The sequence below is a fragment of the Triturus cristatus genome, chromosome 12 (assembly GCF_964204655.1).
Source record: "Triturus cristatus chromosome 12, aTriCri1.1, whole genome shotgun sequence".
In the NCBI taxonomy this organism is placed as follows: Eukaryota; Metazoa; Chordata; class Amphibia; order Caudata; family Salamandridae; genus Triturus; species Triturus cristatus.
The window spans coordinates 702037636-702109724 of NC_140595.1; the positions used below are offsets into that span (position 1 = coordinate 702037636).

At 45.8% G+C, this 72089-nt stretch overlaps 1 protein-coding gene across 1 annotated transcript; it reads right to left on the reverse strand.

The window, feature by feature from the left end:
- Nucleotides 1–26999: 26999 nt before the first annotated feature.
- LOC146780141 (vomeronasal type-2 receptor 1-like) lies at nucleotides 27000–45724 on the reverse strand. Its single transcript, XM_085637126.1, has 4 exons — nucleotides 45372–45724; nucleotides 33143–33434; nucleotides 30352–31176; nucleotides 27000–27053 (listed from the first exon to the last, which is right to left on the reverse strand). The coding sequence occupies exons 1-4, from the start codon at nucleotides 45722–45724 to the stop codon at nucleotides 27000–27002; spliced, it is 1524 nt and encodes a 507-aa protein (XP_085493252.1).
- Between the last annotated feature and the right edge of the window lie 26365 nt (nucleotides 45725–72089).

Consider the following 72089-nt stretch of genomic DNA (forward strand, 5'->3'; position numbering starts at 1 on the left):
AGCAATCGCACATAGGCCCGGAATTGAGGGCCCAAGTTGACCGCCTCCAACAGCTTAAAAAGATATGTGCCACTTAAGGAGTCGAACACCTTGTCAATATCGGCCAACAGAACTGCTGCAGGACGTCCCAGACGGGGTGCCTCCGCCACCGCATTATGGGCACGTCTGATATTATGTCTGGTAGAGTGTTGCTTGAGTTAATGACAAGCTCAGGACTTGTGATAAGCTGTGCACTATTCACCTGGTGTCTACTGCGACACTATATTTAAATTCCAATTGTGTTCAAGTTACTCAATTTATTTCTTGAAATGACAACATAAATTCATTCAATTGTAACAATGTCAAGCGGTGCTGCTCAATAAAGTTTTTACATGTTGAATGATATCACATACATAATACATTTGTATTGCATGATCATTTGTTTTAAACAATACATTTGACAATCACTGAATTGCATTTTAATATGCGCATGCCCAATGCATTTCTGAACCAAACGGTTCCTTCATCAGGGGAAAATCTGAAATTAAAATAAACATATGTGTAAGAAATTGTGTATCTGGTGGCTCAAAATCATTGATTATGGATGAGTTCTATTTAAATGTACTCAATCCTACCTGTGATGGGTTTCTGTTTGGTGGACACTAAAGAAAACCGAGTATGGGTAATAAAATTAGCATAACGGTACATGGATGATGGTCATTGCGAAGTGCTAAGATGTTAATGACTACGCTTACCTTGATACAGGTGGGAGTACACACTGTGTAAAAAATAACATAAACGCACAGAATGAACGATAAGTTGAGGGCAAGAACGTGAGAAATACTAAGGCTCAACTGTAGCCTCATCCAAGAATATATTAAACTGCAGCGTGCTTACCTCAATGATGTGAGGTTCTTGTATACTGAAAAATGAAAACATGAAAGAGGCTTCTAAGAAATGGTATTGACGAGTCTACAAATCAGCCTTTAAATGTCAAAACTGAAGAAACCGCCTTACCTATTACTAAATTAACGGAGATATATCGTTGTGCACCGCAGTTGAAGTTTTGAAAGAGAACGCCGCGAATGCCACGTTAAAAGTGACTGGTCCAAAGGAATGAACACTAAGGAAGGACTGCCGTAGCTAAATCTAGACTACTAGTGACGTTATGTAAGTGCCATCTTGGAACAAGGAAAACCTGTCCATAAAGCTCTCTACGGTGGATATAATAATAATAACAAATGAATAACGATCTGTTATGTGAGTGTAACAATATGAAAGTTCACATTAAGAGATAGACGGTTTGATGTGAAGATAGATAAATGTTGTGGATTAATGCAATGCTTCATGATTCAACATAGATGCGATAAATTTAAATTAATTCACTAGTGCCGCGATTGGGCTAATGAATTCTGAAAAAAATAGAGAACAAATGATGAAAAAATAGTGAGAAATGTAGAAAAATAGAATAAACCGTAGTTTACCAAAGTCGAGCTTATGAGCACAAATGGTTCAAGAGAGCGATGTGTTAAATGCCAATAGTGCTCCAAGATTGCATATGTGATCTTATTCGGGGAACTGGAAAGAACCCATCTATACACGTATAATGAGATGTAAAGTCTTTATCCACTGAATGTGGCGGGTAGACAATATATTGTGCGATATAAAAATATTGTGCAATGTAAAACTATAGTAAATGCTGATGCCAACTGAACAAAAAACCTGCTGCTCTCAAAAAAGAAGTAGGTTGAAAGACACCTGTGTGATGTACTCCACTTACAAATACCAATGAACTAATAAAAAAACTCAAGAGAGTATACTCGTGTGAAGTGTTGAGTTATAGATAGTGAACCACTGAATGGGTAGGTATAAGGATTAAGCGGAACCCAAGGGGGTAATGTACTAAGCCTGTGTCTACCTTTATATAGATTCTGACACCCTTTTATAAGTAGTATGACATGTCTAATCTGTCGTTAATTCCCTATGGAAGCATGGTGTCTAGACGTTTTATCCAATAGACTTCTCTCTGTAACAATTTGAGATGGTTGTTAACCCCCTGTTGTATTGGAATGTGTTCAATCACTTGAAACCTGAGTTGGGATATGGAATGGTTGCTTCTGCCCAATGGGTGGCCAATGAAGAGTTCAAATTTCTGGTTCTTATTCGACTTTTATGTTCCGTGAGACGAGTCTTGATTTTGCGTTCCGTTTTGCCAACGTACATTTTGCCACATGGGCATTTGATGCCATATATCACGTTGCTCACATTACAATCACTTGTATGTCTCAATGTTATTTCTTTTCCTGTAATAGGGTGTGTCAAAGCATTTCCCAAAATTACATTGTTGCAGTGTGAGCAGTTCAAACATTTTAAAGTTCCTTTGGAGGGTGTCGGTATTTTAGTGTCTTTAGCTGGAACTAGAAGTTCTCGTACATTTTTCCCCCTTGTGTAGGCATGTAATGGAGGATCCCGAATGATGTTGTTAAAATCTGGTTCTTGAGTCAAAAGTTCCCATGTTTTATTGATTATTTCCTTGATCGCTGGAGAAATCGTCGTGTATTTGGATACAAATACGATGTTATTCTTTTGTGGTGCAGTAGTAGTGGTAAGAAGTTCCCTACGTTGTTTCTTCATGGCTCTGTCCATGCAGTCTTGTACTGTTTTTTCTGGGTAACCTCTTTGATGGTACTTCTTTTTGTATTCTTCAATTTTAGCTTTGCAATCTTAAGAGTTAGAACAGATGCGCTTGATTCTAATGAATTGTGAATACGGGAGGTTTTAAATGAGACTGGTTGGATGAAAACTCGAGTGATCCAACGCATTGTTGCGATCCGTGGGTTTAGTGTAGATCGAGGTTTCTAGACTCTTTCCTTCAGCTGGTTTGAAAATTGTTACATCAAGATATTCAATGATTTGTGTGTGAATCTTATGGGTTACTTGGATCCTGGGGTTGTATGAGTTGATTGTTTCAATCATGTTTTCCAATTTTTGCCTTTAAGTTGAAAATAAGAGATTACAGGCGGAGTGCTCCCCCTACCACATAACTACAGTTTATTCACTTGGTAGAGTGTTGCGGCTTGAAGCCCGTCTGGCCCGGGTGCACCAGCTCCTGTATACAGGTACGGAGACGGTTCGCCAGGAACTTCCCCAGCAGCTTGGGCTTGAAGTTCAGCAAGGAAATGGGATGGTAAGAGCCCGGGTCGTCTGGTGGACGGCCCGGCTTCAGAAACACTACTACTTCTGAGTGTCTCCCATCTGGAGGGAGAATATGTTGTTCCACGGCATCCTGGATCACCGCAAGTAAATGAGGCCCCAGAAGCTCTAGATGGGGCCGCAGAAAGTCACATGGGAACCCATTCGGGTCCGGCGCATGGCCTGGATGGGTGTTAGAGAGAGCAGACCGCAGTTCCTCCAATGAAATAGGCGCTTCCAGTGCCTCGCGTTGCTCGTCTGACAAACGGCAGGGAGGAATAAATACTAGAAAGGCATCTATGAGGGGTTCGGAAATAACCTCTCGTGCCTCATATAATGTCACGTAAAAATCATCAAAAGCCTTCACAACCGCCTCAGGAAACGTACACGCGATCTCTGCTGGGGACCGCAACAGGGGTACCTGCGTCGGGGCTGCCCTGACCTGGCAGAGCCTATGGAACATTTGGCTAGACTTATCGCCCCACTGGTATATCCTATGCTGGGTCAGCCAGGCCTCCTTAGCACAGTCTGTGTGGGCTTGATGGAGCATTTGTTGCACATGAAGTAGATTCCTATGTGTCGTGGGGTCCGAACCGCCCACCATAAGGGATTGGAGTTCTTCCTGTCTGGCCTCCAGGTCACAGACCTGGGCCAAGCGGTGATGCTTTTCCCCAGTGCGGTAGCTTATATCTGCACCCTGAATCGTGGGGTAAACGCCTCCCACAAAACCACTGGGGATTGGCACGACCCGGCGTTGTATCGAAAATAGTCGATAATCGCCTGGCTCAGCATTTCCCTGTATGCCTCATCCCAAAGCAGCCGGGGGGACATGCGCCACCTATTGGGGGCCCTGTTCGTGAACAAACGCAATCTAAGTTGGATCGGTGAGAGGTCCGATAAGCCTCGAGGCAGAATAGATGTATGTGCCACCCTGTGCATATAACTCTGTGGAATGAATAAATAATCTAGTCGTGAAAGAGGGGTGAGCCAATGATGCATATGAAAACACGGTCTCCGTCGGGTGTAAGGCCTATCCTGGGTGTGTGTGAGTACATTCAATTTGGATGTGACCGGGGGTGCATCGTGTTGTCGGGCCCGCCACCTATCCAATGGACCCATAATGTAATTCCAATCGCCTCCCAGCACCACAAGTCGACCGGGAAGATCCCCCCATAGCTGTGTTAATTTATCGATAAACGTCTGACCTAGAGGCGGAGGGGCGTACACGCTACCTAGTGTGATCTGTTCACCAGCTAAAGTACCCGAGACAACAGTGTAACGTCCCCCTGGGTCCAGCCAATGACGTGTGATTTGGAGTGGCACCCTATGATGGATGAGAATGGCAGTACCACTCGCCCCCCGTGTAAAACCAGAATGATAAACCATGGAGTATCCATAACGGGCCAGGCAAGGGGCCTTCGTGCCCAGGAAGTGCGTCTCCTGGAGCAGTAAGATGTCCGCAGCATATCGCTTTGCTCGGTGAATCACCGCCCCCAGTTTGATTTTATTAAGCAAGCCCCGCACATTCCAGGTGAGAATATTGAGTTCCCCTGTAGGTAGGTTACCTGTCACGTGAGCCATCTCTGGGTGGCCAACAGAATAACAATGGCCGAGGCGCGTAGTGTGTTGCAATATGTCATGTGCATGGTGCGAAACATTCAATACAAACAACCATCAACTGAGAAATAGTCCCCGAACCCCTGCCGTCCACCCTCCCCATACTTCCTGCAACATGGAGTATCTGTCGCGGTGGAAACCCATCCCAGGCACCCATCAGGATGACCCAAGCAGTCCCTCCAATGGACCCCCCCACCGAACGTACCCAACATAACCCAAAACGATCAGGGCGAACCTCGGTCCATTCCCTCCAGGGCCTGTACTATGGACCCCTCTTCGCCGAACACTATCTAGTCAGTGAGTGACCCCCGCCCATAAACAATTCCCAACCCAAGAGAGAAACATATAGAAAACAGATACTGTGTCCAATACAGATCAGCTTCCGGATCCTGTCGGCTCCGGGGCACGCCAATTGGAGCGGGAACGGTTGGCCGGGATGTCGCATCTCTGCCCTGTCGGCCGCTCTGATGTGAGCCCTGGGAAGAATCGGAGTCCACATGAGGGGGTGAGTGAGGTTTTAGTATACGTCTCTCATCAATCCACACAAAGACGTCTTCCGGGGTATCAAAGAAGAATGTCTTTTCCTTGTACATCACCTTCAAGTGGTCCGGAAACAACAGAGCATAGGATAGATTCAGATCCCGCAGCCGTCTCTTGGCTGCCACAAAAGACTGCCGCTGCTGCTGCACCTGCTTTGTGTAATTAGGGAAGACCATGATGGGGTGTGAGTCGAAAACCATTTTATCCTTATGAAGTCGGGCATAGCGAAGTACGGCATCCCGGTCAGCATAATTAAGGAGTCTGGCTATCACAGGTCTTGGGCGTTCCCCAGGCGGCGGCTTCTTAACCAGGGCACGATGGGCCCTCTCAACTATGAAACAGGAGGACATGTCTTCCGGGGGCAGCAGCGCCCGCAGCCAGTCCGAAATGAACTTGTCCATCGAGGTCCCCTCGCAGCCCTCCAGGAAACCCACTAGGCGCAGATTATTGCGGCGGGCCCGTCCTTCCGCATCTTCGACCCGCTCCGCTAGCTCCCGCGTCTGCGTGGCCAATTTGTCCACCTTCTGCTGCAGTCCAGTGACTGTGTCTTCGACGGTCGAGACTCTGGTTTCTGTTTCAGTATTGCGGTCGACCGCCTTCCGCAGATCCTGGCGGAGGAAAGACACTTCCGTGCCCACGGTCCCGATCTGAGCCTCGAGGGCCGTCCGCGATTGTGTGATGGCTTCCATCAATTTTGCCACATCCGATGAGAGGCCTTCGGCGGACTCCCACCCAGGAGGATTAGAAGTAGTGGTAAAGCGGTCCAGAGTATGCTGCCTGGGGGCCGCCACCCCCTGCTTTTCCTTGCCCATGACTACTGGAAGGCAACGAGGCAACGATACAGCCAGCAGCACTAGATGACTCCAGGTGTAGGTTATAGCAGTTCCAACCAGACTCCAGCACTAGGCCGTATCGCAGCTCAAGACATGCACTGCGGGTTATCTCACAGGGACCCACCTGCGCCACAATCTCTCTGTCAGGAACGTCGTGCAGAAGGAGCCAAACACCGTACCAGAAGAGGGATGCCGGCGGCCGCAGCACGGGAACTCACTAGATCACCAGGGGCCAGACCCTCACGAGAGTCGGTGGCGCCCAGCAACCACAGCCTCGGGGTTTGGCTGCTCCCCCGCATCCCCCCTGTAGCCTCACAGGTGCCGAGCTATTCACCGCATCAGTGGCGGGCCTTCCGGCAGCCCCTCACCACCCTGGCCATCTCTTTTGCCTGGGCTGTCCAATGATCCACAAATGGGGGGGGAGAATGTGCCCCAGCATCAGAGGTCCGCCACTTGCCTGCAACTCCTCCGGGGACTCGGCTCCCCTGCACCCAGACACAGGAACCTAGGCGTCCTGCCAGGCCGCATGGAGCCGCGACGCAGCGGGTGGGGGAGGGGCACCGGCTACGGCGTTGCCGCGAGAGCCTCCCTATGTGCCTCGTCTGTGCTCTGGTTTTCCCACGGCGCCGCACCCGCCACGGCAACCCCACTCCGGCCCAGGATCCGCGGAAGGCAGGACGGGCCGCCGCCTCGCCACTCGCGGGCCCACCACAGCCGCGGCCTCGGGTGCTGCACTTCTCGCCGCAGGCGCATCCACCGTCGACTGGGAGCCGCCCCCCGGGCCACAGACTCAATGCGGCCTCCGCAACACCGCCGACGGGCCGCGACCGGCACCGCAGCCTGGAACGTCGCAGAGGACGAGTTCAGGGTTCAGGATAGTGCAGGATTTCGGCCCTTAGGGGGAGCGAACAGCGAAGCTCTACAGAGTCACGTCTGCCATGTTCGGCTCCCAGGCCACGCCCCCTTCTCTTTTATTTAAGATTACAGGTACTATACTGTATTACATTTCCCATGTTGTAATGGTCCTTGTTAGTGTGTTTACACCAAACAAAATATTTCAGAAATGTCTCATATAGTAAATGTCTGTAATTTTTAACTGCATTTTTTCACTAGGCGTGTTTAACTTTCAATGTTGCAACTGTTGGTAACATATGATATAATTTACTTCAACTACCATGGGGCCTTGTTTTCATTTTGTGAAAATAAGATTGCTATGTTACCTTGCTCATTCTCTTTTTTTCTACAACATTTTCACGTATGTTAAGGTGTAATTTATTTATCAATCAATACTCGATGCTTAGTTTTGAAATGTTGTAAGATTGAAATTTCTATGTTGTCCTATCCTTTTTATGTTATAGATTTGATATCATGTGTTTCATAAAGTTTGTTGACTTCAAAATTGTAAGGTATGTACAGTTGTATGCGATCTAAGTGATGTTGTGTTAAAATGTACTCTGCAATATGTTGATGATGAGTACTGCTATTTATCATTCTAGGTTGTGTAATAGTCAATTGTTTTGCATGAGAGGCCTTGAAATGGCTGATTTCACAATGCTCTTCTCCACTGTGTTCTCTGAAATGTTTGGCATATATAACGTAAACTTTCTTAATAACTTTTCTTTTTGTTATTTCAGGACATCTTTTACCTGCTTTTCTGATATACTTCTCTGTGTCCTTTAACCTCATCGCTGCTCATGACGGAACCACTCCGTCCTGAGCCACGGGCGCCGTGTGCTCATGACGGAGTGGTTCCGTCATGCTGCGGCCGTTGCGGCCGCTCCGCCCACGCGGCGCTGATTCCCCGCCTGTGCGGGCGATTAGCGCGAGTGGGCGGAGTCGTCACGGAACCACTCCGTCATGAGCACAGCTCGCCCGTGACTCATGACGGCGTGGTTCCGTCATGAGCATGGCGGCGCCGCGCTGCCCCCACACCCCCCCAGCACCGCGGCGGAATTCATGCCGCGGCGAAGGGGTAAACTGTTTCTGTTATTGATCATAATACCACTGTAACATACAATCAGTATGTTAAATATCTTTTCCCTTTTAGATTGCTACTCTTTTAAACTTCAAATACATTTAATGTATAATCCAGGCTCGTAATATTGTATTGTTGTCATTCCTAATAGGTCCAACACTGCGAGTATGTGTGCAAACACTTGTCACTCAAGAGACCTTCACTCCATACAAGGAACAAGCCTTCAGTGAGGACTCCACTCCTGCAAGTCTGGATGATCAAGAGCTGGCTGGCCCATCTGGCCTGCCTGGACCGTTGGCTCCAGTGAGGTTTACTAAGCTTCATCTACACCTCCCACCACAGCTGTTACCGCATTTCAGGCCATCGATAGCTCAACTTCCTGTGTCCAAAGCATCATCAGCCCAATCTTGTGCCCACCAGTCCTGGATGTTGGTCAGCTGAGAGCACCACCATCTCAAGTGCAGCAGGAACCAGTGGGATGGGCCCACTGGAGCAAGGTCACAGGGTATGGGGGTAGGGGTCTTGGGAAGGCATCTGTAGGCCAGAAAAGTGAGGCCACTGGGTAAACTGTCACCCAGGCCACCATCAACCAAGTCTTGGGAGCCTTCCATCAGCCCAAGACATGATGGGCCAGGTACTCACAGAGCTCCGGGACATGAAGCAGTTGCAGAGGGAACACAATATACAGATGAACAATCCCAACTCCAATCTGGGCTCCTTGACTGGGGTGCTGCAGGACATTTACACTCATATGTGCAGGGCTTTCCCAGCAACATATAGCTCTTTCTGTGGCCCTACAACATCTGGCCCAAGTACATCTGCGGCAGCCACAGAAAGGGAGGCCCTGCCACCAGAAGAACCACGGTGCCCACCCCAGTCCCTGCAACTGTGGATGCCTCCACCACATGAGGGGACATCCATCCAGACAACCAGTAGGAGAGAAAGGCAATATCTCTTTCACCACCAGTAGAAAGACCCCAAACCTAATTTCCTCCTGTGTGTGACTACCATTCACTCTGTGGACTATTTCCCGGATACATTTCCCTTTCTGATGCCACTTGTATTTTGGACAGCGGACTTTAAATAATTTTGTCTCTTCAAGAATGGTTTCATTTACCATGGCTAACTTCTCCTATTTTTGGTTTTCTTGTTTCATTTTCATCTTGTTTTAATTCATTAGATTTTGTTTAATAAAATCACAACTCAAAAAGTAAAAGACTGGAGTCGTATTCCTCAAGTCAATTATGTAATTTGTTTTCTTCAATCATAAATTACAATGTCAAAAAACAAATGATTGTGTCATCATAAATGTATTGCAAGTGAGTAATGTTTCTCTCAAGTTTGCCCCAACGACAACAAAATAGAAATACTTTATAACTCATCAACTAGTAATTTTTTACATTTGTCAACGATTTGTCAGCCAACATGTTCACAAATATGACAATCCATACATTGCCAATTTCAGACCTTGACAACATGGAAGAAGGCGGTAGAACAAAAATAACAAGATTTAATAGGCAAATCGTTATTCATTTATGTCATCAGGTGGAGCTAGATCATCTGGCTCACATAAGGAATCCCACATCAATAACACCAATAGTCAAAATCATGGCAGGACTATATGTGGCATACACAGCATTATTCCAATACACTGTCCCAGTATCTGAGAATTTGGCTCAACCAATGTTTAAGTGGTGTGCTACAAGAAGTGAGTCCTACAATGATGAGACACATCAACAGCTTCATACACATTACACTAAATAAGGTTTAAGGCACTGTGAAGGGATTTAGCCTGCTCTGACTCCACTGCCACATATGATTTGAGCAATTGATTGCACTCATATTGGCTTAGTGCCAACACACAACAGAGAATGAGTCCAATGCAATCTTTAAACCTTTCATACAATCACTGTGCAAGTTGTCTTGGTATAAGATATATACACCCAATGTCTGTGTCTGTCTTTCCCAGGATCAACCCATGGTCCTTTGTACTTAGAAACAGCACCATATAACTTCGAATGTCACACCTTTCAGATGTCCAAATGGAGATGACATACTGAAAATACCTAAAACAGCTTAATACAAAAAGTTAATTAACAAAACATAATAAAATTGACACAATACAAAGTCAGGTTTTTGAGAACACATTTTCAAAAGCACAATAATCAATAAACAATCAAACTGAACCCAAAAATCAATGTGTCAAAACTTTGATCAACAAAGACCTGTGGCCTGGATTCCCCTAAACTTGCCCTTCCTAAAAAATGCCCAGCACATACATTTTTTCTCGTTAAATTAATAGTTGGTTTAACGGGTAATGTGATAATATTAAAGGAGATACAGCATGCAGTAGGCCATGGTGATTTGCCACACCTTATCGAGCGAGTAGATGAGGGCTCCACCAGACTTGTCCAGACAGAGAAATCTAGCCTTTATGAGTCCGAAAGCCCACTCCACTGGCCTCTGTGTTTTTTATGGGCCTCATTGAAGCAGACTTCCAATGGCGTTGGTGGATTCCTCAGCAATGCCAACAACCATGGTAAGTTAGGATAAGCTGAGTCTCATAAATGGCAAAAAAAGAGAAGAGCCAAGATATGTAACATCATTTCAGATGATTTACCTTCAAATTACCCAAACAATATATTGTCAGATTGTACTTACCAACAAGCCAGGCCATCTCACGTCCAAGTTGTGACATTTGCAGGGGTTTTCTGCTGTTCTGTAGTACAAAGTAATCATGGGTGTATCAAGGGAAATGTGTACAGACACTTGTGAGGTAAAAATCAGCTAAGTAGACAACTTGCACATTGTTTGAATGGAAGTACTTCCGATTCTGGTAGACTTGTTTGTTCCCTGGTGTGTTGTGGCACTAAGGCAATATGTGTGCCATCAATAGCTCCAACCACATGTGGTAGGTGACCCACAGTATAGAAATCGCCTTTCACATTTTCAAAATCCTCATGTCATGGAAACTGGATGAAGCAGTTGATGTGTCTCATCATTGCCGAAAGAACTTCTTGTAGTACAGCTCTGAAAGTTGGTTGAGACATGCCACCAGATACTGCCACAGTGTATTGGAATGATCATGTGGACACAAAACGAAGAACTGCAATGAGTTTGACAATTGGTGTAATAGATGTGGGATTTCTGCTGTGAGGCAGAAGATCTGGCTCCAGCTGATTGATATGAATCCAGTATAGTTTAGGGTTTCTGTTGTGAGGCAAAAGATCTGGCTCAAGCTGATGACATGAATCCATTATAATTTGCCTAGTCAATCAGAACTTTTTAGTACTATCCCTTTAGTCCATGGTGGCAAGGTCTGGAAATGGGAAGTACACTTAAGGCTGCTGTCTCCTCACTCTCCCAGAGTTCAAATGTCTGCATTCGAAAAACTGTGAACATTGTTCAACATTTTCTACATAAATTATTATTGATTATTAACACAAATGTAATGTTGTGGATAAAATATATATGGTTTCACACCGTATTTATATATTTTTTTTAAATTGGGGTCATTTTAATTTCAGAAATGTCATTTTGTAGCTGTCAATATTTTAAATGTGAAAGAACGTCTAAATAATACATTTCTAATGTATTATTTACACATTCATTTTTTTCCAACAAAATACCGTCACTGGCAGTGTAAACCACACTGTGCAAATACCACATATAACCACATTAATGCACTACATATAAATGTTTTTTTTGTTTTTAATTCATTAGTGTTCTTGAAGTTTGAATATGTAAACAAACTAGCCACTATTTTGACTGATAACTTGACGCTCTTTTCTCTTTGTTTCCTGCCAACGGAGTGGGAGCTGGACTGCAAATCCCAGTTCTTCCTGTGGCTGAGGACCGCCAGCAGCTTCAAGAGTGCGCCAGGAGGCACTTAAAGACACGCCAGGGCTCCCGCAGGGCGGGACGCCCATTTCTCCATTTTCCTGCCACTGGAACGGGAGTGGGACTGCAACTTCTAGTGCTCCCTGTGACTGAGGACTGCCAGCAGCTTCACGAGTGAGCCAGGAGGTGCTTAAAGACACACAACTGCCCCAGCAGTGCAGAACACGCGAGGGCAAAGTCTGGGCCAAGGACGGGCCGGTCTGTGCCCGTCAGAGCCAGGGGGAGGCTGGGCTGACCCCTCCTCTACCGTCCCCCCCAATTTGGACTCCAGGAGAATGGGTAAGAAGAAAGCGATCCAACCAGCTTCAGAAGAGCTAACGATAACTGCACTTGACTATTTCTTTGCTAAAGCAACCAGCGCTCTGGACAAAGAAATTGCGAACAAGACAAGGAGACTCTACCTGGGAGCGGAGGGCGTAACTGACCTGACGCTCCACATCCTCTTAGCCGTACCACTACTCAGCCTATAGCTGGTAAGATCACTGCACGAGAACCCACTCTTATCTTGGCAGTCACCCCTGGTCGCATTGCCGGGGGCCAGTTAACCTCTGAAGCTGTTGCTTCTACCGCTAAAAGGAAAAGAGGTCCATCCAAAGTAACTCGAGCTGTCATAGCAAAAAAAACAAGAAAGAGTAACCCCGGGCAGGAAAAAGTAAGAGCCCCATCTCTTCTACAGACTAAGCCCTGTGTGACTTACGGCTGGCAGGAGGTTTAAGTCCACCTCAAAGAACTCAACCCGATTGTCACCCGGTTAGACTCCATTGAACGAACTCTTTCTGACTTAGTGGCTAAAAACATAAGGACACAATGTGAACCACAGATTGGGGTGGGGGCATCAGTGATACCATGGTATGCACCTCTTAGCCTGGACGCTGTGAGTAGCAGGCCGCATCAGGGTCAAGCAAAGGAAAATTCCGTTACAGCAAGCACCGACCGCATAAGGGCGGCTCAAGTCATATCATACCCGGAAGCACCTCACCTTGGGCCCAATGGAGGCCCATTCCAGGCAGATACTGTTGTTGCGAATCCTAATGCAAACACAGCCCAGACATTTTTAAATTCTAATCCCAATGCCAGTCTTAAAGCTAACACCCGGAGTACACGTCTCCCTGCCCCATTGCAAAGCTACCACCCCGACTCTTATTTTACCACCTGCGGCATGTCCTTTTGTGATCACTATGGTAAATGTCCCATCACTCAGAGCCTACCAAAATGAAACTACCATCCAACTGATAGTGAAGGCCAGACACTGGCTATCTATTTATTTTTAGTTTAATCTGTTTATTGAAATTTTGTAGATATATGAATACATAATTGTTGGAAACGGCCCTTTTTGCAGAGTTATCCCCAAACGTTTTGCTTCTTCCTCCTTTATTTTTTTCTGACCCGTGGTTGTTGGCAATAGGACTCTGGGCACTTTACCACTGCTGATCAGTGCTAAAGTGCATATGCTCTCTGTATAAATTGTTATATGGATTGGTTATCCATGATTGGTATATTTGTTTCACCTGTTAGCCCCTAGTAAAGTGCACTGAGTGTGCCAGGGCTGGTGATTCAAATGCTACTAGTGGGCTGCAGCACTGATTGTGCCACCCACAGGAGTAGCCCTAAAATGATGTCTTAGGCCTGCTTGCAGTGCCTATGTGCAGTCCAGGACTGCCATGTCGACCTGGCCAGTGCACCCACTGACCAGGCCTTATCCTTCCCTTTCTGTACATGTCAGGCATCCCTATGGTGGCCCTAGGTACCCCCCTGGGCTGGGGGCAGTGTATCTGAAAGGTAGGGCATGTACTGAGGTGTGTAACATGCCCTGGTAGTGAATTACAGCCATTTTAGTTTTTCACTGCTGAGAGGCTATCTTGCCCATAGGATAGAATGGGGAAGGCTGTTTACATGCCTATCTTCCCATAAGGGCAAGATAGAAAATCCAAGTTTGGTATCTTTGTGTTCAGAATTTAATTATACATCTTTTTAGCAAGATGGTTTTTAAATTCACTGTGTGAGAATAGCACTTTTTAGAAAGTAGCTATTCTCCTGTTTAACCTTCCTGTGTGCCTGTGTGCTGGTTGGCTGACTGGTGTCATGTGATGGGCTAGGTGGCTCCAGGAGCCTGGATGAGTGAGCAGCAGGGTGAATAGGGAGATCTGCTTTAGATGGGTGGGAGGAGTAGTCCCTGGGTTTGAATAGGGCTGCCCCTGCCAGCACAAAGCGGGCTCCACCCCCTGCTGGCCAGGCTGAGGACTCTGCCTCTGCTGGCACAAAGAAGGCTCCACCTCCTGCTGAGCGTCTAACGACCCTGCCCCTCACTCTGAAAGGAACCAGGTGCTCCAGAGCAGAGCACACCCAGGAACCGGTTTGAGCAGGGGAATCCCCCCACTGGAACAAAGAGAGACAAAGACTTGGAGGGGTATAAGAAGAGGACCCCAGACACCTAAACTTTAGATCACTTTGGAACTAAGAAGAAACCTCTGCCAAGGAGAAAGCTGAAAAGGACTGAAGAGGAGAAGACTGCCTGCTTGCTGTTTTGCTTTGCTGCCAAGGAGAGGGGAAGGACTTTGCTGTGTCCCCTTCTTTTGATTCTGATCTCCAAGGGCCTGAGAAGAGCTGGCTCCCTGTTAAGAAGTCCCGGGAACAAAAGGACTTCACCACCAGCTCCCCTGGAACTCTGCTGAAGGAGTTCTGACCTGCCTTGGAGTGCTTGCCCAGTCTTGGGGCCTCAGGAGGTCGTTTTTGCTGTGTTTGGGAGCTGGGAAGCAGAAGCGTGAAAAAGAGTAACTGGTACCCAACGCATCATCCGATTGCGTGTCGCAAGAACGAGAGTGTGAGGAGAATTTCATCGCGGCATCATCGCAGCACCCGGAGTCCCCGCATCGCCGAGTGCGTCGAGCATCGTCCCGGTGCGAGAAGATTCCTGACGCTGCGAGGGTCGTCGCAGAACCAGTTTGCGGGCCGCACCACTGCCGGTGCGTGAAAGTATCCAGTCGCTGCGTGCGTCGACGCAGAGTCCGGTTCCGTGGCGCATCGAGAGTTGCGGCGCCGGAAGTCAACGCTGCGCCGCGCATCGTGCCACATCGAAGAGTGTCGCATCGAACCTGTGCGTGAAGCTTCCCCCTAAGAAACCTACGCAACGAAAGCCAAAGTCATCGCATCCTCCCCCTACAGATCGGAGCCGACGCATCCACCTCTGCTGTGTGAAGCAGGGCTGCTGCAAAGCCTCCCCAGGATCTCAGGAGTATCGCATCGCCTTTGCCATCTTCCTTGTTATAGCTTTTGGGAACCTTATCGCAACTACAGGTACTGTTGGGCACGAAAGTGTCGCATTTTGTGCATTGAGAGTCGCATTGTGCAAGACACTGACTTTTACATCCTGGAGTACTTTCTGCAAACTCTTCAACTATCTTTAAAGTAACCTTTTGAATTATATGTTGGTCTGTCTGTAGTATTTGGTCTTGTGAAGTTTTTAGTAAAGATACCTTATTTTTCTAAAACTGGTGTGGAGTAAATCTGTGGTGTTTTCACTGTGTTACTGTGAGTGTTGGTACAAATACTTTACACATTGCCTTCGATAGCCTAGACCAGTGGTTCCCAAACTTTTGACTTCTGGGGACCCCCATTTAATCATTACTGGAACCCGGGGACCCCAACTGAATCATTATTCGAATCCGGGGGCCCCTCGAGTCATTACTGGAAGTCGGGGACCCCGGCCTAAGCAATAACGAGGATTTGAACCACGAAACAATACACCAAAATATAAAAAAGCATTCAAACAAATACACAAATAACACATTTTATTTCATTAGAAAACATAAATAAAGAAGAAATCAAAATGTAATTTTAATAGAATGGTTGGAGCTTTTCTAAATTCATTTGAGGCCGCTCCTCATCCATACTATATTCAGTTTGATGCACCTGCACTGCTCCCACAAATCAATCTGAGGATACTAATTTAATTTTTAGCCTCCAGTTACAAATTACTTCACATTTAAAGTATGTTTAAAAATGTTCAATTGTACATTTAGCCTCCTAATATATCTACACTTTATTGATCTGTTAATATTATTCGATTTTCAAAGTAGTCGGGGACCCCCTCAGGAGGCTTCGGGGACCCCCAGGGGTCCCTGGACCCCAGTTTGGGAACTGCTGGCCTAGACTGCTCAGGCCAAGCTACCTAGAGGGTGAGCAGGGGTTATCTTAACAGTGTATCCCCCTTTCCCTGACTAGAAGCAAGGGTCCCTACTTGGACAGTGGTACCTACCCTGCCAACTAGAGACCCCCAGATCTAACATTGGTGGTCAGCGGTGAGGATTGAACTTGTATTTGTACTTGACCCACAGTAATTGGTGTACATCACTAGTTTAAGTGCAGACCAATACGCAACCACATACTGTATTTTTTATTCTATTTTTGAGTAACTCTTCAAGAGCATCATGTCTCAGGTGGCAACAAGCGAGAGGGCAGAATTGGGGTTTTCCATTGAGGATCTGTATTCGTACAGGGTTGAGGAGCTCAGGCAATTCTGCAAAGACCTTGGTTGCCCGGTGAAAAGTGGATCTAGAAAGGATGTGCTACAAAGAGTCTTGAAGGCCTGGTGGGAGGCCCAAGAGGAAGATGATGCAGATGAAGAGAATGGTTTTATTCCCCAAGATCTGCCCGCGGTCGGACCAGTCTCAAGGGCTGGCAGCTCCCATTCCAGTAGGAGTCTCACTCCAGAGGAGTTGGAGGAGAATCAAAGGGTTAGAGATCATGAGTTAGAAGTCATGAGGCTTGAGTTGAAGCTGATGGAAATAGAAACCCAGAACAAAGTAGAAGAGAGCAAGAAGATGTATGCCTTGGAAGAATTGAAATTGACCTTGGCACATGAATTAAGAATGAGGGAGCTTGATTTGGAGCTCGAGAGGCTTGAGGCCATGAGTGTCTCAGCTGAAGAAGAATGGTTAGCTCAAGAAGTGAGCTTTGCTGAGTTGGAGGTGGAGTCCAGCTCAGATGGTGGCAGCAAGATTGTAATATCCAGTGCTGAGGGAGAGGTACAAACACCCAGAGATGTGGCGCCTAACTTGAGGGAGGGGGTTGACATACACCAGGGGGTTCAGGTTTATGATGTAGTTCCAGTGGGGTGCAGTGTCCCTGAAGTAGATTGGGGAACTGGCACAGGAGACCATATTCCTAGTGGCGGGAGGGACACTCTACTGACCCTAGATGAGAGGTACAGGGAGAGGGGTTCCCCCATGGTAGAAACCTTGGTGTGTGAGTGTGAAGACCACCCAGAAGAGTGCGAGTTGTGTGACAGAGACAGTCAGGTACTGTCTTGCCAATCTCAGGAGAGTTTTGTGGGGTACTTGTGTGAGGCACTGGAGGGTGAGGCAAAGGGTAGCTTGGTTAACAACTGTGGGGGGCTGTGTGATTCATTTGTTGGAGAGCATATCTTAAGTCCCTGTTTTCCAGAGCTATGCCAACACCCGGTGGAGAGTGAGTTCTCTGGTTCCAGGGAGCTTGCGTTGGAGGCAGACCTTTGGTTGCCAAAAGGTCTGGAGAGGCATTGGGGAGTGATCCCAAAAGGAGTGGCCCAGGTATCTTCCAGACCTGTGAGGTGGAAGATGTTCAGTGTAGCCCGGTTAGGTCCCAGTGTAGTGGGAGGGGTGTAGGGGCTCACGTCCTGTCTCAGTGGAGAAGGGGTGAGTGTGGGACTGTGGGTCCCAAGGTGCCCGAAACCCAGTCTCAGGGCCTGGTGGGTTCCTTAAGGGAACACCAGGTTGGGGGCCTAGACAGTGCTAGTAGGCCATTTGAGGAGGATCTCCTAGTGTCAGGAGAACCTCGAGCCTCTGTAAACAGAGCTCCAGTGGTTCTGGTGTCTGGCGGCACCGCTCCAGTTGGGAGGGTGCAGAAGTCCAGACTGAGGGGTGAGAGGGGGATGTGTTCCCCAGTGGGAGAACCAGTGGGTCAGGGACCAGCCAGAAGGGCTGAGTCCCCTAGGAGTGACCATGGTGACACCACTTCTGTCCTGGGGGATCTTCGCGCACTGTCAGGTGGACAGGGGCCGGGAGATCTGCGCCAGGCAGACTGTCACGAGACACATGAGTCATGTGTCACCCTCGGGGAGGTACTGTGTGAGTCCCCAGAAGTCCTGGTGCGCCAGGCAAGTGTTCAACCGCAGGGGTTGGTCCCTGGGTTGGGAAGCCAGGTGCAGGTGTTGCCTGACCTGGAGGGAGGGACATCTGTAAGCAGTGTCTCTACCAGTTTGTCTTTAAAGTGTATCACTCCGAGTGGGAGGGTGCAGACTTCTGGAAAGGGGTGCAGAGGGAGGGAGTCCTCGCCTCTGACCCCGGTTCACCTGGAGGGTTTAGACCCTAGGTTGGAGGGCCAGGTCCAGGGTGTCCCCCCTGACCTGGAACCCAGTTGCAGGATAGAACCCCTGAACTGGGGGGCGAATGGTGCAGGACACCTGCCACAGGTGCCCTGACTATTCTAGAAGGGGGTACCGCTCCAGGTGGGAGGGTACAGAGCCCCAAGGAAGAGGAGGACTGGGTATGGAACGGCCCACCCCAGCCTCCTGTCCAGCCACCGAATACGGGCCCGGGGCTGGTGGGTCAGTGCCAGGTTGTCAGACCCGACCTGAAGGGAAAGGAAGTGGACGAAGGGTGCCGAGCACCTGGGGCTACTGCCCCCCTCCTTCTGACGCCACAGGGGTTTGAGGGCCCTGAGAGGCATAAGGCCTGGGTCTCATCCCTGACCACTGTCACTCGTCACTGCGGCTTGCTGTCTGTCTGTTGGGACACACCTGTGAGCAAGTTAAGGCTAGGTGCTGCACAGGTGGTGTCCACAGGTGAGGAGAAGGGTTCCACATGGGTTGGCTTGGTGGACCCTGAGAGTATGGATGGAGAGATCCAACCGTGTTCAGGAAGGCGTAGACCAGGAATAGTGCCCTGCTGTTTGGGCCAGTTTCCGTGTTCTATCGCCCTAAGCAGGGAATCCCATCGAGGTATCGCTTGGGCTACCCTGGCTTTAGGCTGGAAGGGGGTTGTGTTGGAAACGGCCCTTTTTGCAGGGTTATCCCCAAACTTTTTGCTTCTTCCTCCTTTATTTTTTTCTGACCCGTGGTTGTTGGCAATAGGACTCTGGGCACTTTACCACTGCTGATCAGTGCTAAAGTGCATATGCTCTCTGTATAAATTGTTATATGGATTGGTTATCCATGATTGGTATATTTGTTTCACCTGTTAGCCCCTAGTAAAGTGCACTGAGTGTGCCAGGGCTGGTGATTCAAATGCTACTAGTGGGCTGCAGCACTGATTGTGCCACCCACAGGAGTAGCCCTAAAATGATGTCTTAGGCCTGCTTGCAGTGCCTATGTGCAGTCCAGGACTGCCATGTCGACCTGGCCAGTGCACCCACTGACCAGGTCTTATCCTTCCCTATGTGTACATGTCAGGCATCCCTATGGTGGCCCTAGCTACCCCCCTGGGCTGGGTGCAGTGCATCTGAAAGGTAGGGCATGTACTGAGGTGTGTAACATGCCCTGGTAGTGAATTACAGCCATTTTCGTTTTTCACTGCTGAGAGGCTATCTTGCCCATAGGATAGAATGGGGAAGGCTGTTTACATGCCTATCTTCCCATAAGGGCAAGATAGAAAATCCAAGTTTGGTTTCTTTGTGTTCAGAATTTAATTATACATCTTTTTAGCAAGATGGTTTTTAAATTCACTGTGTGAGAATAGCACTTTTTAGAAAGTAGCTATTCTCCTGTTTAACCTTCCTGTGTGCCTGTGTGCTGGTTGGCTGACTGGTGTCATGTGATGGGCTAGGTGGCTCCAGGAGCCTGGATGAGTCAACAGCAGGGTGAATAGGGAGATCTGCTTTAGATGGGTGGGAGGAGTAGTCCCTGGGTTTGAATAAGGCTGCCCCTGCCAGCACAAAGCTGGCTCCACCCCCTGCTGGCCAGGCTGAGGACTCTGCCTCTGCTGGCACAAAGAAGGCTCCACCTCCTGCTGAGCGTCTAACGACCCTGCCCCTCACTCTGAAAGGAACCAGGTGCTCCAGAGCAGAGCACACCCAGGAACCGGTTTGAGCAGGGGAATTTCCCACTGGAACACAGAGAGACAAAGACTTGGAGGGGTATAAGAAGAGGACCCCAGACACCTAAACTTTAGATCACTTTGGAACTAAGAAGAAACCTCTGCCAAGGAGAAAGCTGAAAAGGACTGAAGAGGAGAAGACTGCCTGCTTGCTGTTTTGCTTTGCTGCCAAGGAGAGGGGAAGGACTTTGCTGTGTCCCCTTCTTTTGATTCTGATCTCCAAGGGCCTGAGAAGAGCTGGCTCCCTGTTAAGAAGTCCCGGGAACAAAAGGACTTCACCACCAGCTCCCCTGGAACTCTGCTGAAGGAGTTCTGACCTGCCTTGGAGTGCTTGCCCAGTCTTGGGGCCTCAGGAGGTCGTTTTTGCTGTGTTTGGGAGCTGGGAAGCAGAAGCGTGAAAAAGAGTAACTGGTACCCAATGCATCATCCGATTGCGTGTCACAAGAACGAGAGTGCGAGGAGAATTTCATCGCGGCGTCATCGCAGCGCCCGGAGTCCCCGCATCGCCGAGTGCGTCGAGCATCGTCCCGGTGCGAGAAGATTCCTGACGCTGCGAGGGTCGTCGCAGAACCAGTTTGCGGGCCACACCACTGCCAGTGCGTGAAAGTATCCAGTCACTGCGTGCGTCGACGCAGAGTCCCGTTCCGTGGAGCATCGAGAGTTGCGGCGCCGGAAGTCAACGCTGCGCCGCGCATCGTGCCACATCGAAGAGTGTCGCATCGAACCTGTGCCTGAAGCTTCCCCCTAAGAAACCTACGCAACGAAAGCCAAAGTCATCGCATCCTCCCCCTACAGATCGGAGCCGGCGCATCCACCTCTGCTGCGTGAAGCAGGGCTGCTGCAAAGCCTCCGCAGGATCTCAGGAGTATCGCATCGCCTTTGCCATCTTCCTTGTTATAGCTTTTGGGAACCTTATTGCAACTACAGGTACTGTTGGGCACCAGAGTGTCGCATTTTGTGCATTGAGAGTCGCATTGTGCAAGACACTGACTTTTACATCCTGGAGTACTTTCTGCAAACTCTTGAACTATCTTTAAAGTAACCTTTTGAATTATATGTTGGTTTGTCTGTAGTATTTGGTCTTGTGAAGTTTTTAGTAAAGATACCTTATTTTTCTAAAACTGGTGTGGAGTAAATCTGTGGTGTTTTCACTGTGTTACTGTGAGTGTTGGTACAAATACTTTACACATTGCCTTTGATAGCCTAGACTGCTCAGGCCAAGCTACCTAGAGGGTGAGCAGGGGTTATCTTAACAGTGTATCCCCCTTTCCCTGACTAGAAGCAAGGGTCCCTACTTGGACAGTGGTACCTACCCTGCCAACTAGAGACCCCCAGATCTAACAATAATCCAGACATAAATAAAAGCAACAAGTACCAGTTGGATCGACAGTTCACATTATTGAGAAGTACATAAAATCCTTACAAAGATAGAAACAGGTATCAGCGAAAGTCTCTTTTCTCAGAAGTATACAAACACTTATTGATTATACATTCGTACTTCCAGCATTGTATATCAACCATTACAGCCTGCCATTAAAGCAATATCTAAGCACCGTGCAAGAGCACAAATTACTCTCCACAACATTAGAACTGCAAATTAAGGCAACTCCCTTCGGCTGGGCAATAGAGTCATGACCATTGTGTAAGTAACCAGATTCATTATAATAAAACTATATAAACCACTCAGAAATATCAACTGAGAGAACCAGTGAGGGTAATAAAGGAAGGAAGGAAAGGGGGGGGGGGGGGGTTTGGTGTATAGGAACGATCCATTTTATAAGGCCACATCATCCCACACTCAGTCCCAGACAAACCAGTCTCTGTGGCACATTTCAAGAAACTATATCATCAGAAGTAAAGAAATGTACAAGGTGCAAAACTCGTTAATGAGTGAGATCACCATGCCTAGTATGTGGATTAACCTGATCGGAGTCGGATGCGAAGAGGAGTCTTCTGGAGTCGATGCTACTTGTAACACCATCAGCATGACTCCCCATGCTGCCAAGATAGGATACTTGCGGAGTTCCAGTGTGTCCTCTCTTATCAATAAAGTTGCCTCTGCTTTAGCCCAAAATGACAAAGAGTGAACCCAGGCTGTGAGTGAAGGGGGATCAATTGAGTTCCTGCGGTGGGTGACCAATTGCTTGGCCACTGCCAGCCCCAAGTCAAGAAAACAAGAGGTGACCCCAGGTGATGCAAGCCCCCTATGTATTCGGTAGAGCTCTATTTGTGCTAGTGGTTAAGAAAGTTATCACTCCGAGCCGATATCCTGCAGTCTAGGGCATGACAATATCATATGTAATAAATCAGCGTTCACCAATTGGCATTGTGGGCAACAAGCATCTGCTTTATTGAAAAACGCGTTCATTTTATCTAGGGATAGGTAGGCCCCATGTATTATGTAGAACTGAATTAGCCGAAATCATGCATTCCTAAGTATTTGTCTGGGACTTTCCCATTGTGAATGGTCATGCAAAATCTGTTTCCCACTTAATACTCAAGTGCTTTAAATCAGTAAAGGTGTATTCTCTAATAGACTTTGCAAATCATTTAATGAGGTGTCTCCCCGTGCCCAGTACGTGGATATATTGGAGCAGCAAGTGCATCGGGAGCTCTTGTTAAATATCCCCCCAGTGGTGTCTCAATGTGGCCATCCAAGAGGCGTGTTTTAGGAACTGCCCAACTGAACACCTTTCTAATCCACCAGAGATTGGAACGGCCTTAATGTGCCCTCTATGGCCAGACACTGGCTATCTAATGCTGGAGATATTGGCCACATAATCCAAAACCATTTGATAATGGCCAGGAGAATACCCTGGGTAGGCCATTGGCCAAAACTAATTAATAACCACTGCATCATTCTCAATTTTGACAATCGAGGGCTAGTGAGGCACTTAATACACCAGCTACCGTCAGCTCCTTCCACACACTCGAAAATCTCTATAGTACCATTGGCCTTTCTCTATAGACCCTCACCAAAACTTAAACTTATTATCAACCAAGCAGGTCACCAGGCAGTCAACAATCCAACCTGCTCACCTCAGTTGATGGCAAACAATCCCCTGCTTGGCAACCGATACTCTGGATGTGGATAGCTGCGATTGACTCAGCCCTCTCCGTAACCCACCACACCCACCCAGCTTTTGCAAGCCTTCAGACGAAGAAACACAACACGTGATAGATGGCTGTACTACCATGGGTCGTTCCCCTACCACCATGCAGGCCTTACTCGACCCACTATGTTTACCACCTTCCACTCTTAGTGGGATGACCCCAACTCAGCATGATGAAGGCAGAATCTCACTCATTTCATGGAATATAGCTGGTTTTAAAAAGTAAAAGGGCATCCTGGTGTGGGACTCAGAGCTGAGGAATATGAGCATCATTTGTTTACAGGAGACATGGCACAGAAACCTCTTTTTCTACACTGTTATCATTCATTTTACACACCAGCCACCCCCTCTATCACAGGCAGAGCTAAAGGGGGTTCAATAACATTTATTGCCAGCACAATTGTGTTTGACAAAAGAGTATTTGTCAATAACTCGAACTATTTCCACATTATTGTAGCCAGGGGACGGAAACCTCCTCACCTAGAACTAATACATTTTTATAATATTAATTTCAAAAACTTAGCAGAGGTAGCAGAAGAGCTGGGGCCTACACTGGAGGATTCACTATCTAATTATACCAGACAGCTTTTCATCGTATTCAAAGAAGGCAGGCTTTCAGTTTCTACAAATATTTGGTAGAACACTGCAGTATTTGTTGAGAAATATTGAATCATATTTTACTTTTAGTGAACGTCATTAAAGCAGCTTTTTTTAATCTTGTGCACACAGTGTCTAAAGGTACTTTGATATATATCCTTATTGGTGATAGAAGTTCACTATTCTGGAGAACAAAGTCCAACCATTTTGAGGTGTTCAACAGTTCTTTTAGAGAAATGAACATGGTTAAGCGACAAGATCATATATGATGTAGGAGCTATCATGAGGAATTACATAACTGAGACCAAATCTTTTCAGAAGTTCCCTACATGCATGAAGTTATGATGTAAAGAACCACAGTTTGTGAGCCTTGTAGCAGGTTCAATATGGCAACTTGGGAAATGCTTTGTGCTCAAAGTTATTGGTCAGTTCTATTCACACAGCTACAATAATATTATTTTTTATGTCTTTTCAGCATCATCTGGAGCAGGTGAAGGAGACGTTGGCCATGTAGGCGGGGTAGCAGCTGACTACTGTGTCTCACCTGGTGAGACCACCGAGACTGAGGGATACAGTGCCATGGTGCATTAGGGGACTAGCATGGAGGGCTCCAGCTCAACATCTTCTTTTGTGGCCTCCACAAGTGACCAGTCACAAGTGGTGGCAGACTCTTCTGCTCCAGTTCCACCTTCATTCTTGTCTGCCACGAGATAGCTATCTCCTCTCTCCCTCTTGTTCCCGCATTGGCCAAGCCTGCCCCCCTAAAAAGGCTGAGATCTCCTTTGCACCAGGCACCTCACCCCTTGCCCTTGTCCCCCAGTTACACTGAGTGAGAAGGCTATTGACCTGCTCCCCAGCATCACTGTAGGTCAGACCGCACTCCTGACTGCCATATAGGGGCTTAGCTGCCATATGCAACAAATGTATTTTCAAGATCTAGCCTCCTCACAGACCGCAGTGTTCCAACAATCCCAACATTGTGCCCCACCTCCCACCCATTCCCCATCCCAATTCCCTGTTTCCAGCCCTGTCACAAGTACATTCAATCTTTTGCATGCACCCACTCCAACACACACATGCAGCACACGCACACATAAACACAAAGACAGCAAAAAACACAGGCACACTATCAAATATCCAGTCACCGAACTCATATGCACCAACACCAGCACACCGACAGATACCACAACCATCACCACACCCACATGCACCACTCCCAACAAGCCCATCCACAAACACCGCAGCAACCACCACAACACAAGCACCACCCACCATCAGCATATCCACGGACACCGCAGATACCACCACACACACATGCACCACCATATCCAGCACCTCCACAGCACACCCATCCACAGATACACACACATTATAATCCACACCGATCAAACTCAAACACCCACACTCTCCCAAACAACAGACACCTATGACACAACACACACCCAAATATGCATGGCACACCAGATCCACAGGCACCTGCACTCTCAACAGACACATGCACATCAGACACTGCCACTCCCTCTACCTCCCAAATATAACTCACAGTCGAACATCCTACCAATTTTCCCATACAAGATGTCCTTTTTACCCTTGCCTAACCCCTTCCGATCTCCAACCCATGCCTACCAAACACAAATCCACCCCTTCTACACCCCAACCCAACCCACCACATCCACATCCCAACCCACCCACCCCAATACAGAAACTACCCCTACTAAACCAAAAGTACCTCTCCCAAACACAAACCTCCCTCCAAAACCCAAGAGCACCCCCCTAAACCCAACGCTGCCAAACCCAAGAGCACCCCTCGCAGACCCGCCTCCCAAGTAAGATTTTTGATGTCCCTACTGTGCCTACGAGTTGCCCCTTCCTGAGGAAGTTTCTCTTGGCAGTGAATTAGGGGGCAGGTTTTGTGCCACTACACAACAATGCAAAATTTGGACCTTTATGGATTGCTATTTCACTTTCATATCATTTTTCAGAGACTTATCTCATTTTGAGGAATAAGTCCATACTTTTGATTTCATCAAATTAGTCCTGGCATTAATTTTACTTTGCAATTATTTGATTCCTAGCAATGTTTCTGAGTAAAATGTGAAGTACTTATTTATCTTTACCATTATGGCAGGTACTATAATAGATTTTTAAATATCTACTTTCTTAAGAGCAAACACTGGTTAACATAGTATGTGATAGTCATTTGAATTTAGGGTTCAGGCATTCATCATAGTAATGGCCACTTGCACAAACCTATTGATGTTACAGCATTTTTGGGATGTTACTACAGGTGTTTTTGGTTTACCTTCATTACTGATCAGTATGAGCACATATGTATTACACCTTATGAAATATTTTGACTATTGTAATTGGATACAGTACAGGACTTTGGGGACTTTGGGAAAGACAGAGATTTTTCTGGTAATTTCTAAGGTAACGGTTACACCTTGTCTAGTGCAATTTCTATATCTAGTTACATTGCACTTATCCCAATGATGTGTGTTGAATATGTTTTAATGTGACATTTTTCTGAAATTATTTTATTGTGACTTTTTCATTTTGTATTTGATATCCTTTTTTGTGCAAGTGTTCATGTTTTTGAAGGCAGCTTGCACCAAATTTATACATACAATCTGATTATACAGTTGTGTTTCTTTAATTCCTAAAACGTCAACAGTACACACACATGTATTGCACATTGGTATGCTATTGTTTGTCAGAGGGATATAAAAATGCCTGAGTGCAGTGCAAATGTTCTGAGACAAGTCAAAAGGTAACAGTGTAGATTTTTTCATCATAGAGCGGCAGAAGCAAGACTTGTAAGATCGTGTCCAGGGCGGAAAACGAAGTGTGAAAGTGAGAAAAGGTGAGTTTCAGCCTTATATCACTCCCAAACCGCCAACTCAATTGTAGAGGTTTTACCTCCACAGTCACGCTAGCGGGAAGGCACATCGTGATTGGCCCGGTGGACACACTGGCGGTTCTCCCTCCAACAGTCGCTTTTGCTTATAGCGCCATTGATGCAGACAAACAGACCTGGCAGAGTCAGAGGCACTCCAACAGTCTTTTGTCCATCTATACGCCAGCATCTAAATAGAGTGGGCAGACCGCCTAGTAGGCAGGCGGGAAGACCGTCAAAAAAGTGGCAGTGGAACCAGGCCTGTCAAGATCTAAATCAGGCCCTCTGTCAGATTCCCAAAACAACAGCAAAGAAGAAGATGGCAAAAGATTTATCAACTACCTTAACAAAGTAAGTAAAAATATTAAACTATCTCAATGTAACCTAACTTAAAAAAGTGGAAATGTATAATAAATAATAAAACAAAGACTGTGTTTATATTTTCTAACAAACTTTAGATACTATTCTACTACTGTAGCACAATGATTAGTTAAACCAAAAGTACAGTTCAATGATTAATTAAACTGCAGGCTCCTTGACAATGGCAAATTACAAGTAAATAAAATTAAGAAATGTATAAACATCAAGAAAAACGTACACGCAAAAAATAAACATAAAACCCCATGACCCCTACAAACAAACCAAACATAAATGTTTAAAATGTTACTAAAACAACCTTTTTACCCCAAACAAGTCATCTGACCCACATCTCCACAGCTTCGACGTAATACTGAAAAAAGACCTGCAGATAAAACCAGCAACAAATATGTAAATATAAAATGAATTACACTTGAAATTATGTTTTCTCTACATTAACAAACTAAAGTTAGATTTATAACAAAATATTTATCTACATAATTATACTGTTTTCACGTAGAATTGCAGAAAGTGCAAGCTATAAAACATCAGAGAAAGGCAAACAATTGCTCTTGTACATGGAATACACTTAAAGCAAGAAAGCACAAGCACAGAGAATTGGAAATGTACGAAATAATATTCTAACACTTGTTATTAAAGTGAGAGAACAAAACCACCCACAAATGCAACCAGAATAAAAGAATTAAGTTCACTAACATATGTCTCAGTAACAGAGGTAGTTTACCACAACCACATGCTTATAGAAACCCCATTTTACAATAAAAGTAACAAAATGTAAGTCCCCTAATGGATTATTTGAAGACACGTGGATTGGAAGACTGCACCACTCTGGATGCAGACTCCAATCAAAATTCCAAATACAATGGTGGAATGTCTACGAAAGCACCATGATTCAAAAAGCCAAAACTACCAATGCAGTAGAAGTTTGGCACAAAGCCTCTCAAACCACATTAGAAAGAAACAACCCACCACTCTACACATTCATAAGAGCCCTCCGAAGAGAACAAAGCTACCAAAAACTAAGGATAGATCAATCAGTAAACCAAATTAAACCTATAATAGGCAAACAAGCCAGTAAAATGTACAAAATCCTATAAAGTAAAGTGAGAATCTTTATTAATAACAAGAGCACACTACTTACAAGTAATAGCAAAATCCCTATTATTCATCACCTACCTACCTACTAATTAGTAAAGCTCAACAAAATAAAACACCACCATAACATAACCTTTTAAAATTAAATATTAAACAATTTATTTTTATATATCTGTCCAAAAATATATCAATAAGAATTGAAAGAAAGACTAATAAATAGAAACATGTAATTAATACATATCAATAACCAACCACAAACCACAATATTTGATGTAAACAACATGAAACCAATTAACTCACACACATGGAAAATAATACTTTTACATTGCAATTAGATCAAAATACATACACATAATAAAAGGTAACATGTGTCACCCAAAAACAAATAGAAATATCATACTTACAGTTGTGTTGCTGGAGATATTTCTTGACACCCATCTCCAAAAAATCAAATCCACAAAAATGTAAAAAATAAATACCAAAACCCCCAAACCCTCAAATAAAAACAAAAAACAAAAAGTTTCAAAGCAAATCCGCCAAAGTAGTCCACAGCAATTAGGAACCATAATAAACCCAAACAATGAAAAATAAGAACTGCTCCAGGAAATTTGAAAATGTAAAGGTAATTTAAAAAAAGTAAAATGGGTTTCAATAAACGAAAATAATTTAAAAGAAAATCACATTAAAAACAGCTACATGCAATCCCATTTGATGTGTAAACCTGTAAGAAAACATAACATACCAACCCTCTCAAAATACAGCAACTCCCAAATACAACATATCCAAAAAACACAATAGTAGTACCAAACTATAACTAGGCCTAAAGCAGAACACTACTAAACAATATAACACAATCGACCACAAAACAGCCTTTAATAAACAAAACTAAGACTTTAACCCACACGAACTACATATCCCAACACCCCCACTCCTACAAACCTAAAGACAAACTTAAAAAGGCCACACCTTATCTGTTATACAGCAGCAATTAACATTAAATACATGGCTGCTAAATGGAAATTAAAAAATGTCTATCTCCCTATAGAAAACAATAGAAGTATAACTCAAACGTATTGAAAAATGTTAAAAAGATATATATGAACACATATCTGTCACCTGCTTTTTTAAAAATAAAAAACTGTGTAATAAATGTTGTACTACTCTAATAATGAAAAGGTTTATAATTGAAAAAAGTAAATGAATGAAAATAAATGTCAACATATACATTAAATAAAATATGAAAAACAAAATAAATTAAATTATAAAAGCCATGACATGTTGTTTACTTTAAAAACAAATACACAGTACACACAAAAAAAGACAATGTATTTTGTTAAATGTTCATACTAAAGGGGCTACATTTACTATTAAAGGGGTTAGTAGAACTATCACACTCCAATGTAAACCATTTTGGGGCATGTGCTGGACACTAATGGGGTTAGATTGACTACTGCCCCTCCAATCTAAACCATTTAGGTAAAGGTGTCGGTCACTAAAGCAGTGCCATTTACTATCCCACTCTAATCTAATTAATTTTGAGGAAGGTGATGGACCCCAAAGGGGTCACATTTACTATTTCTTCTCCAGAATATTGAATGTTGCCGAAGGTGTTGGACACTAAAGGAAATAGCTTGAATATTCCCACTCCAATGTAAACAATTTTGGGAAAGGTGTTTTACGCTAAAGGGGGAGATTTACTATTTCCAGCTCCATTCTAATTCATTTAGGCGAAGGTGTTAGACACTAAAGGGGCTAGATTTACTATTCACACTCCAAGGTAACCCATTTTGGGGAAGGTGTTGGACACTGAAGCAATTGCATTTATTATTCCAACTTCAATCTGTTTATTTTAGGGGAATGTTTTGGACACTAAAGTATGTAGATTTACTATTCTCACTCCAAAGTAATTGATTTTGCAAAAGGTGTTGAGCACTAAAGGGGTTTTATTTATTATTCCTGCTCCAAAATAAACCATTTTGGGGAAGGTGTAGGACACTAAAAGAGATTACATATATTCCAACCCTCAAATATTTAATTTAGGGAAGGTGCTGGGCACTAAATGGGTTAGATTTACTATTCCCCCTCTAAGATAGTCCATTTTGGGGAAGGAGTTGAACACTAATGGGGTTCGTGTCCTGCAAGCATCCATATCCATCCATATCCTCACCTGCCAGGCCTCAAAGTAATCCCTGTCAGCACAGGTTTTGTTCTGAAATGGGCCCTCTCCGCCTCTGCAAGCACGCAGGTTATGCAGAGCATGAGCTACAGCATAGACAGCTTTGTAAGAAGTGGCTGCATTATTGAATTTGGTCTCATCGAGAAACGTGATGTTGAGTCCTGTTAGCTCCTCTGTACCATAACAGTCTTTAAAATCTGTAGATGTTCTTTTTGTCTCATTTGTAGGCCACTGGCAGCCAAAAACCTCTTCCCAGAAGCTTCTCATGAAAATGTCAGAAGGGGTGTGAGAGGGTCGAATGCCAAGCATGAAATTTCGGAATCCTGGCAGCAAGCTCTTCTGGATTAGGAGTCTTAAGGAGCCATTTAGAACTTTATTGAACTCAGAGTCTGAAAACTGCTCATTTTCTGCCCAGCCTTCGCTTGCTATCCAAACTTTCCCTGTGAGGTTGAGTCTTGCTGCCTCCTTCAGAAGAGGAAGCATGCTTTCCATACTGGAGAAGCTTACAATAACCTTGGCCCGGGATTCCTTGATCACATTAATGACATGATTAATTTTCATCTCTGAGTAAACCAGTGGAAGCCCCACATGAAAAGCAGCACAAGCAGAATACCTGCCCAGTTCCTCTTTCAGTATCTGGCTGCCCAGCCGGCCGTAGTCACTCTCCTCTGCTACAATGCCCACCCAGGTCCATCCAAAGTGTCCAATGAGATCAGCCAGGACCCGGGACTGGTACTCGTCACTTGGAACAGTGCGCAGGAAGGAGGGGAACTGCTGTTTGTCACTGAGGAGTGAGACAGTGGATCCATAGCTAATCTGAAATTTAAAAAAACAAAGTATAAATGTAAGACAAAATAGCTCCAATTTACAAGAGTGCCCAAATGGCTCTAAAATAGGCACAAATTAAAAGTATTATTCCATAGCATATGCTTGTCAGAAGGCTACCTAGTGAGCTTGGTTGCATTAATGTAGGTTTGAGTCTTGCAAACTATATGACTGTTTTACAACTTGGGGGAAGGCATGTTATAGGATCAATCTTGGAATTAGTTTGATACCTTGAAACATTATATCCAGGACTGCACTTATGGTACTCAATAAAAAATCATAATATATTATTGTTAAAGAGTTAGGAATCTGGTTCCTGGGAGGAGAATTGAAATTAAATTTGCACATTACATTTGTGTTTTAATTTTTTTTGTATTGAATACAGAACCATTTCCCAACATTCATCATCTGCTCTATTTCCTTTCTTTTAAGTGTCATAATCGTTGCACCCCAAGCCTGGAACCCTGACTCCATGTTAATAGAAGTACATAGCTGTTCTGCCTCCTGACAAACACATCTCCTGCTCACCTGATCCAACCTGCATCTCACAATCCATTCATTAAAAACATTCTTCACCACTCTGTTTCTGAGAACATTTGGCTACTGCAAAAGCTTTCTAATTAGTTTACACAATAAGTCCTTAAACCTCACTTTGCCACATGTACTGATTTTTCTCTTGCTATCTCATCCCTTTCTGGTACCAGGCAGGGTCGCTCAGTGGACAAAATAGAGTTCCGCCCAACTTCTTCACTCTGGTTTTAAAAGCATGCATGTCACGGATGCCCATATTTCATTCAGCCATATTTCTCTACCCTCTGACCCAACCGCTCCACTTCCAATCATATTGACATAGCAGTACCTTAAACTCACTCACTGGAGCCTCAGTGTGAATGCCCTTCACCTTCTTAGCACCCTGATTGAAACACTCACTCAGTGCTTATAAGATTTACTATTGGCCTCATGTACTAAGGTTTTTAGCGTTCACATTACATCTGATTTGGTAAAGCATAGGGTTTGCGAATGATAAAACTCTTTTTCAAATGCACAAAGCCAATTTAATGATTTGAAAAAAATAGATTCAGAATCAATAAATGGGTTAAGAAAACCATACTGAATCTGTATTTGGAAGGGGACAGCTAAAAGACACCTCAAAGGATGTGGTATTGGCAAATAGGAAGGAGTCCCCAATGGATCCCATTGTCCTTGTGAACGTTGACAAAAACATGTTTTTGGGGCAGGCAGTTGTCCATATTCCTAAAAAAGTATGTAAAACATTTAGTTTTTTTAAAAATCATATTTTTTTTCCTTTATGGAAAACGGACTACATTTTTTTAAAACAAAGATTGTTTTATTTAAAAGAAATCACAGACATGGTGGACTGCTAACACCAGTAAGCCACCATTCCTGTGATGCAGTTCATCATAGTGGGTCACAACTTGCAACCTATCTCATTAATATTAATATATGCCGAATTGTGATCCACTATGATTCGGTATTTTAATAACTGACATATTAGTAAACATGATGGTTTATAAAACACTGACCCATTCATTAAATGTTGGTGTGCAAATTGTGATCACTTTTACCAAATGCTTTGTTTGTACGAGGCCCTCTTTCTTTGAAACATCATCTGGTTCCTAAAGAGGCACCTTCCCTGTCAAGAAGATTCAGCACAGTCTGACCTCATGGAATTGGCCACTCCAGGACTGCCACCACTGTGAATGACAGCTTATCTTTTCAGTGTTATCATATTATGGCCCTCTCACATATCACTCCCCGGCCTAAACAGTTTCATTTATGCAATCAACCACCACTGTTCTTCTTATATACTGCTTCTTTAATTCAATTATTTGTAGGCATATTTGTATTAATCAGAAGCAAAAAAACAAATAAATGAAGTCAAGTAACTTGCATTGCCTTAGAATGGCTGAAAATCAAGTATCCAGCATGACCTTACCTGTGGTTGTCTGTGCAACCCCAAAACTCTAGCCATAGGTATACTGGCAAGTGAGGCGGCATCTCCAATGATTGCTGCAAGAGGTGGGGTCTTTTGACAGCGGTAGTGCGGAATAATCTCTTCTCTTCCAGTGAGCATCCATAAGGTACCCTTCAGTGTCCTCCCTACCACACCACAAGAGTCGTACATCCAGAATCCAAGAGTTGCATCAGGAAGAAGAGCAGGATCCTGATTGATTTCATCTATAGCAAACACCATAGCCAGGAGTCTCTGGTATAAAGGGGATCTGAACCTAGAAGAGACAAGAATACAGGAGTAATTTATAGTTAGATTGAACACCAAACAGGTCCTTTAGATATATTAGTGCTGTTTTATTTAGTTAGTTACTTAGTTTGGGTATTGCAAGGACTGGGACCACAAGAAGGAATGTCAGAGTACTTAAAATTCCTTTTTTAATGGCTCAGCAGTTTAACAAGGAGATATTAGCAGTGCATGGACTTAAACTGGTAAGTATGTACATCAAGAGAATGCATAGACACTGCAGTTCAAGATTGGCTTAACTACCCTCAATTGTTATATTCCATATAGGTACCATATTATAGGCCTTGGTAATGTCATTACCCTTCACCTATATTCTTCCCTACATTACACTTGTCACGGTTTACAGGGACTGACCTTTTACCTAGATACTACATTGCATTCAGAACGCAGGTTTTCCCTAGTTCGAAATCTTATACATTATGCATGAGGATTCTTGGAAGCACAGCTGGACTACCATCTCCTGTATAAAATCTATGTATAAAGTTCATGCCCAATGTCATCCTTAGGCCGACACAGTAACACAGCAAGGTAGGACCTCCGGGCAGACCTATGGGTATATATACATCACATCTTGCTAAGATAAGACAGGGGAGACTGAGAATTCCCGGCCGACACACTGACCAGAGACGCTGAGGTTCCTGCATGCAGACACTCCAGCTCGCAGTGGTCTAAAACATCCCTTGCGGGGTGTCCAACTTGAGACCAGGACAGGGTCCCATAGTCTCTCACTTCAGGTAATTGGGTTGACTAAATCCTAGAGGAATTCTTGGCTTAACACCTACACACAGGCTAGGTTCATTTAGGTACATCTAGTAAGGGAGACATAATAGGAGTACGCATCTTTTATCATGTGTTTTATTTACTTGAATGTATTCATGATTATTGGAAGATGGTAGAACTATACCATCCTTTTACCTTTATAGTACTGCTAATCATTTATATCTTATACTGTCTAACAGTTATTGCAGCTCATTTATTTTACACCAGAATAACAACTGTTCACTAAATACTTATTGAAAATGCCCAGCCTGTTTATTCTGTGTATCTCTCTGAGACAGACTAAGAAAGCATGAGTGACTGGGGTGAAAGATAGTCTATTGTTTCCACGGTCCTGAGGGATCACGGATGTCCTGTTTGATGTTTGCCAGGAACTATTCTACCCTTGGTAAGAGGAGAATCTAGTGGCACTGTGAGTTAGTTGGTACAAAACGCCAACATACCCAGTGGGGGTGTTCAGAGTCAGTCTGACACCAATCCTACAGTGTATGTTGTCTAAACACGCATATCCTATATTCTTTTTATAGGAACTACACGCCACAATGTCATGCAAGACATCCGAAGAAAAGCAATGGATTACTTGTGTGTGAGGGGTAGAGATGCAATGGATTAGAAAATAGAGCGTCTGATGGTCACGTGGTGTTGAAGTTATAAAGGAATGGACAGGGATATTAGAAATTCTGATGGGGGAGTACGGGGCTAGGAGGGCAAGTAATGATTAATACACATGTGTCCTATGAAATCAGTGAATTTTGAATCTCACAGGAGAATAAATTAATCCACCCTATGGTGTTTATGCTCCATACTACCATGAGACAATCTTTGCCACTTGTATGGTTGCTTAACAACGATGGTGGGAGAACTTGTTATGATTATGTCACTGGATGCTGGAAAGGCATTCGACGTTGGTGAATATCTTTACCTAATTCTACAATCATAAAAGATGGGATTCACTCTGAAATACATACAATGGATCAAACTGCTGTATGCAAAACTACTAGCCTGGGTACATGTTAATGGTGAAACGTCTGAGGACTTTTCTTTGAACTGAGGGGTGATGCTGAGCTGCCCAATGTCGTCCTGCTACTTGTCCTGGCTGTGGTACCATGGGGCTCCTGGGTAAGAAGAGATGTCCAGATTAGAGGCTTGAATTGGGATATTAGATGGGAGGAAATTGGGTCACTCAAACCAGGCTTATTATTCTTTATCTAGCAGACCCTGCACAAACTATCCCCAAGTCCTTAAAGCTATCAGAATATTTGGAAACTATTCAGGCCTCCATTGTATTTGGCATAAATCAATCTTATACATGTTGACACAATGACCCCACAAAATGACAAAGATTATCCACTACACATAAATAGGGAAGGATTCAGAAACCTGGGGAATATATGTGACTGAAGATAAAGAGAGATTCATAGATAATAACTTGGGAAGGCTTCTAAATAGACTCAACTCTGGTGTGGCTGACTGGAGGAAGCTTACCGATCAATGATCGTTAGACCCACCCTTTTTAAAATTATTTCATTACCACACTTGATATGTGTACTTACAAATATGAATTTAATGGATCCAGATACATACTTTCAAAACATACATAGCACCTTGTGCATCCTGCTGTGGGAAAAAGCCCATCCAAATGACCATGATGACCTTATGCCAGTTTCCAGTCCTCGGCACCAACACTTAATCGTCAACACTAGCACCTGTGACATTCTGCCACAGTGTCACTGTCTTCCTAATTTAAAGATTACCACAACAACAGTTAATTATTAATTCAATATATATGAAAAATTACTATTACATGCCACCCAAGCTATTCTTAAATCTTTGGGGGCATGAAATATCCCAAATTATCAAATTTTTAGGAGTGCGATGTTAGCTGTGTGTTGTTACTCTCATTGGCAGCATGGCAGGGGCAATAAGTGGTGCAAGCTGGTGTCCTTCTGGTGACAGCCCTGGTACTTATTTGTTTACACAATAAGCACTTCCTTATGCAGCTATATATACGAAGGGGAATAGCACTGCCAGATTTCCGGAACGAGTATTGTGCTTTGCAATTCGTGGTATTAATGATTGGGAATACAACACTTCATCTGAACGATCCATAATGGCAGATACGAGTACAATGAGCCTGAGTGTCCACTTAACCCCTTCTGTGCGACGGACATCCGGTAGCTGTCCAACGCACCAGTGCTCATGTGCGTCGGTCTTCTCCAGGCCCTCTGCGTACATGGCACAAGAACTCCATCTAGTGCCCGCACCAGAGGGATTTCTTTAAGCCCTAAACAGCCTCGGGAGATGGGCTTCTCCAGCTCCTGAGTCTGTTTGGCATGTTTCAGGGATATGTTTATCAGCGTGCATATCGCACTGACGTAATTCCTCTGCAACCAAAACTGAAATGAGCCTATAGGCTCATTTCAGTTTTACTTTCTACGTGATCAGGGGGCTATTTTAGCGCACTAGCCACCAGGGATTATTTTTCGCAACATTTTGGGTGGGGGCTGCCCGAGATGGGAATGCCAATGCCCCAACTCTCCTAATTCCACAGTCTTTCTGCCCAAAATGGGCATGCCAGTGCCCCCAACACCCCCCAAAAAATCCAGTCTTTCTGCCTCCCTTGCATGAATGGTGCTTGGCTGTAGGGCCAGACTAGCTGTAGTGGGCACTGGGTGTTTCCCCCATGGGACGGAGGGGTGAGGGGTGGTTTTGTGGCTGGGGGGCACTTTTGTCACTGGGGGCCTGTTTTGCAGCAGTGCTGCAATATCGGGCCCCTGTAACAAAAGCGGGAGCAGTGCTTTTACCAGCACGTCCTACTCTCCCAGAGACGGTCGAGCAGCAATCTGCCAGGGCTGGTTGCTCTTCCCAGTCTGGTCCAGCTTGGCTGGTGGAGAGCGTGGGTGGGGCTTGGCTTGCAGTGTCAGTGGATATTGCTTGGTTGACTGTGTGCATGAATACCATTTGGCTGGCGGTGTGTGTGGACGACGCTTGGCTGGCGGTGTGTGTGGATGGTGCTCGCTAGTGGTGTGCATGGATGGTGCTTAGCTAGTGGTGTGCATGGATGGTGGTGTGCGTGTACTGAATCTTGGTTGGCGGTTCGGTTTGCATGGATCCCACAGTGTTTTCTTACTCAGAATCCCCACAAACCTCATACCTACTTACAAAGTCACATTTTCCCCACATTTGTTTGTGGGTAAGTTGTAGGATCACTGTGCAGGCCCAGGTCTCCTGATAAAAATGGTACATCACTTGTGTGGATAGGCCAGGGCAAGGGTCCAAAATGTAGTGAGGAGACATCAAAATTACCAATTACAAAACGACCTGGTTTTGCCAGGGGGGCACCTGCGTTTTTGGCCCCAGGCTTGGCGGCCATTTGGGGAAACCTACCAAACTCACACATTTCTGAAAGCTATACACTCAGGAGAGTCCAGAGATGTATAGCTTGCATGGATCCCCTAACATTTTCCTACCCAGAATCCCCAACAAACCTCAAATTTAGATGAAAAAAATCCCTTTTACCTCACATTTCTGTGGTGGACCACCGTGCCGGCACATATGCCCTCCCACCCAGCGTTCCCCTTTGTCTTCCAAGTAAAATGATGCTTCACTTGTGTGGGTGCACAATGCAAAATCGCTTAAAAACATATTTTTTCATAAAAAGCGTCAGCTTTCACTGTAAAAATGTGGTGTGTTCACATTGCGTTTTCGCCCGTTTCCTGCAGCGGGCACTAGGTTTACCCACACATGTGAGGTACCATTTCTATCGGACGACTTTTGGAAATGCGGGGTGGGTGGAATTTTTGTGGATGCATGCAGATTCCAGAACTTTCCATCACAGAAATATGGTAAAATGTGTTTTTGATTTACAAAGTTTGAGGTTTGCAAGGGATTCTGGGTAACAGAACCTGGTGAGGGCCACACAAGTCACCCCATCCTAGATTCCCCAGGATGTCTAGTTTTCAAAACTTTAGAGGTGTGCTAGGTTTCCCTAGGTCTCAGCAGACCTAGGGTTCAAAATCCACAGCTAGGCACTAAGCTTACGCAAACATATGAGGTTCCATTTTTCTCAGAAGACTTTGGGAAATGCGGGGTGGGTGGAATTTTGTGGATCCTCGCAGATTCCAGAAGTTTCCATCACAGAAATATGAGGAAAATGTGGCGTTTTTTTTACAAAGTTTGAGGTTTGCAAGGTATTCTGGGTAATAACCCGGTGAGATCCACACAAGTCACCCCATCCTGAATTCCACTGGGTATGTAGATTTAAAAAATGTATAGGTTGGCTAGGTTTCCCAAGGTGCTGGCTGAGCTTGGGTTCAAAACCCACAGCTAGGCACTTTGCACAAAAAGGGTCAGTTTTCACTGTAAAAATGTGGTGTGTCCATGTTGCGTTTGGGCAGCTTCCTGACAGGGCACTAGGCCCACCCACACAAGTGAGGTAATATTTTGATCAGGAGACTTTAGGCAATGTGGGTGGGTAAAATGTTGTGGATCCATGCACATTCCAGAACTTTCCATCACAAAAATATGAGGAAAATGTGTTGTTTTTTCACAATGTTTGAGGTTTGCAAGGGACCTACACAAATCACCCCATCCTGGATTCATTTGGGTGTCTAGTTATCAAAAATTGAAAGATTTGCTCGGTTCGCCTAGGTGCTGTCTGAGATAGAGTTCAAAATCCACATCTAGGCAATTTGCAAAAAAAGGCCTGTGTTCACTGTAAAAATGTGGTGTGTCCATGTTGCGTTTTGGCCCATTTCTTGTCACGGACACAAGGCCTACCCACACAAGTGAGGTACCAATTTTATCAGGAGACTTTGGGGAATGCGGGGTGGGTAGAAGTTTGTGGATCCACATAGATTCCAGAACATTCCAGCACAGAAATGTGAGGAAAATTTGTTTTTTTTTACAAAGTTTGAGGTTTGCAAGGAATTCTTAGCAACAGAACCCGGTAAGAGCCACACAAGTCACCCCATCTTGGATTACACTGGGTGTCTAGTTTTCAAAAATGTATAGGTCTGCTAGGTTTCCCTAGGTGCTGACTGAACTAGGGTTCAAAAATACATAGTTAGGCAATTTGCAAAAAAAGGGTCAGTTTTCACTGTGTAAATGTGGTGTGTTCATGTTGCATTTTGGGCCGTTTCCTGTTGTGGCACTAAGCCTACCCACACAAATGAGGTACAATTTGGATCAGGAGACTTTCGGGTGTCCGGGGTGGGTGAAATTTTGTGGATCCATGCAAATTCCAGAACTTTCCATCACAGAAATATGACGAAAACTTGGGGTTTTGGGACAAAGTTTTAGGTTTGCAAGAGAATCTGGGTAACAGAACCGGGTGAGATCCACACAAGCCCCCCCATCCTGGATTCCGCTGGGTGTCTAGTTTTTAATAATGTATAGGTTTGCTAGGTTTCCCTAGGTGCTCGCTAAGCTAGGGTTCAAAATCCATAGCTAGGCACTTTGCAATTCATTGGAAAAATGTGGTGTGTACAGATTGCGTTTTGGGCCGTTTCCTGTCGCAACCACTAGGCCTACCCCCAAAAGTGAGGTACAATTTTTATCGGGAGACTTTGGGGAAAATCCACAGCTAGTCACTTAGTGAAACAAGCATTGGCATAGCCAATAGGTCCCGCCTTTGGGACCTTATAAGTGTTTAGCCATGCAACACTTGATGTTGTTGCACCAAGGATATTGTGATGGATAACTAAACACATATAAGGTCCCAAAGGTGAGACCTATTGGCTATGCCAATGCTTGTTTTATGTTGGTGAAGGAAGTCATTTGCAGACTCACGAACTTGGTTGAGGGAGAGAGTAGGGACTGAAGTATAATCCAGAGATTGTAATTTAGGTGAAGCTGATAGTGCAAAGTCTTCCATTGCTAGGACATTTAAAAGAGAGTGGTTCAAATTGATGTCAAGCCTGGATGAAATTCTAATGTTTGCAGATTGGCTCCAAACTTTTCAGCGTCAAAAGCACTGCTACATATATTCACAAAATAGCTTTTCATTATCTTATCATAGACTTTAGAATGTCTAAATGCTAAATTGATCTATTAAAAAAAAGGAGAATGTCTATGAGCTTATTGCATGGTGTTGGTTCAAATAACCATCCTGATAATAATATTAAATCAGTTTTCGCTGCCCTCTGTTGGGGTTACTCGTTTCTAGCTACCCAGGTGCCCAGTAAAGTACTTTGGTATATATATTCCCCTGCATTTTATTGGATTGAGTTAGCATGTGCTACTGTAGACAGTTTCCGCAGTCGCTGCTGTTGCAGATAACATCAGTTGGTATGTGCCATTTGGGTTTAGTGGAGGCTGAAATTTAAAACAAAGTAATTTCATCCATGTGTAACTTCGGCAGAGATATGTATAATGTCATGAAAAAAAACTTAGTAAGGAAGTGTTTAGCAGTTATTGAAATGGTGTGCCAAACAAGACACATCATAAAGAGTTCATTATGCAGAGGAGTTTAAACAATACCTTAGATGTATTTAGACGCACGCCAACATAAAATGTCAGAAGCAAACAGTGAACCCCCTGACTTGATCTCACTGAGCTCTGTTCAGAGCCGATGCATGCCTCCTTTGAGTGTGCGCCCCTCCTTTCCTAGAGTTAATTTCCCCAAGAATAACGTTAGCTGTTGCTAGCATCACGATGACTCGCCTGTTAAAAATAATGATGCTGCGAGCTCATTTGTAGCCATCAATTGCTAGCGTTCAAATGCGTGAGCACATCCCATCTGACAGCCTTGCCTGCCTTCTACCATCTGCGACCTCCGCTGACTGACCTTTGTCTTTCACAGTCCGAGAAGAAGAGAAGTGAAAGTTATTAAAGCGAGACAGCGAGCTGCGGAGCAAGCACAGGCAGCTGCAGGACAAAGACCAGCTCCTTGATGATGTAATGAAGGTGAGCCACAGGATTTACTGCGGCCGCGGGGCGATCAAAATGTCATGCGCCATTGCGTCCCCACAGATGCTCAGTAGCATCTCCGAGCTCTGCTGCTTGTTTGGAATGGGGGAGGGGCAGAGGAGGTGTTGTTGGGTCTCATCTGAAGTTTCCCTTCGAGCAACAAGTTTAACTCACTTGTTCCTGTTTCAACACCCTCCGCATGCTCCGCAAGATCTCCAGATGGATCCCGACAAACACGAGGAAAACAGTCACCCAGGCCCTGGCCAGCAGCAGGCTCGACTACGGAAACGCCCTCTACGCCGGAACCTCGTCCAAGCTCATCAGCAGACTACAGAGAATCCAGAATGCCTCTGCACGCCTGATCCTCGATGTCCCGCGCCGCGACCACATCACCCCCCACCTGAAGAACCTGCACTGGCTCCCCGTCGACAAAAGAATCTCCTTCAAGCTGCTGATCCACGCACAAAAGGCACTCCACAAAACCGGCCCAGCCTATCTCAACAGCCGACTCTCCTTCTACGTACCCAACAGAAAACTCCGCTCCACTGACCACGCCCTGGCCACGGTCCCATGCATCCGGAGAACTACTTCCGGAGGCAGATCCTTCTCCCATCGCGCCACCAAGACCTGGAACACCCTCCCCCTCCACATACGTCAAACCGAAGACCTGCTGACCTTCAGGAGACAACTCAAGACCTGGCTCTTCGACCACTAACAGCCCCCCCACCCCCCTCCAGCGCCTTGAAACCTGCCCGGTATGTAGTGCGCTTTACAAATTACATGATTGATTGATTGATTTCACAGCCATGCGCCTCACACGTTTCAGTTAGATCACACCTGCAGTAATTAATTGGAATTTAATAAAGCCACGGGAGGTTTAGAAACGGAGAGACCCAAAACGTGCATCCTAAAAGGGGTTGGGGTGGAGACAGCGGGAACGGATGAGGTAAGCTCGCGAGTGGTCCGCGTGCGCTTGTTAGAGCAAGCAGCCCATTTGTTTTCAATTATCGCGCCCGCGTCTGGGCACGATAATTGAAAACAGATGTGGCCGGTGCGTGTAACCGCAAGCCTTAGGCCATGGGTAGTTACATTGGCTGGGAAGGGCAGGAGATGCGCCCGCCTTTACCCACTTACGTGCTGTCTTATAAGGAAGACGCACACAAAGGCCAATGGAATGTCAGGACTTTGAGCACAAGCTTGCTCTCGCATGCGCGAAGTGCTGGTCAGCTCCAAGAGGCCGTATCCTTAGTGCAGCGCATGTGCGCTGCGCTAAGGCTCGGCCTAAAAATAGGGAGAGAGAACAGAAACATTCCTGACACACATAATTGATGCATGCCATGGTTGCCAGGCTTATACGTGAGAATAAAAAATAGGCCTTCTTGTGATCCATTGTAGGTCTGGATGCTGCACTGATTGTTAAATAAGGGGGAGGGAGGTAGTTACGCTTTTAATATTCTAGCTCACTGGAAGTGCAAGATATATGTCGCAAGTTATAAAAATCATTATGAGGGACAAAGCTGTTTGAACTAGATCTTGCAGATATATTAACTATCAGATGCACTAAAATTCATAATGTACTGACCCGGATACACTATTTATGTATTATGCACGATAATATAACTTGTACAACAGATGGAATTTCATTTTGGCTTAATCTCTTGTGCAGGATACTGCACTACTTGTAAATCTCAATAAAATTTGTTTTGAAAAAAAACCCAAAAACTAGAAGTTTACAATGAGGGCACTAAATATTACTTGAACCTCTCAAACCCTGCAAATGGGGTGGAAGTGGAGGCTAACACAGTAAATGAAAACTGACAATTAATTGGAAAAGGCAGAGGCTTTTTAAGCTCTTTGTGTGAAGAACTTGCAACAACAAAAAAATGGCAGATCGAATGGGCCTTGTGGTCCCCATCTGCACCTGCTCATGTTTGCACACAACGTTTGGGCTCACAAGTTAGTGGATAGACATCGTGATCAATGCATGAATTCCATGCGTGTTGAGTAATTTAAGAGTGTTTATCCAGGGCACCATCCCCAGATACCCCAAGAGATGGGTTACAAGAGAGAAACGCTTTCAACCATCTCACAAACATGCCATTGTGTTAGTGAAAAGTGGCGATGACACCGTTTCCTTGACTTTTCTGCTGGCGCCATTATTATCTCAGGCTCACCTGAAGCTAACAGGGCAACTACAAGGCATCACGTTGGTGATTGAAAGACCAGGTCTAGAAACAAGATGTCGAGCTGCTATCACAGAATGTGAATACAGTGATCTTTCACGGGGCACATAGAAGAATGGCAACCATTAGCTTACATGATGAAAGAACATCAGGGCCACTGGAATTATACGATTCAGCAGCTGTGACGTTTTCTGTATGAATATGGTTTTGCCACATGACTCATTACCTGCTGCAAAATCTGCAGGTTTTAACAAAATATATTTTTTGTTTTTATCTCAAACGGATCAAAAGTTACTAAACGCAAGCAACACATGTTGCTGCACATGGAAAAAACATTGGTAAAGTTTGAATAGTAACCTTTGTGATGCACATTGATTTGTTGGGTGGTATGTTAAATTGGTACTAATGAAGTGAAACCTTTGCTCTTACAACGTTAATGTGAAAACAATATAACAATAACAAAGTAATACTTTAACAAAACGGGCCACATCGCACTTCAAATCTTAATTCTGCTGCTGCATAATACTTTTCACTCTGGCGCATAATTTAGCAGCCCACCCTTGCCACATAACTTTCATTGCACAATACACATTAGCATTCATTTAAGTGCTTATATTTTCTTAGTCGAATACAAGGTATCTATGCCAACTAAATGCAAACATAGTATCATTGTGATACGGGAAGGGAGGGGCAACACCTGTGGAGTTCTGAGATTTCTGAGTGCCCCCGCCTCAATCCTAATCGCTCGAGGTGTTAGGCACTCACTCCTGGACGCTGGGGCCGCCTGGGAAAGCAGTGCTGCAGCCGCGCAGCAGCAGGAGGTCCGCCCGGGTGGAGAGTCGGGGGCAGCGTGAGGAGGTGGCACGGAGCAGCATGTTATGCTCGGGAAACCTGTTGGAGCTGGAGAAATTGTGGAGATACGTCCAAGTGGGCCGCAGGATGCAATGTGAGCCCTGTCTGCCTGTAAGAGTGGGGAAGGAGGTGCCTCCTGCTCATCCAATCACATCCGAGCAGAAGGAGGGAGGGCGTCGGGCCAGATGTATTATGCGTGGAGCCCCTTTGCTGGAACGTGAAGAATTTGGTAACATATGTAAGAGTCCCACCGTTACTGGAGAACTGTGGAAGCGTACGTTTTCACACACCGCATGCTTCAAACAGTTAAACCAGTCTATAATACATGAGAGGGAGCCTGCAATCCCTGAATAAAATTTAATGTACAGGACACTGGGATCCTGCAATCCATGTATGGCTGTATAAAAGCCCCATTTTAATTCCCATACAGGTGATTTGTGACCTTCCTAGTCTTCTGTAATAAACAAACGCCCACGCCTCACGCGACAGCAGGGGGAGGGGAGAGAGGAGGGGGCCTGTGCGATTCCCATGCAGGAGCGAGCAGCAAGGCATGGTAATTGATAACATATGGCACCAGCTGCTCGCTCCTGCAAGTGAATCGCCAGACGTTTTTGCCAGGAAAGCTGTGCCGATTACTAAAGGTCTCTTTCCTATGCCGCGCATGCGCACTGCATAGGCGAGACCTAAAAAGAGTCTGTTTTCGTTGTAAAAATGTGGTGTGTCCACGTTGCTTTTTGGCCCATATCCTGTCACAGGCACTAGGCCTATGTGGCATCTGTACCTTGCAGTGCTGCGGTGCATTGGTTACCAGAGAATGAAGTCTCCTGACTGATATCTTGGTAACAGGTGAATTGGAATGTTAGCTTTGAAAATGACTTGGAGACTGTTGGTGGATCCAGCTGCTGGAACATGGATGGGATCTTCTTACTGAGAAATAAACATGAGTTTCTCCCTACAACCTGCCTCGGCTGATCCTTTCTACCGATACTAGGATCTTACACTGGCGTAGTCGGCAGCTCCAAACGGTGTGGATGCAAGATCTCAACAAGCTGCAGATTTCAGGTACAGATCCCACAAGGTCGTGAGTATGCACTTACTTTAACATTGTTGAGCTGCCTCGGGGCTGCCTGTGCCGTGACTTTAACCTTGTGGGCCCCTGTCCCCTGCTGGACATCCTCCAGAGCTACCTGTGCTGTGTGTCACTCCAATTGTCATCATGCTGCCACTTGTGCTGTGTAACGCTCCTGCGGTTATCGCGGCATCTCTTAAGTGCGGATCGCAGCATTCTCGGCAAGCAGTTTGTCACTTGAAACTCATTAGGTGCTGTGCCACTCCTGTGGGGGATCGTGGGACCTTGTACCACCATTGTACTGTACCACTCCTGCGGGGATCGCGGTACCTCTACAGTGCTGAGCACAACATTTTCAGCAACCTGTTTGATTTTCTTCGTGTTCTCTTCCTTGATGAGCTTCCACTCCAGCTTCATCTGCAACCCACCAGCTTCCGCTCCAGCTCCCTCTGGAACAAACAACCTGCGCATGTCTGGGAAGTTATAAATTAGACCCCTACCTCCCATTTTCTACTGCACACTGGCTTGGGTGTGCTCAATGCGTTTCCTGTCACGTGGGTATAAGGAGATTTAAACTAGACTGCTAGTTCATCCCGCTCATGTCATCTGGAGCGAGTATTTTCAATTACGACATTTTTAGCTGCCTACACCGTGATAGGCACACTTGTTTACAATCAGTTTGAAGCAATTGTGACCTGATTCTAATTGCCTACACAGTGATAGGCACACTTGTTTACAGTTCTGGATGTGGCAATTGTGACTCATTCTTGGTTCTGTGGTTAATTTTTTATCTTTCAGCGATAGGCACACTTGATGCCTATTCTATGTTGGGTCCTCAGTCATAGGCACACTCAACACTTAGTCTTCCACGTTGTTTATCCAGTGATGGGCACACTTGTTGCTTGTTCTACGCTTTGTTTTACATAATAGGCACATCTTATGGTGATTCCTCCTTCGCCTGCTCATTGTCAGGCACACTTTAGTTGTGCACTCGTAGATCAAACGCCCCTCATTCTTTGCCTCTCAAGTTTTTGTGTCATTTACCTGCACACCCCTTTGTTTTGTGATCTCTCTGAAAATGATAAATGTTACTGCTCCTCCTTTCTTTTTGATGACCCCTGGTGAGCCCCCCTTCAAATGGCAAAAGTGGAAGAAGGTATTTGAACGTTATGTGAAAGTATGTGTGGCAAAACCAAAGGGAGTGATGGACGGAGTGTTGAACATTGCAAGCATTCACCCCCAGTCAACTGATCTGGGTTTAATCCATCACTGTTCTTTAGCCCACTCTGCCACCCCAGTTCAGACATGGCCATATGCAAATCAGTCTGACCCTGTGCCTCATGGGAACAGTCCAGCCCGAACTACCAAGCCATGTCTTCCCTGGACCAGAAACAAGCTTCCTAGGACCGGTTTCTGGCATTTCAGCCGTCTTCAGCCAGGCTTGCTTGAATCCAGTGGCAAAGTGAGCAAGGGACTCACGTCTGAGCATACCCTGCCAACTTATGGCGAACAAAGCAAAACCAAAAGTATGTGTGGCATCATTGAGTGCGGAACGCAGATCTTCACTTTTACTACAGTGTTTGGGCTCAGAGGGTCAGGATGTTTTTGACCATCTTCCTGAGTTGAGTGGTCCTGAAGCTGAAAACCTGAATGAGTATGACATTTGTATTATAAAATTAGATAAACATTTTCTTCCCAAGGTCAGCATGATATTTTGAGAGGAGGATGCAGAATGATGGAGAATCGGTTGAGGGTTACATTACTCAGGTAAAGAAGCTTGCTTCGTCTTGCAAATTTGGCAATCTGCTGGATGAGAGATTTAGAGATCAATTCATGCTGGGATGTAATATGGAGAGAATCAGGGAGGAATTATGGATGAGAGATGAACCCTCCCTGGATGAGGTGATATAGGTTGCTAAAAGGGTTGAACACTCTTTGAAATGCGTAGATACTATCAAGAAAGATAAACAGTTGACGGTTCAAGTGGTGAAAGAGGATACTAAGAAACCTAGAAGGAAGTGGAGTGAAGAACAAACTCACTCTGCGCAGGTGTTACTGGTGTGACAAGCCTGGGCATTTGGTGAATGACAAGAATTGCCATGCGTTAAAAGTAGTATGTTCAAAATGTAAAAAAAAGGGACATCTTGCCATTATGTGTAAGGCAAGATCAACTTCTTCTAATGTGAAGTGTGTCGAAAGAGAAAATGTTGAAGAAGATTTTGTTTGTGGGCAGATTGTTGATCAAGTTGATAGTGCTGAAGTTAAGAGTAAACCATGTCCTGTTGATACCATTTTAGTGGAAGGACAGTCCACTAGGGTTATGTTCGATTCAGGTGCTAAAATTACGATTGTATTTTTTTAAGATAAGCTTGCAAACAAAATTTCCTTACACAAACCTGATATAAACCCTTTTGCTTATGGTGGGGAACCAATACCTTTGTAAGGGTATTTTGTAGGTTTAATTGAGTACAAACAGAGTTATGCCTCTGAGAAGATATATGTCTCTGAAGAAGGGGACAGTATAATAAGTTGGTTTCACCAAGGCGATTTGGGTGCTATGCATGACCCAAATAGCAATACTCCCATCCTGTTGAAGGACAAAGTGAACATGATTCAAGGGGATTCACTCCTCAGTAGTGACGTTGAGTGTCAAATCAAAGAGAAGTTTCTCAATGTTTTTAGGGAAGAGGTTGGGTGTCTTAAGGGATTTCAGTATGAAATAAGTTTGTGTGCTGTGGCTCAACCTTTATGCTGCAAAGTGAGAAGTGTACCTTTGGCCATTCGGGATGAAATGTAAAAAGAAATAGAGAAACTTAAGAAAGGGGGAATAATTGAAGAGGTGGAATGTACCGAATGGTTGGCCCCTGTTGTGGCTGCTCATAAGTCCAATGGAAGTCTTCATCTTTATATAGACTTGAAGCAGCTTAATAAGAATGTTATAGTGGATCGGTATCCCCTACCCAATATTTCAGAGTAATTGTTGCTGTTTCGTGAGGCTTAGGTGTTCAGCACCATTGACCTGGCTTTGGCTCACCACCAGGTAGAAATAAAGGAGTCTTCGAGAGAATACACGGCGTTCATTACACCGTTTGGCACATTCAGGTTTGTGAGGATGCTGTTTGGCTTGGTGTCGGCAGCATCAGGCTTTCAGTGTGCCATGAAGAAGATTCTTATGGGCTTTGAAGGGGTCTGTGCATACCGAGATGACATCCTTGTGTTTGATAAAGACGAAGAAGAACATGGGTGTCGTCTTGGTGGGGTTCTGGAAAGGCTTGATAATGCATATCTAACCATAAAAGCCGAGAAGTGTCAATTTGCCACTACCAACATCAACTACTTGGGTCACACCATCTCTGGGATGGTGTCATGCCAAAGGCTGATTTGGTAAATACCATCTAGTGCATGTGTGTCCCTACCTCCAGAGAAGTGTTTATGACATTTTTGGCATGATTGAGTTTTACAGTAAGTTTGTGGAGAACTTTGTGGAACTAACCGTCAACATGAAGATGCTTCTCAAAAAAGGGGTTGAGTTCATCTGGAATGATGCTTGTGAAAAAGAGCTTACAATCTTGAAAGAATAGCTCAATTGCGCTCCAAGGCTTAAGAGTTTCAATCCCTCCTTTCTATTATCACTACTGATGCAAGCCTTAAAGGCTTAGGTGCTGTGCTTCAACAAGAAGGTGATGAGGGCATGAAAACAATTATGTCCGTTTCTCGAGGTTTGAGGGATGCTGAGTCTCGATATTCAGTTATTGAACGTGAAGCCCTGGCTGTGTTCTGGGCCATTAGAAAACTTGAGAAATGTTTGTGGGGAACGAAGTTTATTGTCAAAACAGACCACAAGCCCCTTTGAACAAACTTCACCAAGAAGGGCATAGATCTAGTTTCAGGTAGGCTAACCAAATTGGTGATTGCCTTACAAGAATATAATTTTGGGATAAAGTACATACCAGGTGTAGAAAATGGGGTGGCTGACACATTGTCTAGATTGGTGGAGAAGGTGAATGAGAATTAGGCACGTGATGAATTTGATTCTTTCGATGTTGATGCTCATGTGTGCTTTGTGGATGAGGAGATTGTAAAGGAGCATCAGTGGCGGGAGGGATAATATTCTGATCCAGTACTGTCTGAAGTTTTTCTTCTTGTCAATAAAGGGTGGCATTCAAGGAGGCAAGCTTCTGATAAAGCTAGGAAATGTTGGGGTGTGAAATATGAGTTGGGTGTTTGTGGTAGCCTTTTACTTTGTGGCACAAGATTGGTACCTCCGCTAAACCTCTGTGGTAAATTGATCGAATTAGCTCACATTTCTCATCTTGGGATGTCCAAGACCAAAGAGAGACTTCGCTCCTCATTCTGGTGGCCTGGGATGGATTTACAAGTTGAAAGGCTGGTGCAGGATTGTTTGGCAAGTGCGATGGGTGAGAAGTCCACAGTTGTGAGGGTACAGCCCATGGTCGCCAGAGAGTTACCTGGTGCACCATGGAAGGAAATAACCTTAAACATACTTGGTCCTTTTCATGGGGAAGGACAGCAGCTCTTTGTCATTGTTGTTTTAGACATGTTTTCGAGGTGGCCAGAAGTGTGCTTCACAAGTGGAATCGAAACTAAGAATGTGATTGAGTTTTTGGAGAACCTTATGGCAAGGGAAGGTTACCCCAATACTATTTTGACTGATAATGGTGTTTGTAGGAGAGTAGGGTCTGCTATCCTATGGTCACCCCAAATTTTTGCTTTTTGCTTCACTGGTTTTTGACATATTGAGGCTGTGGGTCTGCCAATCAGACCCCCAGCCTGCTGTTCTCTCTAATAAATTCACACTATGCACCCTAGGTGCATAACCAATTGGAAGTGGATCACCCTGTGAGCCCCTGTACCAGTGTACACTAGGTACCCAGGGCATTGGTGTATCTAAGGCCTGCCAGGGGCTGAAGCATGTATTATGCCACCCCAGGCTTGGCCTAACAAGTTTGACACAACTGGCTGATCACTCAGCTGGGGTAAGTTGGTGTAACCACCTCTTACTTAGGTGTAGTATACCTATACCTAACCTTAAATGGGACACATGTTAACCCATAAGTCACTCCTATGGCAGGCCTTAACAATCCTGAAGGCAGAGTGCTTGGTTCCATGTGAGATGGTGCTCTGGCATGAGCTGAGCCTGTCTGCAGTGGTCGGAACAACTTCCTTCTACTGTTTCCAGATATCGTCGTACCATATACTCTTAAGTGCATTATGAACCTCGCGGTTAAATGCTATCTTTGGTTTGGCTTTATCAAAACATGTCGAGTAAGGTGTCATACGAATTGGAATACTAACCCCTCGCCAATTCTGGCGACGGGGTTAGCCTTCCACCCTTCTAGAGGGACACGACATGTACAGTACCTGAAACCCGGGTAAAATCAGACATAGCCTCAGCTCCACAAAATGGATGCTGCTACCACAGACACAAGTCTGCCCTTCTGCTGCTGGGAGTCCTTCCAGCTTGGGAGGTGTGGACAAAGGGTTTCCTGCCAGGGGAGGTGCGTGCACCACCCCAGACAGGATTTTGTGTATTGGTCAGGTAGGGCTTGAAAGAAACCAGACATGCCTGAGGCTCACAAGGAGCCTCGGTGCATATGCCAGTTCAATCCGGTCCTGGGGCACACCAGTCCCGGGCCTGGGGCGAGCTGGACAAAGGATTGGGGGTGTAACCACCCTCCTTCCTGGTCCCACCCTTAGGGAGGGACCTAGCAGGTAGTCCGGCCCCTAGAATCCGCTTAAAGGTAGGAGCTGTGTCCTAAGACTTCAGACATCCTGGAATCAACTTGAAACTAAGAAGAAGACGGGAACTTCGACGCTCTGCCGCACAGAGGACTGAAGCCAATCTCCCCTGTGGTCAGGGAGTGACCACCTTGCTAACGCAAGCACCATCCAGCGAATCAACGTCTGCTGTGCCGCCGCCTCCCGCCGGAGTCTGAGCCCAGAGACTGACAAGACCTGGACCTCCAGACCTCTCACCGCCCGATCCACAGTCCCTGAAAAGAGGAGACCCGTGGAGGCACCGAGACACGTGGAGCCAGCCATCTTGAAACGACCACGACAAGCTGACAAGTGCAACAACCGAGGCTTCCTCCAAGTTGTGCTTTGGGATCTGAGAAGCCCAACATCCGAGCAGCATCTGCACCAAAGGTAAGCCCTCCAGCATCTCCACGATCTGCGTGGGGCCCTTCTGCATTTTGCCACTCGACGCGCCTAACCGGTTGCTGGCCCGCTGGCTAGTGGCCATCTTGGCGACAAACTTCACAAAATACACCACTGGTCTGGTTGCTCCAGACTGGCCCTTGCTCCCCTCCAAAGGAGCAGTCCCTCTGACCTTGCTGGTCAGAACCAACAGCTTATTTTATATCCTACAACAATTGCTTTTGCCAAGGCTTGTTTGCTTCGATCAAGTCGCCGACATGGCCGACAGCGAGAGCCTGCGTGGGACAGCTTGTGACCGGACTCCTGGACGTCGTCGACCTTCAGGGACCACGTGGCTGCAGAGACAAGCTACACCTTTCTTCCTGTTTGCACCCGACATCGCCTGGTACCCACCTGGTGCCACGCTGGTCACTGGCTAGTGACTGTGAACACTGTCCCCTCTGCTTACAGGTCTTCAACATCTCCGATCCACTCTTGGATCCACCGCATCTCTTCCGGGGCGACCGCCTGCAGCATCTTTATCTACAGGCTCCATTGAACAGATAGAAGAAACCCGACGCACTTCGACGCCTATGCACCCGCTTCCTGTGGGTGAGGTAAAGCTGGCACTCCGGTGCCCAAGTGTTGAGAATCATCTCTAGTGTCTGTGTTTCCAATCTTAAGTTCCTAGCCCATCCGGAAGATCCTTTTTGCAGTAACTTTGTACTTTTTACGCACCCATTGAAAACCTATGGGGGCACGCGTGTGACTATTTGCTCTGCACACGCAACCCGTGGACCTCCTGGTCACTAACTGAAATTAGCTCCTTGTAGGCCCAGCGATTCTAGAGGCCCTAGGCCTTTTCCCTTTTCTGTTCGTGGTTCTTATACCACTATTTTAGTATATGGTTTGAGCGGCCACCAGGGCCTATCCATATAAAGTGCAACTTCTGTGTATTCTACTGTAATCTTGTTTGACGATTTGTGCTCCTGTGCTCATAAAGAGACTAGGGGTTACTTTGAGAAATAAATACATATATATTTTGAATATATATCTGTGTGGTGTCCTTTCATTGGTATAAAAGGGGGTTACATTTGGTAAAACAGCCTGCTTAACACGCTTCACGAGTTTAGCCTCAAAGACTGCTTAGCCTACGCTACCACTAGGGCAGCTAGTCCGAAAAGGTTGACTTACAACCACACCATAAGGGTTGCTTGGCATGGTACAAGGTGGTCACTTTAACTAGTGAACATCATATACCAGGCCAACTTCTCACATTGGTGAGCAGCGGTTGGATTTGAGCTTGCTGTGTTTTACCATTGTAATCTCTTGGTTACCAATTGAAAGATCACATAGGTACCTGTAGGTACATATAAAACAAGATTAGATATACTTAAGTTCTACTGAACTTAGTTGTTGTAGAGCAAAGGGAGTAGCACACCCTGACTACAACTACTAGATAGGTTTAGTAGGTAAACACAAGTGTAGGTAGATTGCAACACATCCACCCACACTTAAGAGCAATGGCTGGGGCAGAGGGGTCCACAGTACCCATCTCTGTTGAGAGTGACCCCAAGAGGGCACCATCCATCTTTGCTACCCTAAATCAGAATGAGCTCAGGCATTTGGCAACTCTTAGAGGCCTTAAACAGCCCAAGAACCCTACCTCTGCTGAGCTCAGAGAACTCTTACAGAATGATGAAAATCAGAAAGAGCTCGAGAAAGCTTCCCAGTTAGCCCCCTTAGGGACAGGAACAGGAGGCCCCCCTTCTGAAGATGCCACTGAGGTACCCCTTTCCAATAGCCATCCCTTAGATGAACACCATACTACAGAGGAGGAAAGTGGGGGGGATACAGATGTGAGTGAGGATGAAGGGAGAACTAGCCCAGTGCCAAGTGTTATACTTGGCCCAGCTAAACTAAGGCTATTGGGGACTGACAGTGGGTTCAACCCATTGGATCTCCCCAGTGGACTTAACACAGGGCTTGGGAGGCAAAGGAATCGCTCAGGTGAATCTAATGCTTCTCATGGCTCTAGAGGCTCTCAAGGTCACTCCAGGAAAAGGATGACCACCCCTCAGAGGAGGGAACATGAGGCCAGAATGCAAGAAGCCCAGCTGAGGATCAGGAAGCAGGAGCTAGAAGTAGCCCTGATGGAAGAGAAACTGAGCAAGGCTAGGCAGCATAAAGAGAGTGGGTCTATACCCACTGGTGGCAGCATTGTCCCTAAGGACAAAGATAGGGTCTTTGATAATAGGAACCTGTCTAAGGTTGTGCCCCCCTACAAAAGTGGGGATGATATCCACAAATGGATAACTGCTCTTGAAAGAGCCTGCAAAGTACAGCAGGTTCCTGAAGACCAGTGGGCAGCAATCCTCTGGCTCTCCTTTGAAGGAAGAGGCAGAGACAGACTCCTCACTGTTAGAGAAGAGGATGTCAGAAACTACAGAGTCCTGAAGAGTGTCCTAGTTGATGGGTTAGGCTTAACCACTGAACAGTACAGGTTAATGTTCAGAGACACCCAAAAGACACAGACTCAGGACTGGTCTGCATACATTGAATGTGCCACTAAGGCTTTGGAGGGTTGGTTGCTGGGAAGTAAGGTATCTGATTTTACAGGATTGTATAATTTGATGATGAGAGAACAGATTTTAAATAACTGTCAAAACCAGCAACTGCATCAACACTTGGTTGACTCTGATCTGACCTCTCCCCAAGAATTGGGAAAGAAGGCAGACAAATGGGTCAGAACCAGGGTTAAGCAAAAGAACCAGAACCAGGGCCAAGGGGGTGATCAGAAGAAAACAGACCAAAAGGGTGGAGATCAGAAATCTAAAGACCAGAAGTCTTCAACAGGGCCCCAAACTACTGCTAAGGAGGGTGGGTCCCAACAACAGTCCAAAAAGAAGAAAGAAGGTCAAAAGAAACCCTGGTGCAATCATTGCAAAAATACAACTCACTGGACTAGTGATTGCAAAAAGGGTGGAGCCCCCAACACTGTTGCCCCTAAGGCACCTGCTCCCAGTACTACTGTTAGCAGTGTTGGTCCCCAGACAAAGGGTGTAGTGGGAATCACTATGGGAACTGAAGGAGATTCTGACTTAGACAGAACCCTGACACAGGCAGTCTTGATCTGTGATGGGGACATTGATTTGTCCCTGACTGTGAGCCCCAGTAACCTGGGCAAGTACAGACAGACTCCTTTAATTAATGAAAAAGTGGCTCAAGCCTACAGGGACACATGTGCCAGTGTCACTATGGTGACACCAGGCTTTGTGGATCCTGGACAGTACATACCAGGTGAGAATTACCTGGTGACCAATGCCAGCAATGCCACTACTTCACATAGTGTGGCAGTTGTTAACTTCTCATGGGGAGGGGTAACTGGCCTCAAAAGGGTTGTGGTTAGTGCAGACCTCCCAGTAGAATGTTTGTTGGGCAATGACCTAGAGAGTTCTCTATGGTCTGAAGTGGAGTACAGGACACATGCAGAGATGTTAGGTATATCACCACATGTCCTTGCTGTGACCAGGTCACAGGCCAAAAAGTGCCTTACTGAACCTCAGGTCTTGGATCCTGGAACAATGGACCAAGCACCTACAAAGAAGAAGAACAGGAGGGTCAAGGCTGTGCCTTCCCCCCTGCCTCAGAGTGATGATCAGCCTTCCCAGGAAACTGATCTAGAGAACCCTGAAGGAACTGTCCCTGAAGAGCTTGAACCTGATCAGGTTGAGTTTCTGGGGATAGGGGGACCTTCAAGGGCTGACTTGAGGCAGGCTCAGTTATTCTGTCCCTCTCTTGAACCCCTCAGACAGCTGGCTGCTGCTGACGCTGCTGGGAATGCTCAAGGTACCCATAAAGTGTATTGGGATGATGGGCTCCTTTATTCAGAGGCTGGAGACCCCAAGCCTGGTGCCACCAGGAGGTTGGTCATACCTCTGCAATTTAGGGGCTTCCTTCTTACCTTGGCCCATGATATTCCTTTAGCAGGACACTTAGGCCAGAACAAGACTTGGGACAGGCTTGTCCCTCACTTTCACTGGCCTCATATGAATGAAGATACAAAGGAATTTTGTCGCTCCTGTGTGATCTGCCAAGCCAGTGGCAAATCAGGTGGCACAACAAAGGCCCCCCTAATACCACTACCTGTGGTGGGGGTCCCCTTTGAAAGAGTGGGAATAGATATAGTGGGTCCCATGGATCCTCCCACTGCATCTGGGCACAGATTTATACTGGTGGTAGTGGATCATGCCACCAGGTATCCAGAGGCAATTCCCCTTAGGACCACTACAGCACCTGTTGTGGCCAGGGCCCTGCTGGGAGTATTCTCCAGAGTGGGGTTTCCTAAGGAGGTAGTATCTGACAGAGGTACCAACTTCATGTCAGGATACTTGACAGCTATGTGGAAGGAGTGTGGTGTCAACTACAAGTTCACCACCCCTTATCACCCACAATGCAATGGGCTTGTTGAGAGATTCAACAAGACCCTAAAGGGTATGATCAAAGGATTACCTGAAAAGCTCAGGCGAAGATGGGACATCCTTCTACCCTGCCTTCTGTTTGCTTACAGAGAGGTCCCACAAAAGGGGGTTGGCTACAGCCCCTTTGAATTGTTGTTTGGGCACCCTGTAAGAGGCCCACTGTGTTTAGTGAAGGAAGGATGGGAGTTACCTCTCAAAAAGCCTAAACAAGACATAGTGGACTATGTACTTGGTCTCCGCTCCAGGATGGCTGAGTATATGGAGAAGGCATCCAAAAACCTTGAGGCAAGCCAGGCCTTACAGAAAGCTTGGCATGACCAAAAGGCTGTCTTGGTTGAGTTTCAGCCAGGACAGAAGGTATGGGTGTTGGAGCCAGTGGCCCCAGCAGCACTCCAAGACAAATGGTCTGGACCCCATACAATCCTGGAAAAGAAGGGAGAGGTCACCTACTTGGTGGACCTAGGAACTCCCAGGAGTCCCCACAGGGTACTCCATGTTACCAGGTTAAAAGCATATGTTGACAGGGCAGACATGGGCTTGCTCATGGCTACAGATGAGGGACAGGAGGAAGAGAGTGACCCTCTCCCAGACCTGTTGTCTCAAAACCCTGAAGATGGCTCAGTTGAAGGAGTGACCCTTGGAGGCAACCTCACTGCCCATCAGCAGACTGAATGTAGACAAGTTCTACAATCATTTCAACATCTGTTTTCCCTAATACCTAGCCAAACTGACTGGTGTACCCATGTTGTGGACACTGGTGACAGTCTGCCTGTAAAGAACAAGCTCTACAGACAACCTGACCACGTCAGGGACTGTATAAAGGCTGAGGTACATAAGATGCTGGAATTAGGTGTCATTGAACCCTCAGAGAGCCCCTGGGCTAGCCCAGTGGTTCTGGTCCCCAAACCTCACACCAAAGATGGCAAGAGAGAGATGAGGTTCTGTGTGGACTACAGGGGTCTCAATGCTGTCACCAGGACAGATGCACACCCTATTCCAAGGGCAGATGAGCTCATAGACAAACTAGCTTCTGCTAAGTTTTTGAGCACATTTGACTTGACAGCTGGCTATTGGCAAATCAGATTAGCTGAGGAGTCTAAGGCCAAAACAGCATTCTCAACCCCAGGTGGGCATTATCAGTTTGTGGTGATGCCCTTTGGTCTGAAGAATGCACCTGCCACCTTCCAAAGGCTGGTGAACCAAGTCCTTACTGGGTTGGATGACTTCTGTGCAGCATATCTTGATGACATTGCTGTCTTTAGCTCCACCTGGGAGGATCACCTCATCCACCTGAAGAAGGCTCTTGAGGCCCTGCAAAGGGCAGGCCTCACTATCAAGGCTACTAAGTGCCAGATAGGGCAGAGTAAGGTTGTGTATTTGGGCCACCTTGTAGGTGGAGGCCAAGTTCAAACACTGGAGAATAAGATACAATCCATAAAGGACTGGTCCCCTCCAACCACCCAGACTCAAGTTCGAGCTTTCTTGGGCTTGACTGGGTACTACAGGAAGTTTGTTAAGAACTATGGGTCCATTGTGACTCCTCTTAATGATCTGACATCCAAGAAGATGCCCAAAAAGGTTCAGTGGACAGTAAGCTGTCAAAAGGCATTTGATGACCTGAAGGAGGCCATGTGCTCTGCACCTATCCTGAAAAGTCCTGACTACTCCAACGAGTTTATTGTCCAAACAGATGCTTCTGAGTTGGGTGTGGGAGCTGTGCTGTCACAACTTAATGTAGATGGTCAAGACCAACCCATTGCTTTTATTAGCAGAAGGTTGACCCCCAGAGAGAAGAATTGGTCAGCTATTGAGAGGGAGGCCTTTGCTGTGGTGTGGGCCCTGAAGAAGCTGAGGCCATACTTGTTTGGAACTCACTTCAAGATTCAGACCGACCATAAGCCCCTCTTGTGGCTAAATCAGATGAAGGGTGAAAACCCCAAACTGCTCAGGTGGTCCATTTCCCTACAGGGTATGGACTTTACAGTGGAGCACCGGCCAGGTACTGACCATGGGAATGCAGATGGTCTCTCCAGGTACTTCCACTTAGGACATGAAGACGAGACTGGTCAAGGCTAGTTTAATGTCCCTGCGTTTGGGGGGGGGGGTTGTGTAGGAGAGTAGGGTCTGCTATCCTATGGTCACCCCAAATTTTTGCTTTTTGCTTCACTGGTTTTTGACATATTGAGGCTGTGGGTCTGCCAATCAGACCCCCAGCCTGCTGTTCTCTCTAATAAATTCACACTATGCACCCTAGGTGCATAACCAATTGGAAGTGGATCACCCTGTGAGCCCCTGTACCAGTGTACACTAGGTACCCAGGGCATTGGTGTATCTAAGGCCTGCCAGGGGCTGAAGCATGTATTATGCCACCCCAGGCTTGGCCTAACAAATTTGACACAACTGGCTGATCACTCAGCTGGGGTAAGTTGGTGTAACCACCTCTTACTTAGGTGTAGTATACCTATACCTAACCTTAAATGGGACACATGTTAACCTATAAGTCACTCCTATGGCAGGCCTTAACAATCCTGAAGGCAGAGTGCTTGGTTCCATGTGAGATGGTGCTCTGGCATGAGCTGAGCCTGTCTGCAGTGGTCGGAACAACTTCCTTCTACTGTTTCCAGATATCGTCATACCATATACTCTTAAGTGCATTATGAACCTCGCGGTTAAATGCTATCTTTGGTTTGGCTTTATCAAAACATGTCGAGTAAGGTGTCATACGAATTGGAATACTAACCCCTCGCCAATTCTGGCGACGGGGTTAGCATTCCACCCTTCTAGAGGGACACGACATGTACAGTACCTGAAACCCGGGTAAAATCAGACATAGCCTCAGCTCCACAAAATGGATGCTGCCACCACAGACACAAGTCTGCCCTCCTGCTGCTGGGAGTCCTTCCAGCTTGGGAGGTGTGGACAAAGGGTTTCCTGCCAGAGGAGGTGCGTGCACCACCCCAGACAGGATTTTGTGTATTGGTCAGGTAGGGCTTGAAAGAAACCAGACATGCCTGAGGCTCACAAGGAGCCTCGGTGCATATGCCAGTTCAATCCGGTCCTGGGGCACACCAGTCCCGGGCCTGGGGCGAGCTGGACAAAGGATTGGGGGTGTAACCACCCTCCTTCCTGGTCCCACCCTTAGGGAGGGACCTAGCAGGTAGTCCGGCCCCTAGAATCCGCTTAAAGGTAGGAGCTGTGTCCTAAGTCTTCAGACATCCTGGAATCAACTTGAAACTAAGAAGAAGACGGGAACTTCGACGCTCTGCCGCACAGAGGACTGAAGCCAATCTCCCCTGTGGTCAGGGAGTGACCACCTTGCTAACGCAAGCACCATCCAGCGAATCAACGTCTGCTTTGCCGCCGCCTCCCGCTGGAGTCCGAGCCCAGAGACTGACAAGACCTGGACCTCCAGACCTCTCACCGCCCGATCCACAGTCCCTGAAAAGAGGACACCCGTGGAGGCACCGAGACACGTGGAGCCAGCCATCTTGAAACGAACACGACAAGCTGACAAGTGCAACAACCGAGGCTCCCTCCAAGTTGTGCTTTGGGATCTGAGAAGCCCAACATCCGAGCAGCATCTGCACCAAAGGTGAGCCCTCCAGCATCTCCACGATCTGCGTGGGGCCCTTCTGCATTTTGCCACTCGACGCGCCTAACCGGTTGCTGGCCCGCTGGCTAGTGGCCATCTTGGCGATGAACTTCACAAAATACACCGCTGGTCTGGTTGCTCCAGACTGGCCCTTGCTTCCCTCCAAAGGAGCAGTCCCTCTGACCTTGCTGGTCAGAACCAACAGCTTATTTCATATCCTACAACAATTGCTTTTGCCAAGGCTTGTTTGCTTCGATCAAGTAGCCGACACCGCGGACAGCGAGAGCCTGCGTTGAGGTTCTGTAGCAATCCGAACCCGTGGATTCGGTATCATAGTACTGACACGATTTTGGTACCAATGAACCGCAAATGATCCATTGTATACGTGACAGTGTTTTCGCTGCGCAACTAGCACGAATTCACTGGAAACTAGGGCATTCTCTCTAAAAACCACGGCATCCATTTTAGTTACGGCATCCATCTTGTTTCTTGCCCTCGCATAGTCAATGAACGGACGATGACCCCGACAAAGATCACCTTGTTAAGGACACGTAAGCTCGAGCCCGAGAAAGGCTGACGCTGCATGACTAGGCAGAATCAAGCTGCCTCCCTTGCCTGAGGCCAGTCCTGCTATACTGGTTCTCGTGTCCGTTGTCCTGACTGAAAGGCCGAAGACGATTGCCCTGCCCGTTTATGATCCATAAACACCTCTTATCCTACATTTCAATCCTTTGCACCTGGCACTGCTCCTTTCCTTCTGGGCTTTTACAATGGGGAGGATACGATTTTTATGATGGGGAGGATCGGGCGAAGAATGAAAAACTGTCGAGAGGACCTGATTGAATACCGAAAGACCCACAACTAATCATTGTTTGATATTTATTTATTATCTGTTTGGGATACCGGGTTGGGCATGAAAAATATTCGTGTAATGTTGCCCCGAGACATTTTTCTTGTATTTAAGAAGCGACCCACTTAATGCAATTTGAACAGTCTCCTAGATTCTGCCTCTGTGTGGTTCCTATGATTTCTGTGTCCCTGCAGTAATAAACCTTGGTCTTTGACGCCGCCATCGAGAAGCCCGTGTCTCTGTTTATTTGTGCACCGAGACAGGAGGAACTCAGGGGTCTTCGGGTGTTGTTTCCCTGACACCTCTGGACTCTTAAAAGTCCAGAACCTCAAATTGGCGCCCATTGCGGGGCGACGTCATCCGGTACCGGTCCAAAGCCTGAAAAGTTTGAGAAGTTTCGTGTGAAGATTCCGGAGGGAAGTACCCCGCTTCATCGATCCCTGCATGTCGTAAAAGTGGCCCGACGATCTCTTCCATAAGGGTTCCCGTTCCCAGACGGCTACAGAGGACCGCTGCCTTGACTGTCGCCCTGTCTTGGACCGGAGGTGCAGACCTTAGTACGGCGAGACGTGGACGGGTTCTCCTTGGTGACGTCTTCCACATTTCAGTTAAGTATTAAGTGGGTCGTGCTCAGTTTGGTTATTTGGAAACGTTTTTTTGGATTTGTAGATTATCATTGGTTGCTCTTGTTTAGATAATCTTTGGTTTAGTATTGGGTCATTTTTGGTAGGCCTAAGTTCTTTGCGCATATTTGTTGGAATTTGTTTTTGTTGTCATGACTACCAGTAGTAATTGTTTCTTGTCCTGGTTTCGTTGCAACGGGGATTCCCGGTTGGAGGATTCGTGTTCGGTTCCTCCGATTGGAACTCCTACATATGAGCTCTATTGTAAACATGGTGTGGGTCCTATTACGTATAATGAAGTATGGGTCCGTTATACCAAGAAAGATGGTGTCCTTAGTTGGCCACCGCATGGTAGTTTCGAAAGTGAAATCCTAGACAATTTAGAAATGAAGTTTTTCAAGAAAAAAGCCCGGCCGGCAATGTTTGATTCTTTTCGCGTATGGCGCAAAGAAGCCAAACAGAGAGAAATTAGGAAAACAAAGAAAGAACAGAAAGAGAAAAGGTTGACCTTAATGGAGTCTGCTAGGCAGCTGCATGTCAACGAGACCGAAAAAGCAATGGAAATAGCGAATAGAAAACATAATTTGGCGATCGATATATGCTACCCTGTCTTGCCATCTTGTCCTGCTAAGCCGATAGAGGACCCTGAAAAGGATCCTCTGTTGTCTTACCTGTTGAGTTCACCTCCACCGTATGCACAGGGTATTACAGCACCACAGTTACTACCTGTTGTACAGCCAGCTGCTGGTCAGCATGGAATAGGTGCTCCACTTCCTTTGAATCCAGCTCCTGTCTTTCCCGTGGTCAATGATCCTACAGCACCCCCTCTCCCTGGGTCGCCTGTTCCGCCTTTACCTGTCGTTTCACAAACTGCTTTACCTGCTACACCCACCCTCACTATATCATCTGCTTCAGCTGCTCTGCTCCCGAACCCTGTAAACATTCTGACTCCGCTTTCTGTTCGTCGGAAAATAACCGACTCTGTAACTAAAATCTTAACTCCTCTCTACGGGTCTTTAATTGGGACCCCCGTTTCTGACTCTATACAGAGACGTAGCCAGCTTCCTGGTCCCGAGGAACGAGACACGCTAGACTCGACAGCCCTTAGGTGGTTGTCGAAAGCTGCGAAGTATGATGCACGAAGAGTGTTAGACACATTTATGCAATGGAATGAACCAACTCAACGTTATGTTTTTGACGTGATGTGTTCTCTTGTGCGTGAGGAATGGGAAGACGATGATTTAGACTCCGTCCCCTCTGACCTGATAAATATTCAGCAGAAATTTGCTGCAGGAATGGTGATAGGTTCAGAAGTAGGGAGAGCGATAGAATTGATTTTAGCTTATAGGGATGAGTCCCCTTTTAGGACGACAAGAGACCCTGATGGTACACCGATAACTAGAAAAAGGTGAGGTCAGTATCCGATGAGGGAAGTTCTGCCCATATGGCGCGAAGCAGTTGCCGCTGATGGGAACTTGGGTATTGCAGCTGCTCCAGCACAATTCCAGAGAGTGTGGATACACATTCCTTGGAAACGGGCTGAAGTATTAGCAGTAAAACAAGCATTACCAGACCCGCGTAAAAATCCTACTGGTTATTACAAAGAATTAACGCAGACAGTTCAAGCATTAATCATGAATCGGGCAGACATTGAAATGCTATTTGGTAATGTAGTGCCACAGCCTATATGGGCCAAGATTCGGCAAGAGAACCACCCAGTCGCCTTAGGAGGTGATTGGCCAGCTATCGTAGCGCCAGACGCACAGCAGGTTGGCGGAGCTAAACCTGAACCTCTGATTGCTGACTTACCTGGCAGAATAATTAATCTGATGAAAACGCTGATGCCAGCGTTGCGAGTAAATTGGGATAAACTATCCGCATGCAAGCAAAAGAAGGACGAAAGCGTCTCTGACTTCTTCACTAGATTTGAAGAGACTTTCGTGGACCACAGTGGGCAAGATATGAGTACCGAGGGAGGTCAGAGGTTGTTTGTTGATAAGTTCGTGTTTAATTTATTACCTGAGCTTAGTAACAAGTTAAAGGATTCAGAAAGTGCATGGGCAGTGTCGACGACAGCACAGATACTTGCAACTGCTCAGTACTACGAGAATAGAGAGAAAGAAGAGAAGGAAAAATCAGAAAAGAAAACGAAAGATTTAAAAACCAAAGTTCTTTTGCAACAAGCATATCCGCCTCGTTCGAATCAGTCAGATTCACAGCAGCGACTCCAGTTTCAACAGCAACCACAATTCCAGCAAGGGACGACCCAAAGATTTAATTATAATTTTCCCCGACAGCAGTTAGCATGGAACCAGTGCGCTTATTGTAAAAAGGAGGGTCATTATAAGAATGAGTGTCCAGTTCTGCACCCACAAACTAGTGGTGTCCCAGCTCAGAGAGGTAATGTTGGGTTTATGCAAGCTCCTAGAGGTAGAGGGCGTGGTATGATGACACCACAGACTGATCGCCAATCGAATTATTTCGATCAGCGAAATATACAACCTACGCAACCAGGTAGATCTCCACAGTATCATGTTGAAGATTACTACGATCATAATGAAGAGATCCATAGAAGCGAGCAATAGGACAGCCGCAGGCAAAGAGAGGGAGTAGTATCAGTTCCAGTTGATCAGAGTGGACCTTATGTCGCAGTAGTTACCTCAGGCGTGGTCGAACCGTTTCTGCTGGATACTGGTGCGGCAAAAAGTTCAATCATGCGTGCAAAACTCCCTGGCGCACCTTTGTCCGGCTTAACGAACACTTCAGTAGGTTTCTCAGGCGCCCCTGTTCACAATCCTGTGTCTAGTCCTTTATCTATCTCTGTTGGGCCATGCGAGCTAGAAGCACCCCTTATCCTAACAACCGGTTGTAATGAGAATCTGCTTGGTTTAGACCTGTTGAAATGCCTGCATGCGACACTGTACTGTTCTCCTTCGGGAGTACAGCTCACATTAGGCAAAAGAGTCATCTCTCCGATGTACATGTCGATGGATAAGCTCCCATCGGAGCTGCGTTCTCTCCCCGATACTCTTTGGGCGACTGGTCCTAACGATGTAGGTCTCTTGGAAATTCCCCCTTACGTGGTAAGTCTAAAAGCGAATGTTAAATTTCCACGAATCCCACAGTATCGGATTTCAAATGAAGGTGAACAAGCACTTTTACTGATTGTAAAAGACTTGATACAAAAGGATGTGATAGAAGAAACGAGAGGAAATGTCTGCAATAGTCCTGTCCTGCCGATTTTGAAACGCACTGACCCTTCCAAACCTCCAATCTACAGATTTGTGATCGACCTCAGAGAGGTTAACAAAATTGTGATTCCACAGTTTCCAGTGGTACCAGATATCACTGCATTACTGACATTGATTCCTGCATCGGCATCATGGTTCACAGTGATCAATTTGAAAAATGCCTTTTTCAGCATTCCGATAGCCGAAGAAAGTAGAGACATTTTTGGTTTCTCCTTAGGAGGTCGCAGTTTCAGATTTAAACGCGCTCCACAAGGTTATTGTGAGAGCCCTTCAATTTACAGTCAAGCATTAAAGAGTCAATTAGATGCCCTTGTACTTCCTCATGGTGTTGCTCTGATCCAATACGTAGACGATCTTTTGCTAGCCGCTGACGACAAGGAAACTTGCAAAGCAGCTACAATTTCTTTATTACGTCATTTGTCCGACTTACATCACAAGGTGTCACCTTCTAAACTGCAATATTGTTGCCAAGAAGTGACCTACTTAGGTCATCTTTTGTCAAAGGAGGGAAGAAGGCTGACCCCAGAGAGAATCAAGGCAATCTCGCAGATGACTGTACCAAGCACACAGAGAGAAGTACGTGCGTTTTTGGGTATTACGTCATACTGCAGGCAATGGATTCCAAATTTTTCCCTCATGGCAAAACCATTGGTAGCCCTGACTGGAAAAGGTGTTCCGAGCCCTTTGCCATGGTCTGATGAATGTCAACAGAGTTTCTCTGACTTACGTGATGCGCTGTGTTCAGCTCCTGTGTTGGGTACTCCTGACTACAGTAAGCCGTTTACACTATATGTCCATGAAAAAGAAGGTTGTGCATTGAGCGTATTAACGCAACAATTTGGCGACAAGCAGCGGCCTTGTGCATATTTTTCATCCACGTTAGATCCGGTAGCCAGAGCATTGCCAAGTTGTTTGAGAGCCACGGCAGCAGCCGCAGTGTCTATTCGACAGTCTGCTGGACTAGTCATGAACAACATGTTAGTAGTCATGGTTCCACATGCTGTGGATACACTCATGAATCGAACGAAAACTCAGCACCTCACCAGTGCTAGACTATCAGGCTACGAGCTGACACTTTTGGCAAGTCACATTCAGATCAAGCGATGCAACATATTGAATCCAGCAACGCTGTTGCCGACTGCTCAGGAGTCGAGTGATTCAGAGCCCCATGATTGTTGTTTCAGAACTGAGGAAGAGACAAAAGGTAGAATTGATTTAAAAGATACTCCGTTATCAGACCCAGACGGCACGTTATATGTCGATGGGTCTTGCTTTAAGCTACAGAATGGTGATGTGACGGCCGCGTATGCAGTTACGACTTTGAGTACGATTGTTGAGGCTGCAAGAGTGAGTCAGAATTCTGCCCAAGCAGCAGAATTAATTGCATTGACAAGAGCGTGTGTTTTAGCTGAGGGAAAGAGAGTGAATGTGTTTACTGACAGCCAGTACGTCTTCGGCGTTGCACATAGTTTTGGACGTCTCTGGAAAGAAAGAGGTTTTCTCACGTCCCATGGAACTAAGATCCAACATGGACAGCTAGTCAGCGATCTATTAGAATCCCTGACCCTACCGAATGAAGTTGCGATTGAGAAGTGCAGTGCACATCGAAAGATTACGGATGATGTTGGCCGAGGGAATGCGTTTGCTGATGAGGTCGCTAAAGAAACGGCCAAGAACATGATGAGCCGAATGTACGTTGCAACGTCTGCAAGATGGATTGCTGAATCAGGAATGTGTGAAAATACGATTGACAGTGTGAAAGCAATCCAAAATGAGGCAACTGAAAATGAGAAGAATGAATGGAAGGAGAAGACGGGTAAAATAGATTCGAGTGGATGTTGGATTGATCTGTCTGAGCAGCAACGTTGGATGTTACCCAATGCGTATGTACTTGCAGTAGTCACGATGGCGCATGGAGCGGCGCACATCAGTTCAAAAGGGATATGTAAAATGTTAGTTCCAGTTTGGAAGAATGATGGAATTACTAAGTGTGCGGAGAGAGTGGTGAAAAACTGCATGGTATGCCTGATGCATAATCCTGGCAAGGGAACCCCAACCCCATCTGGCCATTTTGCTCCCCCATCTTGTCCCTTTGCAGTGATTCAGTTGGATTTTATCCACATGGACAGGTGTAACAATCTTAAGTATGTCCTAGTGGTAGTATGTGCCTTCGCAAGATGGATTGAGGCATATCCGTTAAAGGATAACACTGCTATGTCCACTGCCAAAATCCTCCTCAAAGAATACTTCCCCAGGTATGGTATGCCACGGATTGTTTGGTCAGACAATGGAAGTGAGTTCGTAGGGAAAGTTATGAAGAGTGTGTGTGCAGGCCTAGGAATTGTACAAAAATTCCACAGTGCGAATCATCCGCAGTCAGCAGGTTTGGTGGAAGGGTACAATGGCACCCTGAAGCTGAAACTTGCGAAAATTCAAGCTTCCACTGGTCTCTCTTGGCCAGACGCACTGCCTCTAGCTTCACTGTCCACCAGAGCGACTGTACACTCTCGAGTAGGGCTTAGCCCATATGAGATTGTGTTCGGTCGTCCTGCTAATGTTTGGGGAGTCCCTAGGCCAAAGGAATTAAAACAGATCGAATATCCCATGTTGATTGATTATCTTTATGACCTGACTGCTAAACTAAGCCTTATTCATCAACAGGTATTCGAATCCTTGCCTAAACTGCCGGAGAGTCCAGGCCACACGTTGAAACCCGGTGACCAGGTCGTGGTCCGGAACTTTGAACGTAGCCGGAACCTTCAGCCAAGATTCGTGGGCCCGTTCCAGGTCCTCCTCGCAACCAGAACTGCAGTACGCCTAGCTGGAAGGAAGAATTGGGTGCACGCCAGCCATACGAAGCGTGTCCCTTTTCCACTCCCCTATGACAATTGGGTTAGACAGGGAATTGGTGTATCCGAGACAGAACCTGTTCCTAGGCACATCCCTTTCAGTGATGCAGAGTACCTAACGGACCACCCACGAACAGAAACACAGAACTTTGACACTTCAGCAGGAACTGTTCCTTTGAACCCTGAACCGAGTATCGTACAAAGTGAACACTTGTCACCTGTGGAGTCGAACATTTCTACACATGCGGACCAGCTATTTCAAGACCAAACAAGACCTGGAAAGTACAGATACAATCTACGTTCTCATGTGATAAACTGATGACATTGCATTATTAAATTTTTTTTTTTTGAAAACTGTAAAACTGTTTTGATCGCATTGCATCCCGTACAGTCAGGAAGTTTGCTTTTATTTTTACTATCCTCTTACCTTGCCATCTGGGTTACCGTAGGGTCGTAACGTGTGCCTTGTTTTAATTTACAGGGAATCAGACATTAGGTCGGTTTCTTCTGTTTGTCTTGGGAACTCCCAGGATAGACAGAGGTAAGTTTCTAACAGGTACAAATCATCCGTTGCGAACGGTTGTAGAAGATGGAGCTTCCTGAATTACGACGGGTTAAAATCATAAATGTGCACAAGACAAAATTATATGACATATTGTACAGTAAATGTTTCCTAATGCAATGTGCTCTGACACTTCTGATTGTTTTTATAACTCTAGTAGGCGGAATTATTTTTGGTATTCAATTGATCTTTGCACCTGTTACGTCTACAGTATCTCCTCATATTTCTTTTTCCCCAACTATTGGCACTATTCACTCTTTCCACCCTTTTCCTGCTCACGAGCAAGCTCGTCGCTCTGAGTTTATAAATAACACTTTCATTCAGCTCTTGCACCAACATCAACTAGAGGTTAACACAACAAACTGCTGGGTGTGTGGCTTAATACCACATACCATGGACAAAGGCATCCCTTATTTGGTTCTACCTTTCAGTTATAATGGATCATTCTGGGCATTTCAGACCATGTTCGCCTATGCTCTAGAGACCTACCCTCCACGACCTCCGCGTTCCACCCGGTATAACTCTGCTAATAGAGCCTTGGTAAAAGGAATCACTGACATGGTGAGAGATGTCAATAATACTCCGTACATTCCCAAGGATGAGTTGCGAGTTTACATGGGATGGAACATTACAGAATATGGCATTACTCTGGGCGAGAACAAACGTAAGAGCTCAACTCCGATCTGGGTCGTACCCCACCAAGGTCAGGTCTGTTTGCAAGGGAATGGGAGGAATCCGAAAGCTCGACTGGGGAAGAGTGACTGTATTGAAACATACGTGTTCCCGTCACAATCTTCCCCTGCATTCTTAGCCGCTAAGGGTACCTATTTTGTTTGTCAAGACAGAGCATATACATGGCTGCCCGCTGACTTCTCAGGCTCATGTTATATCGCTCGACTGTTACCTCCGACATACACTGCTGCACCGGACTATCACAAAACGAGAGTTGTGAGAGGTGTATTCAGTAAAGAAGATACTGCTGGCCAAGAAGCAGGAGACTTTTTCAAAGGTTACCTTCCGTTCTGGGGGCCTATGGTCAACAGTAGAAACCTGCGTCAACTAACACGAGTAGTTGAATCCACCATCACTGAAACTGCGGGTGCCCTTAGTAACCTAACAGCTGAGCTTCAAGCGGATCGCCTCATGACATTACAGAACCGTATGGTTCTTGATGTGTTACTTGCAGATCGAGGTGGAGTATGTAAGATGATCCAATCAAGTTGCTGCATTTTTATTCCAGATAATGCGCCAACAGTATACAAAGCCATCTCTAAATTACATAAGATTTCTGACTCTATTCATGTAGAGGAAGGTAACTGGTCTTTAATGGGATGGTTCTGGAGTCTGTTGTCCGCGTGGGGATGGAAGGTTCTGATAGTCACTGGTGTTGCGTTAGTATTTTTATTTTCGTGCTGTCTCATTGTTCGGTGTGGTCCTGCCTTATGTAATCTTTGCATTTCAACATGCGTAAGAAGACCACCTGCTTTTAGAGATACGCCACGAGATAGAGCAATGCTACAACAACACATCAGTGACCTGATGAGCATAGAAATGGACTCTGACATAGAGTGAGTTATTGCCAAGTAAGGGCAAAAGGACGGTCTGAGGTTCTGTAGCGATCCGAACCCGTGGATTCGATATCATAGTACTGACACGATTTTGGTACCAATGAACCGCAAATGATCCATTGTATACGTGACAGTGTTTTCGCTGCGCAACTAGCACAAATTTACTGGAAACTAGGGCATTCTCTCTAAAAACCACGGCATCCATTTTAGTTACGGCATCCATCTTGTTTCTTGCCCTCACATAGTCAATGAACGGACGATGACCCCGGCAAAGATCACCTTGTTAAGGACACGTAAGCTCGAGCCCGAGAAAGGCTGACGCTGCATGACTAGGCAGAATCAAGCTGCCTCCCTTGCCTGAGGCCAGTCCTGCTATACTGGTTCTCGTGTCCGTTGTCCTGACTGAAAGGCCGAAGACGATTGCCCTGCCCGTTTATGATCCATAAACACCTCTTATCCTACATTTCAATCCTTTGCACCTGGCACTGCTCCTTTCCTTCTGGGCTTTTACAATGGGGAGGATACGATTTTTATGATGGGGAGGATCGGGCGAAGAATGAAAAACTGTCGAGAGGACCTGATTGAATACCGAAAGACCCACAACTAATCATTGTTTGATATTTATTTATTATCTGTTTGGGATACCGGGTTGGGCATGAGAAATATTCGTGTAATGTTGCCCCGAGACATTTTTCTTGTATTTAAGAAGCGACCCACTTAATGCAATTTGAACAGTCTCCTAGATTCTGCCTCTGTGTGGTTCCTATGATTTCTGTGTCCCTGCAGTAATAAACCTTGGTCTTTGACGCCGCCATCGAGAAGCCCGTGTCTCTGTTTATTTGTGCACCGAGACAGGAGGAACTCAGGGGTCTTCGGGTGTTGTTTCCCTGACACCTCTGGACTCTTAAAAGTCCAGAACCTCAGCGTGGGACTGCTCGTGACCCGACTCCTGGACGTCGTCGACCTTCAGGGACCACGTGGCTGCAGAGACAAGCTACACCTTTCTTCCTGTTTGCACCCGACATCGCCTGGTACCCACCTGGTGCCACGCTGGTCACTGGCTAGTGACTGTGAACACTGTCCCCTCTGCTTACAGGTCTTCAACATCTCCAATCCACTCTTGGATCCACCGCATCTCTTCCGGGGCGACCGCCTGCAGCATCTTTATCTACAGGCTCCATTGAACAGATAGAAGAAACCCGACGCACTTCGACGCCTATGCACCCGCTTCCTGCTGGTGAGGTAAAGCTGGCACTCCGGTGCTCAAGTGTTGAGAATCATCTCTAGTGTCTGTGTTTCCAATCTTAAGTTCCTAGCCCATCCGGAAGATCCTTTTTGCAGTAACTTTGTACTTTTTACGCACCCATTGAAAACCTATGGGGGCACGCGTGTGACTATTTGCTCTGCACACGCAACCCGTGGACCTCCTGGTCACTAACTGAAGTTAGCTCCTTGTAGGCCCAGTGATTCTAGAGGCCCTAGGCCTTTTCCCTTTTCTGTTCGTGGTTCTTATACCACTATTTTAGTATATGGTTTGAGCGGCCACCAGGGCCTATCCATATAAAGTGCAACTTCTGTGTATTCTACTGTAATCTTGTTTGACGATTTGTGCTCCTGTGCTCATAAAGAGACTAGGGGTTACTTTGAGAAATAAATACATATATATTTTGAATATATATCTGTGTGGTGTCCTTTCATTGGTATAAAAGGGGGTTACATTTGGTAAAACAGCCTGCTTAACACGCTTCACGAGTTTAGCCTCAAAGACTGCTTAGCCTACGCTACCACTAGGGCAGCTAGTCCGAAAAGGTTGACTTACAACCACACCATAAGGGTTGCTTGGCATGGTACAAGGTGGTCACTTTAACTAGTGAACATCATATACCAGGCCAACTTCTCACAGTGTTCAATTAGTTTCTCGAGAAATGGAAGCATTTTTGAGGAAGCATGGCATTAGGCACAAGAAGTGTTCTCTCTATTCTCCGGAAACTAACCGCATGGTGGAGAGGTTTAACAGAGTCTTAAAAGAGACCATTGCGTTAGCCAAAGGCAGTGGTCTTAATTGGAAGAAGGAAGTTATGAAGAAGCTTCAGATTTACAGACTGACGCCTCACAGAACAACTGGGAAAACCCCATTTGCATTGTTTAGGGGTAGATCCCCTTGTACCTTAGTAGAGCCATCGTGGGTGAGAGATTTGGACGGGAGGCAACAGAGGATGTATGCACAGTCTCCTGACTGATATCTTGGTTACAGGTGGGTTGGAATGTTAGCTTTTGAAAGTTACTTTTATACTGTTGGTGGACCCACCTGCTGGGACATGGATGGGATCTTCTTACTGAGAAATAAACATGAGTTTCTCCCTACAACCTGCCTCGACTGATCCTTTCTACCGATCCCAGGATCTTACAGCCTACCCACCCAAGTGAGATACCATTTTATCGGGAGTCTTAGGGGAACACAGAATTGTAGGGCAATTGGTATTACCTATTGACTTTCCATGCATTTCTGCCTTCCAAATGTATGGTAATGTGTAAAGATGTTCGAGATGGTGTTCTTAGTGCTGCAAGTTGAGGTAAGCCTTTCTCTGATTATTTTGGGAATCATGGACAAAATTACAGCCCCGCAATATCTTTCCTATTTCATGCCATATTGCTTGCAAGAAGAGAAATCTGCTGTATGTGGGTTAAATGTTAGCCCCACCAGCATTCAGTCTGGTTGAATTCTTTAATATCAACATCTAAGCTAGGCCTGAGGGGGAAACAATCTAAAAGAAAGAAGGCCCCTTGGTACTTTTTTATTGAGATGGCTGGAGGAAGAGGCGGGAGTATATTGACTGGGGTCTCCTACCTTGATAAATTTGCCCTATTATTATACCTCTCTGTTTCTCTCCAGGCTGGGAT

Coding starts and splice junctions, on each gene's coding strand:
- LOC146780141 (XM_085637126.1), bottom strand. CDS start 45,724: ATGCGCAGGTTGTTTGTTCCAGAGGGAGCTGGAGCGGAAGCTGGTGGG. Junction 31,177..33,142: donor GGTTGCACAGACAACCACAG/GTAAGGTCATGC, acceptor TTTAAATTTCAG/ATTAGCTATGGATCCACTGT. Junction 27,054..30,351: donor ATTACTTTGAGGCCTGGCAG/GTGAGGATATGG, acceptor TACTTTGTTAAG/GTAGTTGATAAATCTTTTGC.